Genomic DNA, 72,089 nt, shown 5'->3' with positions numbered 1-72,089 from the left:
GAAGGCTCACTGAGCGAAGAGATCCCTGGGGAGGTGGCAGTGGCAGAGCTCCCAGGAAAGAAGTGGACAATGAGATTTGATGGGTCAATAACAACAACTTCAAAAGGATTGGAAGTTGTACTAAGTTGCGAAGATGGGGACACCATGCCTTTATCCTTCAAGCACGGGTTTTCCTATTTGAATAATGCAGTTGAGTACGAGACATACCTGACTAGGTTGACCATAGTACTTAGCATAGGAGTAAAACATAAAAGAGTTTTAGGAGACTCCAATCTTGTGGTCTCCCAGGTGAAAGGTGACTTTGTACTAAGGGAGCAGAGTTTAGTAGCCTACAAAACTTAGGCGCAAAGGCTGGAGCAGGAATTCCAGACTTTTAGCTTGGAGTACATCCAAAGGAGTGAGAACAAGTTCGCTGATGCACTAGCAACCCTGGGATCCCAAGTACCATTTAAAGGAAGAGACACTTTGATAAGAGTAAGCAGAAACATTCCATCATAGGGATCCTCAAAAAGATGTTCCCCGAAGAACCAAAGCAGCAGGATTGGAGGAACGAGATTAAAGAAAAAATAAAAGAGGCAGGACATAGAGGAAGTATCAAGGAGCTAAAGGATTACACTCTGATAGAAGGGGAGCTATACAGGAGACTACCCGAAGGGATCCTATCTAGATGTATCAATGAAAAAGAAGGAAAGCTGAGATTGGAAGAACTACACAGCCAGGTCTATGGGGTTGTAGAAAAAATCAATCTATCTAGAAGGATGATGCGCATGGGGTACTACTGGCTAAATATGAACAAGGAGGCTGCAACTGTACAGGAGAGATGTCAAAGATGTCAACTTTCAGTGGATAAGGAAGAAAGCTATGCTGTGTTTATTGCGAAAGATTGGAGGACTCCATTCATGGAATACTTGGCTCAAGGGATCCTACCAACTGACAGGACATTGGCCCACCAGCTCAAGAAACCGGTAGTCAGATATTTCTTATAGAACGGGATCCTATTCAGAAGGGGATACAGCAGGGATCCCCTAAGATGCCTGGGGCTAAGGGAAGCCAGAGAAGTAGTTAGGAAAGTCCATTCCAGTGATTGTGGAAGTCACCCAAGGAAAAGAAGACTCTACAAGCAATTGTTACTATTGGGGTACTTTTGGCCAACAATGAAAAAGGACTCCGAGAAGTTGGTTAAAATGTGTCATGCATGCCAAGTACTCGAAAATGCAATCCATACTCATCCAAATGTGTTGCAAGATATGATGACACTGTGGCCTTTCCACACTTAGGGGATTGATCTTATAGGGCCCATAAAACCTCCTTCCAATGGTTACATATGAATCCTGACAGCCACAGAGTACTTTACAAAATAGGTAGAAGCTATCCTTTTGAAAAAGGTCACTAGAGCAACTGTGGCAAACTTCATTCGAAGGCACATCATAACAAGGTTTGGGATCCCCATGAGGCTGATCAGTGACAATGGGATCCCATTCATAAACAAAGACATGAAGAACCTAACTGAAGTGTATTACATCAAGCATGGAAGTTCTACACTATACTACCTACAAGGAAATTGTCAGGTTGAAGCCACTAACAAGGTGATGCTGAAGATCCTTAAAAAAATGAAACACGAATATGGGGGAAAATGGATTGACCACTTGGCAAATGTACTCTGGGCATGCAGGAGCTCTGTAAAGACAGCCACAGGATTCTTACCATTCTCCCTAGTTTATGGGACAGAAGCCATCAGCCCTGTGGAGTTAGTTGTCCCTAGGTCAAGAGTAGTGCTTGAAGAAAACCAAGAGGACACCAAGGACACAAATAATGAAAGGAGGTTGGCAGATCTGGAGTGGTTAGAGGAAGAAAGAGAAGTAGCCAGAAGGAGAAGCCAGAGGTACCAGCAGAGGATGGTTAAAGCATAAGCATAAACTGTACACCTAAGGGCCTTCGCTGAGGGGCAACTAGTGTTGAGAACAGCAAAGCATGTAAGGAGAAACCTCCTAGGACCCTCCAAATTTGCCCCAAAATGAGAAGGACCCTACATCATCAGAGAAACCCATGATAGTGGGTATTACTACCTCACAAAGGAAGATGGGACAGTCCTGACAAACCCCATAAATGGGAAGTGACTGAAACAGTACTACGCATGAAAAAGGAGAGACCTCAATACACCAAGACCTTTTTGCCAACTCTCCAACTTGCTAAGTGTTTTATCGTTCTTTACTTTTTGTTATGAATTTTGTTCAAAGTAACTTTTGTTTAGAAACCCATGGTAAAAGGACATTCTGTGATCCATACTATCTATGACAACCCTTTTTGTGTTTCTTAGATGGCAACTTTGCTTTGATTCAATGAAATTTATTTTCCTTTAAGCTACAAGCTAAATTAAATATTACAAAGCTCAAATATGGGCAGATTTAGGAGGGTACCTAGGCCAATGCAAGAGAAAAACCTTGACACATAACCCAGGACTCACACCACAATTAGTTCAAAGTACACGACCTAGGACCATAGGCAAGAGCAAGTGCCCGGGATACCTAGCCCAGTACTTGACAAAAGGGATCTACCTGGTTCATGATTTGGGACTTAAAAAAAAAAAAAAAAAAACGTCCAATGTACCCAGTTCAGTACCTACGTAGCAAAACAACCACCAGGGTACCTGATCCAGGACCTACATCAAAACTTGTAGGGATCATGGCCCAAGACTCGGTGCAAAAAAAAAAAAAAAAAAGAACAGATCCACAATAGAAGTAGTCTTTAAAAAAATATATATACAGATATATGTCACAGAAAATGGGAAATATTGTTCAACAGAAAGAGATAGAACTTATACAATCCAAATTGTCTGAAAAATATATATCTGAACTAGCTCAAAAATAAAAAAGCTAAGGAATAAGGCCGGCCAGCAAGGAGTTGTTTGGAGAAATAGCAGGAACAGTTGGGGAAGAGATAACTCCCTGCCTTTTAACCTTCAAGTCCTGCAAAACTTTGTGAGCACGAGCTAAAGCCTCCTTAGCAACAGGGATTTCAACATCCAAATTCCTAGAAGCTTGCCTCTAAAATAACACATGGGCCAGCAAACGCAAATGCTCCAACAAGAAGGACAGATTAAACTTTGCCTCTATAAGAACCTGCACCACGCCCCTCCATTCCAAAAGTTTTTCTTTAGATAAGGAGTCAAGAGAGGAATCCCTTAAAGAGATCAACACAGCACATAGCAGCTCCATCAGAATATTGCCTAGAAATACACCTCCCTAAACCCACTAGTAAAGTCTCCATGGATCTTGAACAAAACTTCTAGCAATAGTAGACCCTCCACAAGCACAAAGAAGCACAAGAAGTTACCATAAGGAGGCCTAAAGCGATAAAAATGGCTTGCAAGGAGGCTATTGAACTCCAAAAGATCAAAACGGGCCAGGAAAGAAGGAAGCCCTAGGCCAGGATCTGAAACAGTCACCTCTGGAGCCTCCCCCATTGTTGTATCTCCACTCGAAGGGATTAGGGAGCTTTCAACCCTCTGGATGGTTTGGGGGGTCCCTGCCTAAGATTTAGCAACCTGGACGTAAGAAGCAGATTCCACAACTACCTCAGGAACTACAAACTCAGAACCCTTAACACCTGTGCCAACACCTACAAAAGTAGACAAAATTCAAAAATGGGGAAAGAACCAAGGAAGAAATGTAAGGTGAGAAAAGTAAAGAAAAAACGAGTATTGGCTTCTTGTGGCAAAGCTTCCTCCTCTTGCTCCTCTGATTTCTTGGAAGACTCTGTGAAAGAACACACAACATGTTGAAGAAAGGGAGAGGAAACCTTGACAAAATGGCTAAAAGAAGGTAAGGACACTGGGGGCTTCACCATAGAAGGAAAAGGCAAGGGAGAAGTATAAAAAAGGGGGGAAGGAGAGGAAGCACAAAAAAGGTGAACAACACGCACCTTCAGAACCCTCTGATTCCAAGGAAAAGGCGGCCTCAAGGGCAAATTGAACACTAGTTTGACCTAAAAGGGGAAGAGAAAATTGGAAGTCTTTAAAAAAATAAATAAATAAAATAAAATAAAATAAAATAAAAAGAAAAAAGAAAAAAAGAGAGAAAAGGTTAAGCATATTTATAAAGGGTGAATGAGGCTCACTTGTTTGTATGGATGGAGACGTGCCCCCCAAGGGTTCTTTGCTTAACACAAGTTCAAATGACACAGTTTTGGTAGGACTGAAAGTCTGTACGGGCTAGGGATCTTGGAAAACAGGAGGCTGGGAAGCTTCAGTGTCCTAAGCAGCCAAGGGAGCAGAAGGCAGAATAGGTTGAACACTCTGCATTGGCTGCCCAACCTCCTTAGTCATACCACCACTAGGGGGCTCCTCCTCCACACCTGAGGTAACAGCAGAGGGAGCTGCAATCACTTTTTCCACTAGAGTCCCACCAGTTGTGGGGGGGAGGTACCTCCATCTGCAAAAAGAAAAGAAAAACAAGTAACAGAACATCACAAAATGCATAAGTACATAGCACCAGAGAAGGGTGGAAGCAAACAAAAGAAGGTCATACCACATCATCACCGGACAACTGACTCCGGCCTCTCTTGGGGTTTGACTTGCATTTGGACTGTAAGGAAGAAAATAATCATTCATCAGTTAAAAGAAGAAAGGGAAAGACATTGATAATAAGCTAATACAAAAATAAAAGAGAGAAGAAGGAAAAAGGCCTTATCCTTCTCTCTCTCTCTCTCTCTACAGAGTCTCCAATGGTTTTTTGTCTACTACGGGTACGCCCAAAGGGTCTTAAGGGAGATTGGGGTACAAAATCAAAGGACCCCAAAGAACCCTAGGCTGAGGAAATCACAGGAACCTGAGAAAGAGAAGACTCTACCTTAGACTTCACTCGAGTCCTTGGAATTAAAGGATGCCCAACTTCCTTTCCAACTGTAGGGGAGCTCACTCTCTTGGGTTCCTCATAAATTACCAACTACTTCTGAGATCTTGTAGTCTTCCTCTTCTTAGTCTCAGGGCCAGCCTCAATACCCTCAGCACTCTCTTCAAGCTTAGCTCTTTTAACCTTTTCCTGCTTAATCTTCTTTTCTTTACCTTTGCCTATGGGAATGGTAGCACCAATTGCCTCTACTGCCCCTCTTTTAATTGGCACACTAGAAGAAGTACCAACAATAAGGTCACACCTTGACCAAGTCTCTGGAAAATCTTGCGTATAACACACCCAACCACCCCTAGAAGCAAGCCACTCTGTGAATCTTGTCTTGCTGCTTATGACAGCAGATATAATGCCAGCAGTAGGGAGGGATAGGCGCATGTTGGAGGTAGGGGCAGAGAGAATGTTAGGATTGGGAACTCTGCCAATCTTGCCAGAACCAACATAATTAGAGAAGGATTTCTAAACCCTTCTCCAGTAGCCAGCAAAACCACTAGAAGCAAAGACTCCCCTCTAGGAGTTGGGCATAACAAATTGAGAACTCCTCCGTGACCAATAAGAGAAGGCCTGAAGTCTCAAGAACGGGTCCAGAGAAGGGATAGAAGGTACTATATCTTTAAACACCGGTGGGATGTCCTAATCAAAGCCAAACTACCGAAGTACCCGATGTGCGGAGTAATGGGTGTACCTGGGGCCACTTGAGGAGGGCACTAGAAACCATAAAGGACTAACACAAGCCAAGTAGGCTAAACTGCCTTCATCACTAGGACGCAAGTCAAAGGTATTTCCTAGAGAGTTGAGAAAAGAAGCCAATATAGAATCACAGGCAAACCCGAGGCTGAACTCCCGAGGAGAACGCCAACTTAAGTACCCTGCCTGATCAAATAACTTAACCAAATTGAGGCCGCCAGCTTTCAAACTAGCCCAACGAAAAATGATGGGGTGGCTGTCAGTAGAACTACCATACAAACCCTTGATTACATTAGGAGATCCCTAGAATTTATCTTTTACAAATTTCAAATTTCTACATTTTGCTAAAGTAACAGAAGAGCGGTCCCACATGAATACCTGGAGAATGGCATAATGGAAGGACGAGGTGATAGCATAACAAGAATCGCTTTCAACTTCATCTCCATGAAGCAGATCCAATTGAGAGTAAACATGGCCCAAAAACTTAGGGGCTAGGGGATACTGAAAACCCTGGGCCAATTTAATTGCCAATGGGAAGAAAACAGATTTAACCCCGTACCTGGGGAACTTACTGAACAGAAACTTACTAAGCCAGAGCGCCAGGAACCCAGCTCGCCTGACTGCCTTGTCCTTTTCTCGCGAAAGATTCATAACCCACTTGCCCATTCTGGCCGATTTCCCACCAGGAGAGGCAGTACACCCGCCAAAATGATTGAATAATTTGTCTTCCACTTCGAGATCCTCGTCGGAAAGACTAATGTCAAAAGGATTCTTATCTCCAAACACCGGGAGGAGGAAGTTATTAACCACGTCCTCCAAGGTGATCATAAGCTCACCAACAGAAAAGAAGAAGGTATGAAGGGAAGGGCACCAATGGCGTACCAAGTGTCTGAGGCCCTTAACATCTCTAAAACCTTCAAGGTTCCTGGAAATCGTCACTGCTTTCAGGATTCCGACACGCTCCAAACAACCAACAAATTCCCCATCAGAAAGTTCCCTATCCACTCAAATGGGCCAGCCGGTAATCTTCCTAAGAATGAAGTCAAAGAAAATAGGACCGCCTCTCGAGATCCTAGCCTAATTTGGAGATCTAAAACCTCTCTTGGATCTGGAACCTGGGCGGAACTGGCAAAACCAAACTGACTAGAGAACCCCCAGGTATAAGGGGAAGGAGGGGCCTCACCGTGAGACACCAGAGGAAAAAACAAGCTAGAGGTGTACTAGGGGTCCCGTAAAGGGAAAGCTGGGCGCTCTGTAACCCCTTGTGATTCACCTTGAGCAGACCCAAAAGAACTCTCACCCTCGAAAGGACTGGAAGTAGCTCCCTCCTTTTTCGTGAGGAAAAAGAAGCCATAGAACAACAAATGTACTAGGAAAGAGGAAAGTCAAAGGAGCAAAGATCAGAAGAAGAAAACAGAGAAGTAGACTAAATTGGAAAGAAGGAGATAAGCTTGGGAATAGAGGACTCTGGAAAGTGAAAGGAAAATATGAATTAGCTATAATAATGGCGCAAAGAGCAGTTAGGGAAGACGATGTATGGAAAGGAGTGCCAGTTGCCAAAATTTAATTTTAAAGAGGAGAGTTAATTGGCAGTTATTAAAGGGAGTTATGAGGAATGTGGAAAGTGGGCAGAGGAAGTTTTTTATTCCAACATTCAACTGCCACGTCTCGTGCAAATGTGGGGTTACACCCAAAAAAAAAGAAAAAAGAAAAAAGGAAGTACATCACGCAAAAAGACCAGGATAACCAAAAGTAGGGGGAAAGTAAGGATCTTAAAGGGAGGAAAAGGGGAACCCTAAAGTTAATAAAAATAGTGAAGAAGGAAGTCCTACAAAAATTAAAGCTCTAATTTACTCACACGTGCGCTGCAGGTACCTACGAGCTCGAGGGACTAAATGTTGAGGTCTAAAAAGTTATAACACCAAGGCCCAAAAGAGCACAGTGGGTGAACCCCATATAAAAGGGTTGAGCTCACCACAAGAGAAAAGGATGGCCCAAGTCCATTAAAAAATATTTAAAGCCCAAAACCCACAAAAGGACAGGCCTTAGGGCCCATGAAATGAAGGGAAGAAAGGAGAAAAACCCAGCCTGTCAAGATTAGAAAATCAAAGGAAGTCCAGTGGAAAGAACTGGACCGAGATACCTAGAGGCTGCCAGGGGCTCGGGATCCCCGGGACGTAAAGCACAACTAGGATGAGATTGAGACAGTTCAAAAAGAGCACCAAGAAACACAAGGAACTAAAGACAGATACATCCTTCTTAATCACAGGAACAAGGGGTTGGTACCTTGGGCAACCCAGAAAGAAGAACTATAAAGAGAAATAGCCGGGAAAACCTTCAACCTGGCAGGAATGGATTCGATACACTTGGGAAAAATGACAAAAAGAAGGACAGCCAAAAAGCTAAGTCTGAAAAGGTAAGGTTTAGAAGCCTTAAGGGAAGAGAGATTGGAGGTCAGCCCTCTAAGGACAGCCCAAAATGGAAAGTCAGCAAGAAAATTTTAGGGAAACAGAACCAAAAAAAGAAAACTATGAGAAACAAGGAAATGACCAGTCATTAGAGTGGCTGGCACAACGTGGGCTGGTACCCAGGGGAGCAAAGGAGGGGAATCAGTGGTACGCCGAAACCCTAGAATAATGTTATAAAAGGGAGAAGCAACCAACATTGAAGGGGCATTCAACAATAGTGAATCATAACAAAATCGTTAAGAAAAATCTGTCAAAAACTCAAAGAAAATAGTAAAAGAAAGAGAAATATCGTCCGGTATCCCAAAACAGCCACTATAGAACATACTTGGATTCAAAAGGATTCAAACTTTGCAAGTCTTAGGGGTTAAGATAGCCATCTAAGTCTGTAATTTTTGAGCTTATTTGGACCTTGCAACACGTCTTAATGAGCACATTGTGATTTACAATTAAGAAAAGTAATGAAATATTTCATAGTGTTTTAAGGATCCTTTACAATATATTTGTCTCTCTTTTTATTACATTGTTCCTTTACTATTTCTTACTGTTCAATACATATATTTATATATATATATATATATATATATATATATATATATTCTTGTTTGCTAGTATGTATGTATTGTAGGATTCTTGCTCTGTGCACCACTTGGTTTGTAAATAGCTCATTTAGCTGCAGTGAACCAAGCCCAGTCCCTTTAAACAACAACTCAAAGGCCTAGGGTCCTTACTTCAACTTGGGCTTGGACACTGTCCAAAAAAGGACTTTCACAGAAGGAATCAGCTCACTTCAGAAAAATGACAAAGGGAAAGGAAGCCAAAAGTTGAGTCTGAAAAGGAGAGATTTAGAAAGCCTTAAAAGAGGAAGGACCAAAGGTCAACTCTTTAAGGACAACCCAGGACGGAAAATCAACAAAAGGCTTTTGGGGAAGAAACCCCAAAAGAAGAAAATAATGAGGAATGAGAAAGGGACCAGCCACCAATATTGCTAGCACAACATTGATTCTGGTACCCAGGGAAGCAAATGGAGGGAACTAGTGGTACCCCGGGAACCCTAGGATGATACTATAAAAGGGGAAGCAGCCAAAAGTGAAGGGCATTTAGCAATAGCGAATTAGAGTAGAATCATTGAGAAAAACTCTGTCAAAATTCAAAAAAAAAAATAGAGAAAAGAAAGGGAAATACCACCCGGTATCCTCAAACAACCACTAAAGAACACACTCAGATTCAAAGGGATTCAAACTTTACAAGTCTTAGATGCCTGAAGAGCCATCTAAGTCTGTGATTTTTGAACTTATTTGGACCTCGTAACACGTCCTAGTAAGCGTAGTGTATTACACCATTAAGAAAGTAATGGAATATTTCACATTGTTTTAAAGATCCTTAACGCTTTATTTTCGTCCCTTTCTTTATCACTTCTTTCCTTTGTTGTTTCTTGTTGTTCAATACATATATTTCTTGTTTGTTAACATGTATGTGTTGTAGGATTCGTGCTTTGTGCACTATCTGGTTCGAAATTAGCTCATTTAGCTGTGGTGAACCAAGCCCAATCCCTTTAAACAATAAGTAAAAGGCCCAGGATCCTTGCTTCTACTTAGGCCTAGGTACTGTTCAAAAAAAGACCCACACATTTTGGCGACTCCGTTGGACTGAATAAAAGAGAGGAAAGAAGCAATCCCTTTGCAGAGCATGGCTCCAAGACCAAGGAACAGTAAAGGTACCAATGTGCCACCTGCGGCATCTAAACCTGTAGGAGAAAATGAAGTAGCTTCCAAGCAAATTAATGAAGTACCTCTGGTGCAGTAGGAGGTCATCTCAGGACAGAGGCACGCAAGGCAAGAGCTAGACCCTGTGGCTCGAATGGTAGAAATGCTGAAAGATTTGCAACAAGAGATCTGCCAGTTCAAAGAGGGCAGGACCCAAAAAATCAAGGATAACGCCCCCCTGTGGTCAACAAAGATAGAGCCTAACCAGAGGGAGGGTCAACAGTAAGAGGGGGAGCTAACCCCCAATATCTCACGCTAGCAAATGTCAATGCCATTTTGGAACAAGAAAGGGAAAAACTCTCGAGGATCCCCAAGCAATTTTCTCAGGATCCCCCATTCCCACCAGAACTCCTTGGCAAGCCTTATCCTAAAGGATATGAACCCCCAAAGTTTCATCTTTTTTATGGAAGAAATGGAAGTGTTATGGAACACGTGAGTAGGTTCATTCACACCATGGGCCTTTATGCAGGAGATAAAGAGCTGTGTCTAAGAGAGTTTGCTAAGTCCCTAGTGGATAGAGCATATACGTGGTACACAACCTTGAGGCCTAGGTCTATCAAGACCTGGGTCCATCAAAAGCCAAGCCATAACAGATCTGCTAGCCCAGTTCCCAGGGAAAGAAGAATGTTCACTAAGCGAGGAGATCCCCGGGGAGGTGGCAGTGGCAGATCTCCTAGGAAAGAAGTGGACAATGAGGTTTGATGGGTCAGCAACGACAACTTCAAACAGACTGGGAATTGTGTTAAGTTGCGAATATGGGGATACCATGCCATTATCTTTCAAGCTTAGGTTTTCCTATTCAAATAATGTTATTGAGTATGAGGCATACTTGACTAGGCTGGCCATAGCACTTAGCATGGAAGTAAAACATATGGGGGTTTTAGGAGACTCCAATCTTGTGGTCTCCCAAGTAAAGGGTGACTTTGCTCTAAGAGAGAAAAGTTTGGCAGCTTAAAGAACTTGGGCACAAAAGGTGGAGCAGAATTCCAAATCTTTAGTGTGGAGTATGCCCAAAGGAGTGAAAACAGGTTCACTGATGCACTAGCCACCCTGTGATCCCAAGCACCGTTCAAAGGAAGAGGTACTTTGATAAGAGTAAGTAAGCAGGAACATTCCATCATAGAGATCCTCAAAAAGATGTTCCCTAAAGAACCAGAATAGAAAGATTGGAGAAATTAGGTCAAAGAGAAAATGGAAAAGTTGGGACATGAATGAAGCATCAAAAAGCTAAAAGACTACACTTTGATAGAAGGAAAGCTATACAAAAGGCTGCTTGGAGGGATCTTGTCCAGATGTATCAATAAGAAAGAAGGGAAGCTGAGATTAGAAGAATTACACAACCAGATCTGTGGGATTGCAGAAAAAATTAGCCAATACAGAAAGATGCAATGCATGGGGTACTATTGGCCAAATATGAACAAGGAGACTGCAACTGTACAGGAGGAATGTCAAAGGTGTCGGCTTTTAGTGGACAAAGAAGAAAGTTATGCTGTGATGGAAGATTGGAGGACCCCATTCATGGAATGCTTGGCTCAATGGATCCTACCAACTAACAGGACATTGGCCCACCAGCTCAGGAAATTCACCGTCAGATACAGCTTGTAGAACAGGATCTTATTTAAAAAGGGGTATGGCGAGGATCCCTTAAGATGCCTGGGGCCTAGGGAAGCTAGAGAAGCTATTAAGGAAGTCCATTCTGGTGACTGTGGAAGTCACCTAGGGAAAAAAAAGACTCTACAGGCAGCTGTTGCAGTTGGGGTACTATTGGCCAATAATGAAAAAGGACTCTAAGGAGCTAGTTAAAACATGTCATGCATGCCAAGTACTTGGGGATGTAATCCATCCTCATCCAAATGTGCTGCAAGACATGACAACACCGTGGCCTTTCCTCACTTGGGGGCTTGATCTTATAGGGCCCATAAACCCTCCCTCCAATAACCATATATGGATCCTGGCAACCACCGAGTATTTTACAAAATGGGTAGAGGCTATCCCTTTGAAAAAGGCCACTGAAGCAGCTGTGATAAACTTCATTCGAGAGCACATCATCACAAAGTTCGGGATCCCCAGGAGACTGACCAATGACAATAGAACCCCATTCATAAATAAAGACATGAAGAACCTGATCGAGGCATATTACATCAAGCATGCAAGGTCCACACCAAACTATCCACAAGGAAATGGCCAAGCCGAGGCTATTAACAGGGTGATACTGAAGATCCTCAAAAAAATTGAAACATGAGTATGGGGGAAAATGGAGTGACCACTTGACAGATGTACTCTGGGCATGCAGGAGCTCTTTGAAGAAAGTCATGGGATTTTCACCATTTTCCCTAGTTTATGGGACAAAACCCATCAGCCCCGTGGAGCTAGTCATCCCTACGCCAAGAGTAGTGCTCGAAGAAATCCAAGAAAGCACAGATGGCATAAATAGTGAAAGGAAGTTGGCAGATCTAGAGGGGTTAGAAAAGGAACAAGAAGTGGCTAGAAGGAGAAGCCAAAGGTACCAACAGAGGATGGCTAAAGCATACGTACAGATAGTACACCCAAGAGCCTTCACGAAAGGGTAGCTAGTGTTAAAAGCAACAAAGCATGTAAGGAAGAATGTCCCAGGACCCTCCAAATTTGCCCCGAAATAGGAAGGGCCCTACATCATCAGGAAAACCCATGATAGCGAATATTACTACCTCGTAAAGGAAAATGGGACTGTCCTGACAAACCCAATAAATAGGAAGTGGCTGAAACAATACTACGTGTGAAAATGGGAGATTTCAGTACACTAAGACCCTTTCTACCAGCTCTCCAATCTACTAAGTGTTTCATCATTCTCTGCTTTTTCTTTTTCTTTTTTGCGTCATTAGCTTTGTTTAGTTTCTATTTTTTGTTTAGGAACCCATGGTAAAAAGGACATTCTATGATCCTTACTATCTTTGTCACTCCTCGTATGTTCCTTAGAATGGTAACTATGCTGTGTTCCAATGAAATCTTCTTTTCTTAATTTTTTCAAACTACAACTAAAATGTACAATTGCGTAGTATTACATAACCCAAATGTGGAAAAATTTGGGAGGGGTACCTAGGCCAGCGCAAAAAAAAAAAAAAAAAAAAAAAAAAAAAAAAAAAAAAAAAAAAAAAAAACTTAGCGCATGACCCAAGACTCACACCACAATTAGTTCATGTACATGACCTTAGACAATGGGCAGAAATAAGTACCTGGGATACCTAGCGAAGTACTTGTCCAAAAGGGTCTGCTTAGTTCATGACCTGGGACTTTAAAAAAAAAAAAACATCCAATGTGCCCAGTTCAATACCTGCACAATAACACAACCATTAGGGTACCTAGTCCAAGATCTACTACAATTTGTAGGGACCATGGCCCAGGACTCAGTTAAAAAAAAGGGAGGGAAGAAGAAAAGCAAAAAAATAAGAAGAGTAGGATACACATTGTGAGTAGATCCACATACCGTTTTAGTCAGAAGTAGTCTTAAAAAAAAGAGGGGGGGGAGGGGAGAGAAGTCAGAAGTAGTGTTCAAAAGAGAGAAATAAAGATCAACTTAAAGAAAAAAAAAAAGTCCTGGGGAAATGGCAGGAACAATTAAGGAAGAAAAAAAAGAGCAAGGAGCTAAGGTATAAGGCCAGCTAGCAAAGAGCTATCTAGGGAAATGGTAGGAACAGCTAAGGAAGAAAGAACCAGGTGCCTTTTAACTTTCGAGTCCTACAATGCCTTGTGAGCGCGAACTAAAGCCTCCTCAGTAGCAGCAATTTCAACATCAAGGTTCTTAAAGGCCTGTCTCTGGAATAGCATGTGGGCTAAGGAACGTAAATATTCCAACAAAAAGGATAGATTGAACTTGGCTTCTATGAGATCCTGCACCACTCCCCTCCACTCCAAAAGCTTCTCCTCGGATAAGGAGTCATAAGAGGAATCCCTCAAAGAGATCAGCACAACACATAAAAGCTTCATCAGGATGTTGCCCAGAAATCACCTCCCTTGAACCTACTAGTGAAGTCCCCATGGGTTTTGAATAGCCCCTCCAACAATGGCAGACCCTCAACAAGCACAGAGAATCTTAGGAAGTTGCCAAAAGGAGGCCCAAAATGATGAAAATAGCTCACAGGAAGGCTGTTGAACTCCAAGGAATCAAAGCGGGACAAGAAAGCAGGGAGCTCTGAGCCGGGATTTGAGATAGTCACACCTGGAGCCTCCTCCATTGTCGTGTCTCCACTCCCAGGAATTAGAGAACTTTCGACCCTCTGGAAGATCTAGGGGATCCCTGCCTGAGCTTCAACAACTTGGACATTGGGAGTAGATTCCACGACTACCTCAGTAACTACGGGCTCAGGATCTTTAGCACTTGTGTCAGCACCTGCAAAAGCAGACAAAGTTAAAAGGATAAAAGAGGGGAAAGAAAAAAATAATAATAATGAAGGTGGTGCAGTAAGGGAAAGATAAAGAACCAGTATCAGCTCCCTATGGAAGAGCCTCCTCCTGATACGGGGCAGCCACGTCAGCTATTATGGGAGGCTCCTCCTCCTCTTGCCCCTCTGACTTCCCAGAGGACTCTATGAAAGAGCAAAAAGCGCATTAGAGCAAAGGTAAAGAAACTTTGGCAAAATTGCTAAAGGAAGGGAAGGATACTGAGGGCTTCGCCATGGAAAGAAAAGGCAAGGGAGAAAATATGGAAGAGAGAGGGGAAAGATGTGAACTAAAAAAAAAAAGGGGGGGAAGGGGGAAGTATAATGATAGTGAACAATACACACCTTCAAAACCCTCTGACTCCAAGGAAGGGGTGGCCTTTAGGGGCAGATTAGGCGTTGGTTTGACCTAAAAAAGGAAAAGAAATAGGAACTCTCAGGAAGAAAGGATAAGGGAGATAAGAATGGGCGCTAACAAAGAATGGACGAGGCTTACCTACTTGTGTAGATGAAGATGCACCCCCCAAGGACTCTTTGCCCAATGTAGGCTTAGTTGTGGGCTCAAGTGTCACAGTTTTAGTAGGACTGGAAGTCTGCACGAGCTTAGGATCTTGGGGAACAGGAGGCTGGAAAGCTTCAGGAGCAAATGGAAGAATAGGCTAGGCATCCTTCACTGTCTGCCTGATTTCCTCAGCCATGCCACCACTAGGGGGCTCCTCCTCCATACCTAAGGTAACAACAGATGGAGCTATCACCACCTCTTTTGCCATAGCACCATCGGTCACAAGAGGGGGCTCCTCTACCTACCAAGGAAAAGAAGAGTAAGAAAAAGTAAATGGCAAGACCAAAAAAATATGTATATACACAGCACCAAAGCCAACAGTAAAAGGCATAAGTGAAAGAAGGCCATACCACATCATCATCGGAGGAGTGACTTTTAGCTCCCTTGGGGTCTGACTTGCGCTTGGACTGCAAAAAAGGGAACTACCATTCATCAGTTTAAAAAAAAAAAGGGAAAAAGGGAAACACAACAAGAACACTGAACTAGGAAGGGCAGATGCAAAAAAACAATGAGAGAAGAAGGAAAGAAGTCTTGCCCTTCTCTCTCTCTACAGATCCTTCAATAGTCTTTTGTCTACTATGCATACGCCTAGAGGGTCCTAAAAGAGATTGGGGTGTGATGTGAAAAGACCCTGAGGAACCCTAGACTAAAGAATTCATAGGAACCTGAAAGATAGAAGACTCTACCATAGTTTTCACTCTGATCTTTGGGATTAAGGGATAGCCAACTTCCTTTCCAACTGCAGAGGGGTCCACTCTCTCGGGCTCCTCAAAAATGACTAGCTGCTTACGAGACTTAACAGTTTTCTTCTTCTTAGTCTAAAGGCCAGCCTCAGTACCTTCAACGCTTTCTTCAAGTTCAGCCCTTTTGACAGCTTCATGTTTGATCTTTTTCTCTTTACCTTTGCCCACAGGAGTGGCAGCACCAATTGCCTCTACCACCCCTCTTTTGATTGGCACACCAGAAGAAGTGCCCACAATGAGATCACACCCTAACCAAGCATCAGGAAAATCATTCGCGTAACATACCCAACCACCCTCTAGAGGCATGCCACTTCGCAAATCCTGTTTTGCTACTTATGGCAGCAGACACAATGCCAACAGTAGGGAGGACTAGGCATCTGTTAAAGATAGGGGCAAAGAAAAGACTAGGATCAGGAACCCTCCCAATCTTACCAGAACCAACGAAGTCTGAGAAGGACTTCTGAACTCTTCTCTAGCAACTAGCAAAGCTACTGGAAGCAAAGACTCCTCTACGAGAATTTGGCACCACAAACTGGGGGCTCTTTCGCGACCAATAAGAAACGGCTTGAAGCCTTAGGAATGGATCCAAGGAAGGGAAAGAAGGTACTATTTCATTAAATAATGGCGGGATGTCCTGATCAAAACCAAATTGTCTGAGTACCCGATGTGCTGAGTAGTGAGTGTACCTGGGACCACTTGATGAAGGCACTGGAACCCATGAAGGACTGATACAAGCCAAATACGCTAAACTACCTTCGTCCCCATTATGCAGATCAAAGGTATTCCCTAGGGAGTTAAAAAAAAGAAGCCAACCCAAAATCGTAGGCGAACCTAAGGCTGAACTCTCGGGGAAAACGTCAACTCAAATGCCCTGCTTGATCAAACAACTCCAACGAATTGAGGCTACCACCTTTCAAGTTGGTCTAGCGAAAGATGATGGGATGGCTATCAGTAGAACTGCCACACAAACCCTTAATCACATCTGGGGATCCTTGGAGCTTATCCTTCACAAACTTCAAACTCCTATACTTCACCAAAGTAACGGAAGAACGGTCCCATATGAACACCTAGAGAATGGCACAGTGAAGGGACGAAGTAATAGCATAGCAAGAATTGCCTTCAACTTCATCTTCATGAAGCAAGTCTAATTGGAAGTAAACATGGCCTAAGAACATGGGGGCTAATGGATATTGAGCACCCCGGGCCAATCTAATTGCCAGAGGAAAGAAAATAGACTTAACCCTGTACCTGGGGAACTCACTGAATAATAACTTACTGAGCCAAAGTTCCAAGAACCCAGCTCGCCTAACTACCTTATCCTTTTCTCAAGAAAAGTTCATGACCCACTTGCCCATTCTGGCCGATTTTCCACTGGAAGAAGCAATACGCCCGCCGAAGTGACTGAAAAGCTTGTCTTCGACCACAAGATCCTCGTTAAAAAGACTGATGTCAAAGGAATTCTCATCATCGAACACTGGGAGGAGAAAATTATTGACCACGTCCCTCCAAAGTGATAGTAAGCTCACCAATGGAAAAGAAGAAAGTGTGAAGAGAAGGACACCAGTGGTGCACCAAGTGTCTAAGGCCCTTGTCGTCCCTAAAACCTTCAAGTTTCCTGGAAATCGCAACCGATTTCAAGATCTCAACGCGCTCCAAACAACTAACGAATTCACCATCAAAAAGCTCCCTATCCACCCAAATGGGCCAACCGGTAATCTTCCTCTGAACAAAGTCGAAGAAAATGGAAACTGCCTCACGAGATCCCCGCCTAATCTGAAGATCTAAAATCTCCCTCAGATTTGGAATCTAGGCAGAACTAGCAAACCCAAATTGGCCGGAAAACACCCAAGTGTGAGGGGAAGGAAAGGCCTCACCATGAGACACCTGAGGAAAAAACAGGCTGAGGGTGTGTTGTGCGCTCCGCAACCTCCTGCGTCTCCCCCTATGCAAACCCATAGGAGCTTTCACCCTCAGAAGGACTAGGAGTACGCTCCCTCCTTTTTCATGAGGAAGAAGAAGCCATGGAACGGCAAATGCACAGGGAAACAAGGAAGTCAAAGGATTGAAGAACAGAGAAGAAGGAATAGAGAAACAAAATAACTAGAAGGAAGAAGATAAGTTTGGAAATAAAGACTTCTGAAAAGTGAAAAGAAAGTTTGAAATGACTGAAATAATGGCGCAAAGAGCAGTTGCAGAAGACGATGTAGAAAGACGCACCAATTGCCAATATTTAATTTTTTAAAGAAGAGAGTTATTGGTAATTATTAATGGGAGTTATGGGGAACGTGAAAAGTGGATGAGGTAGTTTCACTCAAACATTCAACTGTCACGTTCTGTGCATATGGGGGAAGTTGCAAAAGAAGTATAACACGTAAAAAAATAAAATAAAATAAAATAAATAAAAAGATACCTGAGGATAGTGTGGAAAAGCAAGATCATGAGGGAAGAAGAAGAAGGACCCCGAAGCTAATTAAAATAGCAAGGAAAGGACTCCTATAGAAATTAAGGTCCTAGTCTACTCACGTGTGGGCTGCAAGCAACCCACGAGCTCGGGGGGCCAAATGTTAAGGTCCAAAAAAATCACAATGTTGTACCAAGGCCCAAAAAAACAACACAAAGGATTGAAATCATAAAGCGTTTGGGCTCCCAATAAAGGAAAAATGGAGAGGCCCAAACCCATTAAAGGTCCATAAGGAGAGACTCGGGTCCATGAATGGGCAAGTTTTGGCCCCCATGAAATAAGGGAGAGAAAAAAGCCCAACCCAGCTATCAAAGGTTAGGAAAATTGTTGGGGAGCCTGCTTGCTCACTTCCAAGTGCAGGAGATCGTAGCAATATAATTCTCAGAGTACCGAGGTCGAACCACAAGGAACAGGGTAAATTCAAAGACAATATAATTAAATAACAATTTGGGTGAAGAAGAAAAATACTTTTGCTTGGTGATTGTTAACAAGAATAATAATAAAAATTGATTTAAATCAATAATGTAGATACTAGGGCATCAGGGTGTTTCCCTATATCGATATGAAATTCTTTGTGATCTAAGAAAATATCTATTTCATAATTGATTGTTCTTATACAATTAAACACTTATGATTCGGTTGAACTGAGACAATTCAAGAACGCATGATAACCTCGATTGATAATGCGATTAGAAAAGTTTTCAGAAAAACCCATTCACTTTATTTTCTTTTTACTTATCTCATACTTCGTATTACATTTTGCTCATTTATTGTTTTCCTGTTTCAATTATCTTCAGCCAATTCTCCCTTCTACTTATTTCACATCCTCACGGCTACTTTTTGTTGTTTGAATTTGAATTAAAATCCAGATGTTTATATTCTCTCTTTCAATGTTTTGACCTCAGATTATAATCTTTGTTTTTCTTGCTTTACTAACATTATAATCTTTTCCAAATTGGAATTATTATATTCTTTGATTATTTACTGCCTTCTTGATTTATCATAATCCAATTTTTTTTCGGGTGGCATCATGGGGTTTAGCCCTTGAATATGTGTAGAAAAAAACATGTTTGTCGTTCAATAATGATTGATTTCTTAGCTTTTTATTTTTTTCAATGTTTGTAGGTTTTGGTGTTTTAGGCTGCTCTGAATAAGTATATGATTCATAAAGTGTTTCATGTTCACATAATTTTTCATATATGCATGCATCCACCCTTTGGTGTTAGTTCTTGAGTTTTTATTGAAAGAAGGTAGTGGGCTGATTTTCTATTGATAAGTAATGGAATCTTAGGGATGTGCTTTAGCAATACAACATTTTGAATCAAAAGAAGGGGTCACATATTAGATTATATTTATTATATGTGTCCATTAAGTGTTGATTTTCTTAATAGGTCGTAGCTTTCTTTTAAGACTGTTTAATACTGTTTTGCTGCATTACTTAATCAAGGATTAAGGTTTGGCTACCTTTTTCCCTAATTTCCTCTTTTTTTTTCTTTTTTTCTTTTTTTCCAATTTCTTGAGTTCTGTTTTGTTTAGTTTTCTTGAACTGATTATGTTTTGTCGATGACTGCATGCTAAGAGATTACTAAATCAAATTCTTTTTTCAATTTTTCTAAAGTCTTTAACTTCTCATTCCCAACTACTTAATGCTATAAAGGGTCCTGTCACTAATAAGACCATTTATTATACTACAATAAGAGTTACTGAATTAATTTGAAAGGTCAAATTCTATTTTCATTTTTACATAAGTGCCTGCAGAGTGCAGAGTGACATGATTTGGAGGTAATAATAGATGAAGCTTTTTCTTTGTGTCCAACGTTTCTTATTGAGTTAAAATGAAGGAAGACATTATGAAATTGAGAAGGTGGAAAATCTAGAATAAATTTTAGTTTAATGCTAAATTCTAATTCTATTGAACTATCTTAGCCAAAAAAAAACTATTGATGTAGATAGTATGGGGTTTGTTGTATATCATGTTTTGCATCGAAGTAATGCTAGGATATTTGAGGTTGACTCAAGAATGAGGAAGGTGAAATACAAGCCATTGAGGTCAAGTCTCAATTGGTAACCAAAGTACCATGTTGTTATTCGAAGATGCCTCTATTTGTACTTGGCAAGTAAACTGAAATCTTTATTCATTAAGGAAGCAATTTTTTCCTTTTTCACATGGCAAGTAAACTGAAATCTTGACTATTTCTGCAAAAGTTTTCACTGCGGCATGCCACTTGGTACTTACCACACATTGGATATGTACTCTCACTTTTGCTGATTGGTATAGCTTTGAGTGTTGTCTCATGAAGCTGGTGCAACACAGGAGCTGTGATCCAAGCTGATGCAAGAATGCAAGAATAGCAACACAGGAGCTGCTACAATTTAACAGAAGCATAGCTAATGTATGATCTGTTAGTGTAGGTCTGTTAGCTAATGTATGAGCATAGCTAATGTTTTAAAAGTGTATCTCGAAATGTGAAGTTGTATTTCTATTGTACAATTTTATTATAATTTCCCTTTGACACTTGATTTGCTGTCATCTTTAACAGCATAATCTAATAACTTTCTTTTTGAGGACCTGAATTTGAAGCAAAGAAATAGAAAGAGAATGTGTAATACCATCACATTAAGTATAATATATTAAATTGATTGTTTTCTAATTCATAAAATGATCTCGTGCATTGCGCAGGTTAAACACTAATCAATATATATATATAACCAAAGCCTCTGAAGCTCCCACAATTTTCCACATCACCACTATTTTCTTTTTCTTTTTAATTTAGATTTTTTTTCCTTTTATTGAGTCTACACTTCAAGCCCAATCCAAAGTCTTATATATATATATTTGTAATATTTAACAACCGGATGTTTTCTGGAGCCGCCTATTGTTTCGAGCTTTCTGAAGAGTGTTTTCTGTTTTGTCTTTCTTCTTCTTCTTCTTAGGGTTTAAGGCTGCTGCAAAGTTTGCAACAGTCCCAAGTCACCACACCAAACCAGGTATCTACAAACAAAAATCTCTCTTCTGTCTTCTATCTTCTCTCTCTCATTCTCTCATACACGTACGGCTCTTCTCTCTCTCTCTTTCTCATGCACGGCTCTTCCCTACAACAATAAACCAAGGCTTAAACCTCTTGTCTGTAGGGCTAGGCTAATTAATCCCCGAATCCTATGTAGTTGTTTTGTATCTGAGGCTTACTTTGTAGAAAGTTGGAATCTTTCAACAACCGGATGTTTTTATAGACTCCATTGTAGGCATTTAATTTATTTGATATGATTTGCGAATATTTATGATAGTTTTATTTGATACCTCAAATTATGGAAATATTTTTCAATGTATGTAGTATTTGTTATTAGTAGCTTCTCTAAAGTGAAAGAAAATTTGTGTTTTATGGTCTTCTTAAAACCCTAAAACATAATTTGTTTAAGGGCATAAGGCTTTGCTTGCCGCAAAATCAAGGTGAGAACCCCATCTTCAAGTCGATCAATAATATTATATTGTTATATAAATCTTGAAGTAATATATAGATGGTTTGGCAACGTAGTGACATTTGGTTATTTTTGCTATATTGTTTACTTGATCACAATGGAATCGATGGTCATACTCTTATCGTTTTATTGATGATAAAGAAAAAAAAGGTTCTTCAACGTCAAAGGTATTTCTTCTTCTATCATTATTTCTTCTAATTTTAAATTGTAAATTAGCATCAAAGGTATTAATAAGTTATTTCTTAGACCCTTTAACCTTGACGCTAAAGACCCTTTTTCAATTTTAAATTATAAATACCTTTGAAGCAATAATTAAAGGTATGCTAAATTACAATTAAAATTTTCCAATTTCTTGGATTTGGTTTTTCAATCTTTTTTTTTTGTTAGAATTTTTTTCCTACTTGGCAAATTTTTTTGTTAGATTTTTTTTTTTTTTTTTTTTTTGCCCTTGAAATAAATTTCTGATTTTTTTTTTTTTTAGTATAGCATTAACTGTTTGTCTATATACATCTAATTTCTAAATATTGTAGTGTTCTCTTTACATTTAAAAAACTCATGAGACTCAATTTGAATTGTAACTTATCATGTTTAAATAATTTATTTTGAATTTTAAGTAATTAATATTTGCATTGGTATGTTGTTGAGATCCAATAGTTGTGTCTTTAAAATCAAGAGGAATTGAAAAACAATATCTAAAAAAAATTGTAAAAGAGTCATGAAGGTTGGTACTAAAGACATATTGAAACAAAGGAAAATTGAAAAGCTACATACTAATGCAGGTTGGTACTAAAGACATATAGAAAGAAAGGAAAATTGAAAATCTACATACTGATGCTTCTATAATTACTCATTTGAAATTCATACCAGTTTCAAAAAGATAGTTTGTGGTTTAGAGCATTTTCCGTTTTCACTAATTGTGTTTTGTTTCACTGTACCTGTTTTTCAAATTTGGTTTATGTTGTCTATCATTTAAGTTTTCTATATTTGTGGAATTCTTTGTTTTTTGCCAACTTTGAAACAAAATTTAGCCAAATCAAGATCCACACTACTAGCATTATTGTTAGTCACTTTAAGTTCAATGGTGTATTAAAGTACACACATTTGAAACTTTTGATTATATAAGTAAAAGAACACGAATGTTAATTAAAACAAAGCACACACAATTTTTACTTTAAATTCTTGGCTGAAGATAGCTTTTTTCTTCTTTTTCTTTTTTTTGTTTGTTTGTTATAGTAATCAAAAAAGCCTACAAGTTAGCTATTTCAAACAGAAGAAAAACTAAATAAATCATCTTCTAAAAATGGTCCCCTTCTACTATGTGTGCTAGGTTAGTTATGAAAAAAATTAGATAGTTGAGTGTATGAATGTATTTTGCACATTTTTATTGAAACATTTTTAATAAATGACAAACATTGCAGGAAACATAAAATTCAGTTCTAGCAAAACAAAAGACCAACAAATCTATCAACAATTAGCAAATAGAAGTACCAAAAACATCATCCATAAATTCTTCATTTTACTTCTCCCATAACTTCTGTTGTTCTAAAAGAAAATAAGGAAATAACCAAATGCTTCACAATCATCACAAGTAAACTACACCAAAAGCATCAAATGAGAGAAAAAAATGACTAAGTGCTTTTATATATATAAAGTTAATGTTAATTTGATTTCATACTACTATTAGAGTTTATGCATTAAAGTTTGCAAATTGGTTGATTTCGAGAGAGTTAAATTCTAATATGCTACTATTATTCTTATGGCCTACACCTCTTTTTGTTCATATTTATATTTGTATCATTCTTTTCATTAGGAACAAGTAAGTTCCATTCAGAATAGTATATGTTGTTATAGTAGTCATCTTGACCATTTGAAGTTTTAACTTAGCCTCATTGATTTTATAAATTTAATTGCATAAATGTATATAATATATTTTGTGAATTTTATTGATAGATTTGTAAAGCATGGTATTATTGAGAATAATATCATTTTAATTTGCAGTTGAATTTAAATATATTAGGCATTTTTCTGTTTTTTCTTTATTCATTTTCTAATCATATATGTAATTTTATTAAATTATTCCGTGCATCGCACGGATTAGCGACTAGTAATAACTAATAGTCGAAACTTTTGACTTTTTGTTGACCACTTCTCATTGCACCACGTGGCTACATAAATTTATGCCACATGCCTACATTTAAAAACCGAATAGTTGTGTCTTTTCGTTTTGTAGAATAAGAGGGTTTAGCTTACATTCAGTTTTTTTTTTTTTTTTTTTGAGAAACCTTGCATCCATTCTTTTTTTTAGAAACCTTGCATCCAAGTAAAAGTTAACAGGGCATCTCCTTTTCTTTTAGTAAAATGCAGCCACATAATCTACTAACTTAACAGACGATTGAGATTAAAATATAAGGCCACATTATTTTTTATTTTCTTTCAAGAGAAACTGACAGTTTCTCAAGATAAGCATCTCCTCCGCAACAAATGAGGGGTGAAGGAAATTGCACAACACCTTAGATCTCTCTTCATTATCTTTTATTCCTCCTTCAAAGAAACTCAAAAGAAAAGTAAAATATCTATTGATCTATACTAACAAAGTTTTCACAATTATTCCATTTTAGATTAAGTCTATCTAATGTATGTCTCTCGATGGTCGTATTATATTTTTTTTATTAAATCCAGGAGATAACGTAAACGGAAAACTTAGAATCCAATACTTTTCTTTTCTTCTTCTTCTTTTTTAGTGTGATTTGATTTAGAGCTTTTGAAACTGGGTTCTGGGCTTTTGGAACCAAACGTTATTTGTAAAGATTCAAAGAAAAAAAAAAAAAAAAAAAAAAAAAAAAAAAGAGAAAAAAGAGAGGAATGAAAGTGTGTGGTTCCTTTTTGGAGTTCTTAGTTAGTTTCTTTTTTTTTTTTTTTTTTTTTTTGGAGAGAGAATTTCAACTTATAGCGTCCGCTCCTAATGATATAGCTATTTATCATTAGACCAAGACACCAATTATTTTTTGGTGTAGGCGGAGATTGAACCCCAGATCTCTTATTCAACCATCAGAGACTTTACCAGTTGAGCTAACTAGAACCCACTAGTTAGTTTCTTTGAAAGAAGAAAAAAGAATAAAAGAAAAAAGAAATAAAGGCATTGATGAGGAATTGAGGATAGATTTCAAGCGTTGTCCAATTTGCTTTAATGGTTCAACCCCTGTTTTGTGAAGACAAATGTTGCGATGTGTTGGATCTAATAGTGTTAATAGCAAAGTGTTAGTTTCAATGGGTTTGAACCATGTTGTGACTTTTTATTTTGCCCCTTAAGTTTTAGTATTTACTCACTACTTCATATAAGATGTATATATTAGAACAAAAAACTATTATTGAGAAGAAAAGCATTGTCAAGACCTACGGGTTTTTTATGTTTCCAAGAAAGATGAAAGAGAAGAAGTTACCAAATGAATATGAACTACTATTTATACCAAAGGATTATGACCCTCCAATAGACACATTTATATTCACAAGACACCTTTTTGGTTAATAGACTCATTTTCATTCAATAGGCACATTTTCGGTCAATAGACACATTTTCTTTCAATAAGCACCTTTATTATATATCCAATATGAAGGGTTATGACTGTTAATAGGCACTTTTTGATATATTCAATTTGAAGGGTTATAGTCTTTCAATAAACAACTTTTGGTATATGTTAGGATATATATGATTCACTTGTTAGGAAAATATGTCACTATTTTATGTAATTGGCTAATCCTTTGACAAAATGCACTTTACTTGTATTTGGGTAGATCTAGGATATGTTTAATACTTCAAGAAATCTTGTTTCAAAATCAAGTGTTAAAGCCATGCAAGTCTGTCCAAGATCCTTTGACAAAACGCACTTTACTTGTATTTGGGTAGATCTAGAATGTGTTTAATACTTCAAGAAATCTTGTTTCAAGATCAAGTGTTAAAGCCATGCAAGTCTGTCCAAGATTCAAGCTGAAATGTGCAAGATCATTAAATCTCGTCAGCTAGCTTGACAGCTAGCATCTATCGAGCTTGAAAAACTGTTCCAGCCCCGTGGCTCAACAGCTACTCGACAGATGGCTATCTATCGAGGTTTAAGAGAAACAGATTTTTTTGTTCTATTTTCTTCTAATCTGTGATTATATGTTTGGGCTTTCTTTTCTCACAACCCTATACATATAAAATGATTATTTTAAGGACCGTACAAAATGACTCGAGTTGCACAAGTGTTAAGCAAGTTCAAGAAAATTGTGACCGGAGACAGAATTTGCCCTAGTTCATCGTTCTTGTGTAGAACTGTGTTTGTGCACCGTAGGGTTTTCTGACCAAGCATCTTCTTGATCTTCATCGTCTGAATGAACTGAAGAACTTTGCAGCCAACAACCTTCTCTAGTTGGTGATTGAAGTCATATACTAGGATCCGCGCAATTGGTTAGTCATGTACTAGGAGTCATGCATCAAAATGAGAGATTGTCACTACAAAACAAGTCCAATTGGGTATTGGGGTAAGAGTTCAACTGTAGGTTGGTATAAGGTACTGGAATTCTTTTACTTGTAATTGCTTGTTTTGATAATAGTGGATTCTCGGGAGTGGTGACCTTAAAATCACCCAGTGGGGTTTTTGCCGTGTTAGTTTTCCCTATTCGTAAACAAATCACCGTATCAATTTAATTTCCGCTGCACTTAGTTTAATTGGTGATTTGTTTGTACTACCATACGTTTGCATGGTAATTTGATTAATTAATAAACTTGGCTAATTAATCAATTAATTTATCAGAATGAGTCAATACGTTTTTGGCCTATCAGTATATATATTACAACCTATCATGTATATACCTATATATACAACAAAAACTAAATTAGAGACACATCCAATAGCTATTCTCGTGCTTCGCACGGGTTAACGACTAGTTAAATTAAAGATCAAGAAGTGTCTCAAGTGAAGTTGTATCACAAACCTACATTAATCAAGTAGCTTTTGTAGTGTTAAGAAATGAAATATATTCTATATTGTCATATCATAGTCTAGATATTCAAAGGCAATAATATAATGATGTATGTAATATGTGAGATTAGTGGAATGGATTAGAAGCTTTGGTTTCAAAAGATAATCCATATACTTACTACATTCACTATTCTGCACATCGCTTATGATTAGCATTAGTGGCATCATCAAAGAAGTTTTCTTGTTCATCATATTTTTACTAAATTAACCTCAATTGTCAATATTGTTAGTGTTTCATCCAAACATAATAAGCAATTAAAAGTTGCCAAAGTTGTTGAAATTACACATGATTAACATTGTTGGGGGACCACAATTCGACTCCTTACAACCATTCTAAAAACAAGCTCGCGGGGCATGATGTTGAATGCCATAAAAGATTTGAGTGTCTTCCTCATCACCAATTGGTTTTAAGGTGGAATGACACAGCTCACAGTCCAACAAAAAATAATAAGTATGAGATTATAATAAACTTAATTAGTTGGTACTTTCCAACATGTTGGAAATCTCGTTGAAGTTCTCTTTGTAAATCAGATTCTAGCTTGATAAAAATGTTTAATTAGTGCAACATGTGTAGTTTTACTTATCATCATTGATGAAGTTCAGAACGTGGAGAAGTAGACTTAGCATATCAGGTATTGATTTCATTTTAAAAAAATTTCATCTTAGATCTCATGAAAGATTTTGTAGAGATCACGAATTTACTTTATCAAGATTTGAAATGTTAATCTCAAGACTCTTTTTTTAGAAAATAATTTATTCATAAAATAAGAGTATGTAGAAATATATAAAGCCAACATAATGGCAACATGTGAACCATTCAATATACAAAGAACAAATGAAAACACAACATCTACAAAGAATATTCTAAGCATTATCCACCTTATAACAATAAAACTAATCACATAACTACTAGCACAACTCCATACCTCTATCCTTAGCCCTTTGTAGAAAGTCTACGTAGCTGTATTCAAATTTTTACAATCTTTATGTCCTGCCACAGAACTTGGGCCATATCCATTATTTTCTATGAATGAACTTTGACATTCTCAAAATAAAATTTATTTATAGCATTCCAAATTGCCATACTAACATAGCCCAGAATTGTGTCTCCTTAATGTTGCACTCCCTAAAGTCCAATGAAACAAAGAAAATATATTATAGACAATATCAACAAGGCATTCTTGCAGCTTACCATACACCAAGGCCCACACATTCGTAGCCAAAAGGCATGACCACAATGCATGAAGGGTTGTCTTTTTTTCTTGTTCGTAAATCCGACATTTTGGGCCCATCTCAATCTCAAGACATTTTAAATAGGGATAATTGCAATTAACCCACTTGTACTTAAGCCCGTTTTAATAAAACCTACCCATGGTTTAAAAAATGTCACTTAAACCACTCGAAATGGTCTCTATTAGACAATCGTTACCCACCTCACCATTTTCCATTAGAAAAACACATTTTAAGACCAAAACATAACATAAAAAGATTAAATAGTCTTCGAATAACTACTTTGATTCATCATTGTAAAGTCCAAGATCCATAATCTAAAAACGTGCATGTACGAGAAAAATTATTGACACCCATATCAATTCACTCAATAAAGTGAACTAACAACTCCATAAGAAAAGAAAAGAAAAATATTAACATTTTTGTATAGGTTAGGGTTAGAGACACGTGGAGAACTAATGGAGGCAGATCTTCGTTTAAAGGAAAGCCCAAAGGTTGTCGACCTAAAGTCAACGGCAACAATGTGGTGGAATGGCAGCAACAAGCGACGATCTCCGACAGTCAGAACTCACTAGACCCAGAGAATTAATCGGAGTGATTGTTTGGGACAAAATCAAATCATTTTGCTACTAAGTTGTGGTTGTTGATCATTGTTCTTCCTTAAGTGAACCCAGATCGAATCTACAAAATAGGTAAACCTAAATCTTGACAACTTATTGTTTTCTGAAGAACTTGCTCCCTCCTTCACCAATTTTTAGATTAGATTCGACATTATATTGAATAACATGAAACATTTGTCTTAGCATTAGTGTTCCAATCAGGTTCTATCACCGACCCACCTTTAGATTGTTCTTTTAATACAATTTACCCATGGCTCGAGAACTTGTTCGTTATTAACATAAGAGCATCCACAGCAAATGTGCCAAATGCCAAATATTTGGCAAATTTGGCACACCAAACACAAAAATCGAGCATTATCAGATGTTCTAAATGTGTCAAACTTTTGCAACATACTACAGTACTGTTGCAATTTTGACACGGTACGGACGAGAATGGCAAATGTTTATATTATTTTTTTATTCATCTTTCTTTCTCCTCCCATCACATATCTCTCGCTCCGTCTGCAACACATCTTTCTCTCTCTGTCTAGTTCTCTCATCGCCCTTTCTCCCCACTCTCTGTTTTGTTCTCACTCCTTTCTCTATCTCGGTCTATCTCTCTCAAATCGGCATGGAGGGTGTGGAGCAGTAGGGATCAGCGTGAATGGATAGTGGTTTTGATGTTGGAGCAGTGGGTCGTGGGTTTGATGTTTGATTTTGGGGCAGTGGGTCATGGGTGGGCGACAACGACATCTGGGTTTTGCTTGCCGTGTGTCGTGGGTGAGATTTGCTCGCCGTGGATGGTGGGCTTTACTCGCCGTGGGTCTAGGTTTTGCCATCGTGAGCATGGGTTTCTTGAATCGATGTTTGAGGCTTGGGTTTGAATGGGTTGTGGGTTTTGGGTCTGCGCTTTGGTGGTTGGTGGTTGCTAGGTGTTTGGGTGGCTTTAGATGTTGGTGTGGTGGGTTTTGAGTGTTGTTTCGGTGGCTGTTTGGGTGGTTTGGATTGGTGGATGTTTGGGGCAGTGGGTCTTTGGGTGTTGGTTTGGATCGGTGTTTGGCCAGATCGATGAGGGTGGTCGGTTGGTTCAATTTTGGTGATTGGTTAGTGGTGGTGGTGCCTGAGCATTGGTGGTAGGTGGTTGCTAGTGGTTGTTGTTGTTGTTGTTGATGATGATGATGATGATGGTGATAGGGAGGAGTTAATATTATTTTAATGTGTAGTAAATATTATTTTAATGAATAGAATTGAATGATAAAACATCTGATAAATGGGATGTTGTAAAATGATGTGGTAAAATAATAAAGTAGGCTTTTAGTGTGTCAAAATGGCATTTTTTATAGAACATCTTATATGGATGCTCTAAGGATGAATAAAGTCCATATGCTACCATTTCTGGAATAGTGACGCCAATATCATGAGAGCATCTTCATGGTTGTGGGACCAAAAGCAGCGGGATGGCAAAGACGAATGAGCTTTTACTGTTAAATTTGTGTGTAAATTTTATGTCCAAACTAAGAAATTGGTAAATGATGGGATTCAAAATGAAGGAACTTAAAATCCTATCATTTATGAATTTATATGAATTTATCCATTTTTTGACCCAAACACAGGGTAAGTGAACCCAAACCAAAACGTTATTCTCAAAGGGAGAGAAATAGTACCACAACTCAGAGGGAACAAACAAAACATCAATGTCACCACCGTGTCACTCCCTTCCATATGCTTCAAATCTTCATTAGTCTTTGGTACCAAACTCTCAGATATACTTTGGATAGTGGGTTTTTGTTGGTTGAGTAATATGTAAGGATTTATAGAAGAAAATAGAATATGGGTTTTTGGGTTTTGGTAAGTGACGTTTGGATTATTCATAGTAGTGGTCTTAGTGGATGGGTTTGTGAAATTTTGATCTTGGGATTTTTTTTTTTATATTTGGGTTTTTTAAGTTCTAGATTCAAAGGGTGAGATGGAGGAGAGAGACATAAAACATTATTGAAAAGACAATTTTATCCCTGTTTTCTAACAACAATAAGAGAGGTGGGTTACGACTGCCTAACAGAGGGCTCCTCAAGTGGGTTAAATGATACTTTTTAGACCATGGGTTGGCTTATTAAAATGGGTTAAACCACAAATGGATTAATTGCAATTACCCCTTTAAAATATCATACATATTGTTTTATCTACTAACACATTTATCCAAAAACATAAAGATGATTGACAGGATAATTTACTAATCATTGTGATATTATTTTATATAGCAAATAACATAGATATCCAAGATATGAATGCATGTGATGTTGAGAGACAAAGTTAAGCTTAATCAATAAAGATAACTTTATTATTGAGCATCATTATTAAGTAAATATTTTCTATACTGCAATAAATTCTCAATTACATGAATTAAATCACTTGGTAGGGTGAGCATGCAATGGAGTTACTTAAACTAAGTATAACTCTATATTCTAGAGAGTTACTTGAATATGTTATAATTGATGATATTTATTCTGTTAGAAAACAAGTTTTCTTCACAAAATGTCACATATAAAAGAAAAAAAAAACAAAACAAAACAAAACCAAAAAAAAACAAAACCAAAAAAAAACAAAAAACGACTTTTGGAAATGGTACTTAATCATTATGAGCATAATGTAGTACAACATCCAAACTTCAAAATTTGTCAAGTATTTCTAAATTGTTACAATGGCTAGTGAGGACCATAAAATCAAAAGCCTGCAAACTTGTTTATACATTGATCATACTTGCGCTCACTCTTCCAATTTCTACTACAACTACAGAGCATTTTCAGTTATGAATGTCGTTAAAACTAAGTTTCGCAACAAAATGAAAAATTATTTTTTAATGAACTCCTTGATTTTATACATTAAAAGGAAAAACATATACAATATTTAGTATGAAATCAATCACAAATGATTCACAAGATCTTTAAAAAAAACATTGAATTCCATTTTAATAGATAATTGTGTTCCAATGTATTAATAAACAATTATCTCGTCTCCTCTCTTGTTGATATTTTATGAATACTTAATGAATAATGCAAGTTTGGATTTTCATGAAAAATTTACCCCCCACCCCCTTTCAATTGAAATCCTAGTTCCATCTCCAATAACTACTATGTCCACCAACAGCAATGTTGTATTCCAAAACCATGCCACCTCAAGCTTGGCAACCTCAATGCAAATACCACCATAAATCATATTTTTAGAAAGAGCTACTCATCCTTAAGTGAGAATTCCTTTGTAGTTTCTTCTCCTTCCCATCTCCCATTGTTATACCTTGAGATGAGATTTTACCCAAACACAATCCACACCCATTCAAAGTGTAGAGAGTTGTTTTGGAGCTTGGGAAGTATTGGATCTTTGCCAAATTAAGCCGGTTAGGCTTAGCTGTGCAATTGCGAGGTATTGCTGGATCCGAGAAACTGGTGAAGATAAAACTCTGAGAAGCCCGTTGGTAGTTGGAACTTAGAGAACTTAAGTGTTTTGGGTAGATTAAGCTTGGAGGGTCTTTTTGGTATCCTTGTACTCCAACTTATTCCCTAGTAGATCATTTCGGCTTGGAGGGCCACGGAGAGGTTTTTACACTAAGTTCTTGTGTTTTCCTCTTCCATAACACATCATGGTGTTATCTTGAGTTTGATATTTTTTTCCCCTACTGCCCTGAAAGCTCGAAAATGTGTTAAAACACAAAAGCTGTTTAGACCCCCAAATAAAAAATTACGGCTCAATAAATTTTACTCTAACTTATACTAAGTGCAGAATAGAGTAAATGCGAGCAGATAAACAAATAAACTACTCTAAGCCATATTCAATAAAGCACAGCAGTAATATGAAAGCTAAAAGAGTAGGGAAGAATAATGCAAACACAAGATAACACGCCAATGTGTTGTCGAAGAGGAAACCGAAGTACTCGGCATAAAACTTCTCCGCCGCCCTCCAAGCGATAATCGATCCACTAAACAATCAATTGGGATACATGGGTTAGCAAGAAACCCTCCAAGCCTAATCTACTCGATGCACCTAAGCCCTCCAAGCTCCTATTCCAACAAGGATTCTTGGAACCGTGTCATGTCTTGCTCTCCAGATCCCGCAATACACTCGATTGCATCCGCCAAAGCCTAGCTTCTTCCAATGCTTCCCAGCAGCACCAAAACCTCACTGAACACTCTGAAAGGGTGTGGTAAGTGTTTGGGCTATCAACCTCTCAATGGTATGGAAATGGAGAGGTAGGAGTTGAGAAAAATCCACAAGTAATTGTGTAGAGAATTGTGGATATAACAATCTCTAACTCTTCAAGGTTTGTGGCTAAGGTTTTCTCTCAAAAGCACTCCTCAACATCTGTGGGTAATAGGGGTATATATAGTGTGGGTAAGGATAGAGTGTATCAGAAATGACAATCTGGCAAAACAGAATGTTTCGCGGGTGTCTTGCGGGAAGGCCTTACTCGCGAGATACTCGTGAAAACCAACTGTCTCCATCCTGTCCTGACTCTTCGCATTCTAGTCATGTGCAGGGCACATGCATCGCTTCACGGGAAGCTTACTCGCGAGATACTCACGAAAACAGCTTCAGTCTTCAAATGCCTTAAGTCTTCACACACTCCCTCTCTTTCTCACACAACCCTTACAAATAAAACCCACATGAAATACAGGGTACATAAAATTGAGCATAATTACAATCAAATTTGGCACGGAATAAAAGCCAACAAATACATAGTTGTAAATTACAAATTTACAATCTCCCCTTTTGGCTATTCCGTGACAAAACCCTTAAAACAAATTCTAAACTTAAATGTGAGTTTGGGAACAGTGGCAAAACTCACTCACACCTAATCTAGAAGTTGTAAAGCACTTGCATGTATATACCTATAACTTGAAACACTCACACACAAACAAAACTTTCATTGAGCTTATGACGAGTTGAATTCATGGTACGTATATGAGCAAGTAAAGTGCGATCAAGTTCATAAACACTATATAACATGTAAGCATATCTTGATCAAACAAGGTCAGTCATTGAAGAATGACTACAATGAACATTTAGCTAGTAAATGCTCATCCAAACATGCAAAGCAATAAGGACCAATCACAATGATCAATTGCAAGTCCAACACACAACCAATGAAAAATACACAAAGTATTTGCATCTAGGATACAAGTGTGAAGTACCTAAGATAGTTTAGCAACATCTAGAAGTACAAAAAAAATTGCTACAAAGCAATGAAGTAAAAATAAGTACTCAATATTAAACTGAAAATAAAAACAAAGTACTTAAGCTTTAAAAGAAAGCAATAAAAGCTATCCAAGAGTTATAACAACTAATAAAGTTTAAACCAAACATGAAAAACTAAACTGCCAATAATGAACCAATATCTATGTCTAAACTCTGCTCTCCCTCAACTGTGCAAGCTCCCCCCTCAAAATTTTCTCCCCCTTTTTGGCCGGAATGGCCAAAGAGGCTAGAACTAATCTAACTCTGAATCAGATCCTTATGCCATCGACATGTCATCAATCTGTGAGGATAATGCGATAATCTGACCCTGGGTGTATGCAAACTGGTCCACAGTGTGCTGCACATGAGATTCAAGCATGCTAAACATCTGGTCTACTCTATCAATGAGGCGATCAAGTCTATCGGGTCCCCATGCCTGTGCTTATAAGGATGGCTAAGCAGAATTCTCTGGTGCAAAGGTGAATCTCTCAATCTCCTCCTTTGTATCTCCACCCTTTTTCTCAACTCGATCCCTTGGTATTTGAGACACACTGGTTTTGGATCCTTTAATGTGAGCTGTGCTTCGAGTCACTGTGTGCGCACCAATGGGGGTAGTCTCTAGACACAATAGTGAGGCCGTTGGGAAGTTTGAGCTTTGCCTTTGCAATGAGACCCATGATGAGAGTAGGGAATGGTATGATTGTCGTTGAGTTCCTTTTAGTGATGCTCTTGGTTAGGAGGTGGAAGATGTGTCCACAAATGTCAATCTCCTTATGAGTGAAGAGATCGTATAAGAAAATTGTCCTTGGAGGGGACAATGTCATCAAGTTGGTAACCAGATACATATTATAGATCATCACATAAGCTAGAGTCCTCATCTCCGAATTGAACAAGATTGTGTTCATGGACTTCTTGTTTAGTGAACCACCAAGAATCGTCACCATTTCCTCAATTGATTTCAAACGATCATCGTATTGCACGGTGATTGGTTGAGAAGGAGGACAAACTTCGAGGAAGTCTTGGATTGATTCCCTTGTAATCACAAATTCCTTATGTCTCACCTAGCAGTTAATATGGTCTCCATCCACACTAGCATTGGAAAAGAACTCTTTAATGATTTCCGAGTACATGTTTCCACTCAGAGTTAACAGCTTCGTCCATGTCCTCTCCTTGAACACGTCTGGAATGAAAGTGTCTTCAAGGATATCCAATTTGACAATTCTCTCCATAATTATTGTGGCTCGTTTGTAACAGTCATTGTAAGCCATGTCTGCATCAGCTGATATGAAGTTATCAGAATATGTGCGAGGGCGTTTGGAGGATTTCTTGGAAGTTGAATGTTTGGTGGAAGACATCTGCACACATGATTACCAAGCAAGAGAAAAACAAGTGCAAAACACAAAAAAAAAAAAAAAAAAAAAAAAACCAGAGCATAAAACTTGATTAGATTCAAGTTAGTCTAAAACATAAGTATAAAAACTTAAAACAGAGCATAACAAAGTCAAAATAACATGCTTAAAGTGCTAAAACATGTAAACACTAGCAAAATGTAGGAAATTCGCAACTGTGCATGTGTGTGCATCTACTGTGCATGAGTTGTGCATGGTGTGTGCCTAGTGTGTGCCTAGGTGATGCATGGCAAGGCATGGTGAGGCATAAGTTGGGCAAAGTGTGTAAAACACACACCTAATGATCAAAACATGTCAAGCAAGTTCAATCAAGGGAAAACCTAAACAATGGAACTCAATTGAGTCCAAAACACCACAAAAATGTCACTTGAGCATTTTGACAGACACATGGCATGCAAAACTACAATACACCTATGAGCAATGCATGAAAACATGGAAATATGCCTAAATACAGGTTTAAAATGCCACAAGGGGCCAACACAGATACACAAAATCAAATGGGACACAGACCAATCAAAATTTTTAAAAAATTTTGCTTAAAATAAAAGTTCCCAACCCCTTTTTTGAAAAATCCCCAATTTTGGAACCCTAAGTTAATTTCTGCATAATCTTAGGAAAAAAATGAAAAGAATGTTAAGAAAACATACCTTTAAGTTGATTTTGCATAAATCAAGCTTGAAAATGATGGGGGTTGATTGAAAATCAGTTTTGGGTTAAAAAAGGTTTGAGTGAGGCAAAGAGAGGGAAATAGAGAGTGTTTTAAAAATCTGTCACATCAGCCCTATAAAACTGAAAACACACGTTTTTCGCGGGTTAATTACTCACGAAAAACACCACTGAAGCACAAAAACTTTCACAAGAAGCTTCTGGTCACGAAACAGTCGCAAAACTCTCTGTATGAATTTTGAGATTTTTAGTTTCCCTTAAACTCTTTTCGCGGGAAGCTCTTAGTTGTGAGCTTCTTGTGAAAATGCCTCTTAACAAGTTTTTAAAGAACAACACAAAAATTCATTTTGAACAAAAACTTAAAGCACGAAAGTATAAAATCACTTTCAAAAACATATAAAATACTCAAAAATCTTTTTGGATTGGTTCGGCAAGTAATTGAGCATACACATCACATTTAAACATGTACAATCACACAAATGAAATAAGCATTAAATGAACTAAGACTTGTGTGTTATGGGTGAGTATCAAATGTGGAATAGTCCTTAGACTAGAGTGAAGCTTCAATGATCGATTCAATCAAGTCATACACAACTGATACTAAGTCAAGTGGTTTATCTCAATTATAGAAATGAACATATATAACCTCTCGTAAGAAAATGATTACAAAACTTAGAAGCTTTTCATTTGGCTTTTGCACAAATCATAACATTTGATCATTTTTAAACAATACATCTCATTTTGAGATCGGTGCATGAAATTTTTGATATTTCAATATTGAGAGTGAGCCTTTGACTTTTTGAGCTCCATACATTTCAATTTAAAAGTCGCTTTTCCTTTTTCCTAGTCAAAGACGGCTTTTGCAGCTTATTATCTCTTTTCATTTTGAGATTTACATTTGTTGAGCTCTTTAAGCAAAAACATAAAAATAAAGGTGGAAAGATATATAGGCACAAGTCTATGCAAGTATCAAGGTCATCAAGACAATTGACCAATCATTCATGACAAGCTTGAAGATCTATTTACAACAATCACACATAATTTTCAAGATTTCTCCCACAAAGATATATATGCATACAAAACAAGCTAAGCTTGTAAATGCACTACGCCATTAGTACGAACGTACTAGGCCAAACTCACATGTGATATACACAACACAAGCAATCAAACTTTTTGGAGATTTTTCAATTTTTTTATGGGTTTTTGAATTTTTTGAACACACTAAAAAACAAAACAAGTAAAGTAAGATCAACAAAACAACAAGTACAAAGCAAAACATGAAAAAAAAAATGCTATAAACTGGAAGCAATGACACAAGAGAATTATGTATGTTATGATACATGAAACTATGACCCTAAACATCAGAAGTATTAATGCATGGGCATAGAGAGTGATCATGCATAGGTACCCTTCTTCACCCACTCTTTACGAGTATTTTGGGTGAGAGCCTTAGATGGCGGGGTACGACCAACATAATTTTCAAATCTCGGAGTGAAGCTAGCAAGGCACAGTGATATGCTCTTCAGCATCTCCATAACGTCTCCAATGAGATGTCCCTTACTATCTCCCTTAGCTTATGCTTCCTTTGGTCTTCTCTTTGAAGCTTCTTGTCTATGCATAAAATCAGCCTTCTTAAGTGCATGAAGCTTGAAACAATTCGGCCTTGTGTGCCCTTGTATGCCACAATGATGACACACATGCTTCACGTAAGGCCCCCTTTGATTTTTGGGTAATGACTTCCCTTTTTCCTTTGGTCTTGCACCAATGGTTCTCTTTACTATAGCAGGGTTCTCAATCTCAGGCTTCACTTCTTTGAATTTCTCTTCATTCTTGGCTGATACGAACCTTACTTCCTTCTTGGGTTTGCTGCTAGAACTTCCTTCTCTGGTATAGCCCAAACCGGTCTTATCATGTGAAGACTTTTGAGAGGACAGCACATTGACAAGTTTCTTGGTGGAGATGCACTCAACCTTGACATTAGCTTGGATAACCTCAAGTTCAAGAAACTTGATCTTAGAGTAAGCTTCAACCAACTTTCCCTTGAGTCCTTCTACTTCACACTTTGCTTTCTTGAGTTGCACAAGTATACACCTATGCTCTTCTTCAACCTTTTTCATCTTTTTCACAGCAAGATTCACAACTTTGGCGTATTTTCCACAATCTTTCAGTAGAGAATCATATGCTTCTTGTAAGCTGATTTCCCCTTCATTTTGGCACACGTCTTCATCTTCCGATTCTTTGATTTCCTCATCCTTCGGAAAGATCACCAAGTTCATCAACCAAATTGCTCAAATCATTCTTAGAATCAACGGAGGCAATTGTCATGAATGCTCTGTAGTTTCCTTCACTGTCATATTCTCCTTCAGTGTCTGAATTTGAGCTATCAGAATCACTAAGGGTAGTGGCAAACACTTTACCTTTCCCTCTCAAATAGTTGGGACACTCCTTCTTGAGATGTCCATGGCCATTGCATTCATAACACACAATTCCTTGAGGGGATTGAAAATCCTTTCCATCTTTCTTCTTGAACTCCTTCCTATCACCTTTGGAGTATGAAAACTTCCCTTTGCTGAATGACTTCCCACTATTTTTCATCTTCAAAAATTGTCGGAAGTTCTTTGCAAGAAATGCTACCTCCTTCTCCACATCATCTTCTTCAGAGGAGTCATCCATTCTATCGGTGATGGTTTTGAGAGAAAGAGATTTGCTCGTCTTGTGAGAAGGTAGTCCTAGCTCATATGTTTGGAGAAATCCAATGAGTTATTGGATTTTGATCTCATCCAAATCTTTACTTTCCTCTATAGCTATGACTTTTGCTTGGAAGCTCTCCAATAAAGACTTCAAAATCTTTCTCACCACCTTAACATCCTCAGTCTTCTCTCCGAGATTGAGCTTAGCAATTACAATTTCATTGAGCTTCCCATAAAATGAATCGAAAGACTCATCGTCACCCATCTTGAGCTCTTCAAATCTAGTGGTAAGCATTTGGAGCTTTGTGTCCTTAACTTTCTTGGTACCCTCATAGGTAGTCTCAAGAATCGTCCAAGCTTCCTTGGCAGTCCCCACATGCAATATCCTGCGAAACTCATCAGTAGACACACCACAGAATATAGCGTTAATAGCCTTACTGTTTGCATTTGCCAATGCAAGAGCTGCCTTGTCCTATTCGAACTTGGCTATCGTGGGTTTAACATACCCATTCTCAACGGAATCTCATACCGACTCATCTATAGCACACAAGAAAGCCCTCATACGGACCTTCCAAAATGCATAGTTGCTCCCATCAAAGAATGGTAGGGCATTTAGTGATTGTGATCAATCCATCACAAAGGGTCAAGGATCACACTTAGGTAATAAAACCACGGCGAGTGTACCCACTCTGATACCAATTAAAAGATCGAAAATGTGTTAAAACACAAGAGCTGTTTAGACCCCCAAATAAAAAATTACGGCTCGATAGATTTTACTCTAGCTTATACTAAGTGCAGAATAGAGTAAATGCGAGCGGATAAACAAATAAACTACTCTAAGCCATATTCAATATAACACAGCAGTAATATGAAAGCTAAAAGAGTAGGGAAGAAGAATGCAAACACAAGATAACACGCCGATGTGTTATCGAAAAGGAAACCGAAGTACTCGGCGTAAAACCTCACCGCCGCCCTCCAAGCGGTAATCGATCTACTAGACAATCAATTGGGATACATGGGTTAGCGAATGACCCTCCAAGCCTAATTTACCCGATGCACCTAAGCCCTCCAAGCTCCTACTCCAACAAGGCTTCTCGGAACCGTGTCTTGTCTAGCTCTCCAAATCCCGCAATATGCCCGATTGCATCCGCCAAAGCCTGGCTTCTTCCAATGATTCCCAGTAGCACCAAAACCTCACTGAACACTCTGAAAGGGTGTGGTAAGTGTTTGGGCTATCAACCTCTCAATGGTATGGAAATGGAGAGGTAGGAGTTGAGAAAAATCTACAAGTAATTGTGTAGAGAATTGTGGATATAACAATCTCTAACTCTTCAAGGTTTGTGACTAGGGTTTCTCTCAAAAGCTCTCCTCAACATCTGTGGGTAATAGTGGTATATATAGTGTGGGTAAGGATAGAATGTATCAGAAATGACAATCTGGCAAAACAGAATGTTTCGCGAGTGTCTCGTGGGAAGACCTTACCCGCGAGATACTTGCGAAAACCAACTGTCTCCATCCTGTCCTGACTATTTGCATTCCAATCATGTGCAAGGCACATGCATCACTTCGCGGGAAGCTTACTCGCGAGCTACCCACGAAAACAGCTTCAGTCTTCAAATGCCTTGAGTCTTCACACACTCTCTCTCTCTCTCACACAACCCTTACAAATAAAACCCACATGAAATACAAGGTACATAAGATTGAGCATAATTACAATCAAATTTAGCACGGAATAAAAGCCAACAAAAACATAATTGAAAATTACAACTTTACATTTTCATTTTAGCATTGCATCTTTGCGTTCATCCATGCAATTGTTGAATGCTTCAGTTAATCAATTGGCTAATTACCTATATTTTGCTTTAATTGTGTTTAGCCTAAAATTAATCCAACCGCAATAAAAATTTGGGGGTCAAAACTAGCTCTAGTATTTGTAATATCAAGCTTTTATAAACAATGTCTCCACCTTACCTCCTATTTAAAAATTAAAAAAAAAAAAAAAAAAAATTTCATGTGTTGTGTCACTTAGGGCATGTTTGGTAGACTATAATAGACACTGTAATATAATAGTTATTCCTATATTTTAGCAATTCAATAATTTTTTTTTTTTTTTAGAAAGGCTATTCAATTGTTTGGTTATGTTTTTATTACAAAAAATACTCATTCCTTATGAAAGCCTATTCTTTAAAATGAAGAATAATTATTCCTCTCTGAAAGGATTATAATAGCTAATTCTTAATAAATATAATAATTTTTAATATTAATATATTTCCAAATAAACAAACTTTTCATATCTACATAACAATTATGGAAATAAAAAATCATCAAAAAATAACTCATCTTTCTCAAATTTAAAATATATTATTTTCTAGGAAATATAATTGTATATTTCCTAAAACAAATCTTAAATTTTATTCTAATATTACAACTCAAAACCAAACTAATGAATAGGTTTAATTATTCCATTACAACACATTTTATTTTCAGTAATAAAAATTACCATTCCTGTTGTAATTTAGGCTGTGTTTGGTTTATGTAAAATATTTTCCAAAAAATAAATATTTTCCGGAAATGCTATTTTCGGGAAAGGAAAATATTTTCAAGTGTTTGGTTGCATTCCAAAAAATGCTTTGGAAAATATTTTCTAGTGTTTGGTTGTATGGCTGAAAATAATATAGAAACACATTTTCTTCTTGTTCCTCACATTTTCTCACATTTTCTCAGCTTCCAAACAAATATATAATACCATTTTTCAATAGATAAACACAGAAACAAAACCCAACCAAAAAAAATTCATCAAATCCGGTCAAATTCATCAAAACCCAACCATTTCTCAATTGCGATCGGTGCGATTGGTGCTGTCTCGGTGCGATCCTGGAGTGCGATCTCGGTGAAGTCGAATGCGTGATCTGGGCTCTGGGTTCGCCGACGAAGTCGAAGGGTGCGATTCGAAGTCGAAGTCGAACGGCGAAGTCAAAGGGTGTGAAGTCGAAGGGCTCTAGGTTCGCCGGCGAAGCTGAAGGGTGCGATCTGGGTACGATTCGAAGTCGAAGTCGAAGGGCTCTGGGCTCTGGGTTCGATCTCTCTCTAGGTGCAATCTCTCTGGTCGGAGCTTGGCTGGCCGGAGGGGTGTGCTCTCTCTCTCTCTCTCTCTCTCTCTCTCTCTCTCTCTCTCTCTCTCTCTCTCTCTGCGCGCGAGCACGATCTCACTCTCACTCAGCTCTCTCTCTGTTTTCCGGAAAATGATATTTGAAGGTAAAATAAAAACGGAAATCATTTTACACCCCAACACACGGTCAACTGAAAAGCATTTCCGGAAAATTTATTTTCCATGCGCAACCAAACACCCGCATTTACGGAAAAGTATTTCTAGAAGTGATTTTCACCCAAAACAAACACAGCCTTACATTCAGTGTATCAAATGTGTCCTTAATATGGACAATTTAGGGCCGTTGGTGGGAGGAGGGAAAGAATCAAAGGTGTGAAAAATGAGAAGGGTCAGGTTCAGGTTCATAAAAGGGACCGATGATCCTTACCATTAACAAAACCTTGAAAGCGAGTAAGACAACACAATATAAAATCAGTATTAATTAATTTGATGAAACAACAAACTTGTTCACACTTCACAGTCACACGCAAGATTTTTTTTTTTTTTTTTAATATATATATAAATCATAAACCTCTAAATATTCATATGTTTTTCATATTGAACGAGAAATCAAATAAAAAGATGCGTATATATATATATATATATATATATAATAAGTTAACGAATAAAACAAAAATAAAATATAGAAGATTATCCATGTTGTCGTGAATTAATATATGATGCAGTTTTTGGCGTAGAGAAGTGGATGATGGATCATTGTCGTTCCTTGTATCTGGCTTCCTAAGCACCGACAATGCACCTCTCATCCATTGTCCCTCTATTTGCCAGCAACGTGTAGGAGTTGCTTAATACTTTTTTCTTTATATATATAAAGTATTCGTAGAAAATATTAACACACTTGAGACTTCATTTCATATTAACAGTTAAAAAAGATTAAAGTTAAAAAAAAAAAAAAAAAAAAAAAAAAAAAAAGTAAGTTACAAGGATTGTGTGCTAATAGACAGCTAAAATTTCTTGTACTTAAATAAGATATTTGAGGGTTTGAACTCTACTTTTACCAAAATTCAATTAGTATCTTGGTTAGATATAAATAGCAATTATCATAAAACAGATTCCATAAATTGAAACTCTATTGTATCCGTGCAATAAAAAAGGATTGTGTGCTAAAATCAAGAGGGATTTTTTTTTTTAACATTTTCTAATATGTATATATATTATACTATACTATTGATCCATGTGGTTTCAAAGATGTATAAAAGGAAGTTATCCTAGTCTTCTACCAAACTATTTTACTCTCTACCCAAGAGATTCCTTGAAAACACATAAACCAATAGTGATGGATTAAATTTGCAATCCCCTAGATTACGTCACATGACTCACATTTCAAACCAATAAACCCACCATCTAGATACTCCCTTGTAGGTATCTTTTTTTTAGTGAACATTTTAATATTTACTAAAAGCGATCATCATTTAAAAATTTTTGATAAAGATGCTCTCAACAAGCAAAAGATCATATTAAAAATAAAAATAAAAAAATAAAAAAATAAAAAAAAACCTCCACTCCCTTTAGTATAAAGTATAAAACTATATTTCAAATATTCAATAAAAAATTTTGGGTTAAATTGCTCCGAACTTCAAATAAAATTAAAACTTGGCATGCATAATAACTTAATAAGCACGAAGCGATTGAGATGGATGTTACCTAAACGGTGCAATTGGAATAGCTTCTAGTGCAAGTTAGTTAAGGGTTTGACTTATAACAGTGTGTTAGCGATTAAAAGACTTACCATAATTTCCATGGCCAATTAGTTAACATCAGAGCAATTAAAATATCAGTGGTTGTGTCTTTTGAAATTATGTATCGAAGTGGTTATATGTCTTGATAAAGTGATTGTTGGTGTGGGTGTGTTCCAAACACTTTCACACGTGGAGATAATTAGCTGTTTGCTTATATACTAAAATATTTCCAGCAGCGATTAGACCCCTTATTCATGGGTCGTTTGTTTGTGATTGTCTCAACTATGAGGACTTTGCCAAATCGAAGTTTTGTTCTGTGATTTAATTAGCAGCTAAGTGGACTTTTAGGTGCTACGTACGTAGTTCTAAGCTATAAGAGCAGCAATGCTAGATGACAACAGCTAACCTACGTCAATGCTAATAACTGACCAAGTTGATTAAATTGAGCTAGAAATAAAGTATTTAGAGGCTAAAAGCTAGTGAAAGTAAACTACAACGGAGGAAAGGAAATTTTCAACTGTTATGATGCTAGTGTCCCACATTGATTAAATGTAAGTTTAACCATATGTATATATGCTCTTCGACACCCTCTTTTTACAAGCTGATTTTCAAGGGTCAATTTTACCTATGGGTCCTGAAAGTTCAAATAGTATATAAAACACCCTTGAACGTTTAGATAATAAAACAGCTCTCTCACAGTAATAGATATGGTGAAGAGTCAGGTTTTTTCAAAACAGGGGTAGCTCGCGGCTTGGCCTCGCGGCTTGACTGAGTCGCGAGATCCAGCCGCGCGATAACAGAACGGCCAGTTGTCCTATTTTGTCATGTAGTGCTCCAGCTAGCATGACACTTCAACTTCTGGCATGCTTGGCACGTGTGCTGCTTCTGGCGGCTTGCAACCGTGAGTCACCCGCGAGATCCAGCCGCGAGACTCTGTTTTCTTGCACACTCTTGAGTATTCAACACTCTATCTCACTCACTACCCTTACAACAAACCCACCTAAATACAAGGTTACTAATTGCTGAAATACAAGTAACTTTGGCACGGAATAAAGCCAACAAGATAGTTGAATAAATTCAACCTTACAGGTCCCACTATGGACAAAACTCCTTAGACCAAAATGATTAGGTTTCCCTATGGTGGTTGGATGTGTGTGTTTCTTCTTATGTCACAACTTATAATTTGTCTATATCTAGAACAATACTTTTTTTTTTTTGGAATAATTTGATAGGTGAATGTAAACACCTCATTTTGTACCCGGTCAATAAACTTTAGTTCTTAGTCCCAATGATGAGCTTGATATGTCAACTCAAAAGCATTTGGAAATAATCACAATTCAAGTGTTTCAAATCGCTTTGAAAGTGATGCTGAAAAACGTCATTTTCTCACTATCTTAATCATAACTTTTGAACTACAAATAATTTTTGAGTGAGGTTTGTTCCATTGGAAAGTAGACATCCTTTGAACATAACTTTTTCTTAATTTGCATTTAAATTGAGTGAGCTATGGCCATTTGACGTCAGGCCAGTAGTGCAGTGCAATTTAAGGTTCTCTGCATGCATGTTTGGAAGTATGCCCATGCATGCTCAAGTATGCGCATGCATGCTCAATTCCAGAGAAACTCAATTTTAAGGGCCCAAAGCTTCATTCTTTGAAGGGGCTCGGCCCTTAGACCCTTAGGAACATCCAAAACTCTCACAAAAGCCCTAAAAACCTTAATTTACTCATTTAAATACAACCTTATGCCTCCAACTCCAAACCCTAGTCAGAGAGAGACTCTTTTTCACCAAAACTCATCCAAGAACACTATTACATTCTAATTTTCTGCGCTCACAGCACTATACACGTTTTTAGTTCTTCAAAAACTTTTTTTATTAATCATTAGGGCAGAAACTAGTTTCTAATCTTTTTAAAAACCTTTTTCAAAAAATCTTTTCGAGAGTTCTAATTTATTTTTAATTGTGATTACCTAAGAAATATTGACATCTTTAATTCCCTTGATTATCATTCGTTCTTGTTGTGTAAGCACTTAGGGGCCAGTTAAATGCTTCAAACTTGCAATTCATAATCAAGGTTAGTCTTTCTCCATGGTTCTTCCTTGATTTTGGATTTATTTTTGCTTTTGTTTTTATTGAGTAGATTTAACATGTTTAGGGTTTATTTTTTATTTGTTTAGTCATAATCCTTTGTGTTTAGTTTTGTATTAAGTATGAATATGTTGATATATATGTGAACATTAATATGCTTATGTTTGTTGTTCGTATGTAGATTTGAGTATTATGCATGTGTAGAATTAGGATTTGATTTAGTTGGTTATGACATGTTGTAATATGTTGTGTTTGGAATAAAGATTAAAATGAACAGGTTGATGAATAATTAATTTGATGAACTTGCTTTGATTTATGTTTTATTGTTCTTGGTTTAATATGAGATTTATGCATGTTTAGAAATATGATTTGATTTGTTTAATTTTTGATTTGTTGTGTCTCACCAAGTTTTGAATGAAGAGTTGAATTGATATATAAATTAAATTCAGAAACACTACACGAATGGCGCTAATGCTATCATTATCATCTTTTCCGTCACTTCTTCTTCATCCTCATTCAAAACGTCACCGTTTTGTGTACTTCAATTTCAATTTCAAACCAAAACCGGCGGCAGCGGCAACCTCCGTCTACTCACCCAGAATTGACAACCTCATTGACTCCGTCAACATTGCCGATGACATCACCCAGGTCCCCCCCCCCCCCCCACCTCTTCTTTTTATTTAGCTATGTTGTGTGGTGTGTGTTTTGAAATATGGTATCAATTCAAATGTTTAACATTGGGGGTTTTTGTTTAACACTCAAATTGAGAAGTTGGTGTCACTCACTCACTTTCAAAAAGTTTCAAAACTTTTTTTAATTTTCTTCGGCCGGGTGGGATTGGGTACTTGACATCTTCTCATCCTCATACCTTAACTTTAGACTTAGACTTTAATATGTAGACCCATGTAAGAGGCCCAATTTGATTCCTGGACCTAAACAAGATGGTGACCCACAATGAAAGAGAAAGCGGGTCATGCAACCCGCAAGTGCAAGGTAGTACACCCACAATGGGGAAATGGATTTGAATTATGGATGTTATCATTAAAAACACTAAAAAGTATCAATTTAATTATTGGGAAAATTAACGGATGCCATAAGGACATTAATTTTGAAAATATTTTTATAAATTTTTTATGGAAAAAAAAAAAAGGGACAAACTTTAGCTACAAAATTAGTTGTAACCTAAGGCTACAATCTTACCTAATAAAATAAATATTATTATATATTTTGAAAATCTAACCATTAAATTGTATGTTTTTTACATTATTAATACACATGTCAAATTTTGTATCAATTGGATATTATTTACTATATAATTTATAAGTTTATATTTTATGCATAATTTTAAACTACAAAAACTTGCAATTTAAACAATTTATTGATAAAAATGTAATCCAATGGTGAATTTGTCAAAATTCACCTCCAATAAAAATATATTAAGTAAGGTTGTAGCCTTAGACTGTAACCAATTTTGTATCTAAACTTTGTCAAAAAATAAATAAATAACTAACTTTTTTTTACAATTTTTTATATTTATCATATAAGTGGTATTAAAAATTTTTTAAAATGGTCCATTAATAAATACTCTAAGATACCCAAAGCCAACATTTAAATGGTCTATACTAAACTCTAGGATTAGGTTTGTTAAAATTAGGGGACTGCCCAATAACGCCCATTTGGAGTTGCCCAACAAGCCAAAATGCCAACATCTCTTGTAAATGCCAACGTATTCTCGTATGATATCTTTGTCTCGCTAGAGACATGTCATATTGTACATATGTATAATGTATAATGTATATGCTTAAAAATACAATAATGGTTGGCAGACACATTTGAACCCATACAACTTTATAAATTATGTTTTGAAAACACGACTTTAGTTATAATTTAGAAATCTGAAATGACGTGACGCACTTACTCTCTACACACCCGCGTATAATAATCATTTGTATGAGTTAAAAAAAAAAAAAATGTAAAAGACAACTCATGATCCAACCTCAAAACAATGCTGTCTTTATGTAATACTCATACTTGGGAAGTTTCATCCACGATCCTGTCCTTTAGTCGTTTCACTTCCACAGTTATCTTGGAACCTGAGACTGTGTCTTTAAGAGACTGTTACCTGTTAGACTGACCCCACTCTCAGAAAGTGTACAGTATGGAAGGTGATGAGAGAGGAGTAAGCCATCTTCTGACCCTTTACTGCCTCTTCATCTCATTTATTTTGTATTTCAGCTATTGGGTTTCATTTTATTTTCATTTCTGAAAGTTTAATAAGTGTATAAAACACTATAAACATTTAGACCCCTAATTTACAAAATATCAATTCAAGCTTAATATCAAACAATTAATGTGCGGAATATGAACATAAGCTTAATATAGAATTGATAAACAATCTAAACCAAATAAAATCACATCCACAGTAGAAATTAAATGAAAAAGATTAAGGGAAGAGAGATGCAAACACAAGGACAACACTCGATGTGTTATCGAAAGGGAAACCGAAGCCCTCTGCGTAAAACCTCTCCGCCGTCCTCCAAGCGATAAACAATCCACTAAAGAATGTAGTTGGGATACATGAACAATAGAAGACCCTCCAAGCCTAATCTACCCAATTTACCTAAGCCCTTCAAACTCCTACTCTAACAAGGTTACGCCGAACTTATTTCTTCTTTAACTTACCGGATTCCGCTACTTAACCATAGCATCAACCAATATGAAATTGGTCCATTCTTAACTGCTTCCCAAACACCAAATGGTCTTATCACAGATATGGGTATGGTGAGAAAAAGTTTTGGTAATGTACCTCTTAAGGATTTGATAATGAAGAAGAAGAGAGTAAAGAAATTTGAAGAGTCTTTATGTGAAGATTGTGGATGAATCAATCTTGTTTTTCTCTAAGGTTTTCTCTCTCAAAATTCTCTCTGAAAGCTCTCTGAATATCGTGGGTATAAAGGTATATATATAGTAGGGTGAGAAGGAATGTGAAAAGTCAGTTTTTCCCAAACAGGGTGGTCTGGCGACTTGACCTCGCGGTTAAGCTGAGTCGCGAGTTCAAGCCGCGAGCTAACAGCCTAGCCAGCCTGGGACTTTTGTCCTGTAGTGTAACAGCTAGCATGACTCTTCAGCTCCCCTACATGCTCCGCACGTGTGTCAACTTTGGCGGCTTGCCAGTCGCGAGTCACCTGCAAGTCCAGCCGCGAGTCTCTGCATCCTTACACAATCTTAAGCATTTTTTCACACTCTCTCACTCACTACCCTTACATGATTCCCACCTAAATACAGGGTTACTAATTGCTAAAATACAAACAAATTTGGCACGGAATAAAGTCAACAAGATGTTTGATGAAATTCAACCTTACAATTTCCTTTGTAGCCCTTGTCACATTTTCTTATATATGTTGTTATTCTAAGTTTTGTTTGGCGGGTTGTACATTTTGTTTTTCTTTTTTGCTTTGGTGTTAACTTTATACCGTTTATTAGTACCACATTCTGATTACATGCAGAATGTGTTTTTGTTTGATGGCTTTTAGATTTAACTTTGTTAGGGAATGCATGCATGTTAGTTGCATTGCAAATTTGCAGTTGTATAGGCTTTCTGATTTTAAAGGATGATTTAATGGTAAATGGTGCTAATGTTTTTATTTCGTCTGCAAAACACTCTTGGATTCTTCAGTGCTTACAAGTGTATAGTGTTAAAAGTGTCTGTGTTTCTTGAATTTTATTCAATTTGCCTTTCAGTCTATCAAATAAGAACATGAAAGAATACATATGTTTTTACCTTTGCATATAGTTCCAACAGAAGAAGACACATTCTTGAGCTTGTTGCTTGATGCTTTCCATGTGTTTATTTATGGCAAATAGAAATTTCATCTCAGTAACCTATTTGGGTCCACTTTTTTTCTTTCTAGTGAAATGATTCTACTAATATTTTGTAAGTAGTCTGGGTTCAAATTCATCCTAGTCTAGGTGACACTTACCAACATTTCTGAGCCTGTTAATACTATTTTGTTTAATCTTAAATAGCGAGGGAGAAAGAGGAATGATGCCTCAACAGATCGTCAATTGACAGACCTTGAGCATGGGGATGCAATACCGGTAATTGCAGCTTCTGATAGATCTTGAAATCATTATATAATGTCTATATCACTGATTCAAATTAAGTTAGTGACTTAAACCTTGAAAATTTCAGGCTGCAAATGTGGGATTTTGTAGGGTTATTTCACTTGTAAGTACATATATTTTGGTTATTATTAGTTGAAATAGAGCCTCTCTTTGAGAATGTTAAATAGTTAAAGTCTCATCACATTACAGGCAAAGCCTGATGCAGGGAGGCTAATAAGTGCAACATTTGCTCTGTTAATTGCATCCACTACAAGTTTACTGATTGTATGTAATCTTTGTATTGGTGCCGTATCTTAATCTTGGATTGTTCAAGGTGGTGTTAAGACATCTTGATTTACACAATGCATTGTTCCTGCTGCAGACAAAATTTGGTGGGAAAATAATTGACATTGTATCAGGAGATATCAAAACACCTGAACAGAAAGCTGAAGCTTATGATGCTGTCAAAAACACCATAGTTGAAATCTTTTTGTTTATCATAGTCGGGTATGAACACTGCTTGCTTTTTGACCCTTGTTAATTTGTTATTCTATCCATAAAATGCTTACTTCATCTAGCTCCTTCCTAAATAGATATACTGCTTGCTCCATTTCTTCATCCTGTTTAATAGTAAGAATGTGATCAGAATAGAATTCCTATGGGTATTTTTATGGAATTGTGCAAAAGCTCCAGTTCAAATGACATTTCCTTCCTTTGTAAGAGTTAGGTGGAGGGTGAGATCGTGGGTTCAAGACCCACCGGGTGTGCATAATAAGCAATTAAAAAAATAAAGATTTTTTTGGGTTTACAAATAGATCACTAACTATTCCAGACTTCTTATCTTTCTTCTGCTAGTGAAAGGGTCGTTGCCCAGTTAAGAAAGAGCCTATTTAGTCACCTTGTTCACCAGGTAAAATGTTAGTCTCAACGATTTTTTATTATGTTTTCTTGTATTTATATTCCATTTGGCTGCTGAGGGATGGTTTTTTTTTTCTTTGTTTATTTGTCATACTTTGCAGCATATAAGTTCCTGATACTATGGTTTATGAGTTTTGCAGGAAATAGCCTTCTTTGATATCACTCGAACTGGAGAGCTCCTTAGTAGACTATCTGAGGATACTCAGATCATAAAAAGTGCTGCAACTACCAGTCTTTCTGAGGCCCTAAGAAGTCTAGCAACTGCTTTCTTTGGTCTTAGCTTCATGTTTGCAACATCATGGAAACTAACATGTAAACACTTGATCATTGAAGCAGTAGTACTTGAACTTGATTTATTTCATCAAGAGTCCAGGAGACTTATTCTTACCAATCATTAATTCTAGTGTTTGTTCTGGCTGTTGTGCCGGCTCTTTCTGTTGGTGTTCACAAATTTGGCCTTTTCCTTACTGAACTCTCCAGTAAGACTCAAGCTGCAGCTGCAGAAGCTTCTTCAATTGCTGAGGTATATCTATGCAATAAAAGTTTGTTATTTTCACTTATGAAATATAGAAAGATTATGTTGTTGATCAAAAGCCTCAATCAATAAGATATTTTGATGTCATGATGATACCTATGAGTGGGTGTTATCAAAAGAAGAGATGATATTCGATGTTCTATTGTTGTTTAGGAATCTTTTGGTGCCATACGCACAATGAGATCTTTTGCACAAGAAGGATATGAGATAACATGCTACTCTGAGAAGGTTGATGAGACTTTCAAGCTCAGACTTCAACAAGCGGTGATTTCCCTTGTGCTCTCTCTCTCTCTCTCTCTCTCTCTCTCTGTGTGAAGCTCAATTTCTTTGCTGCCACAGAAAGTCAGTGAACTGTCTATTGGAGGACTAAATGCAGTATCATCACTGTCAGTTATCATAGGAGTGATTTTTGGAGCTAATATGACAATCGCAGGATCCTTAACCATGGGTGCTTTTACATCATTCATTCTTTATAGTTTTGCAGGTAAATTCCATGCCATTTGCAATTTTTTTTCATGCAAATGAAGGCATCACTGTTCTTATATGAAGATGGGTGTATCATCAAGTTGTTGTAGATTTAAGTATAATTGTCTAGTTGTAAAGATTTCCCGCAAAAGCAGAAGCCTTGTGCACTGGGTAAGACCCTTTATCTGGTTGTAAAGGTTCTTAATTTTCTTGACAGCGTTCAACTATCTTCTACCTACTGTATATGGACTTATACACCATTGTAGTGAAAGCGGTAGGGGCTAGCAGACGGGTATTCCAGCTTTTGGATTGCGTATCACCCATGCCTATGTCTGGAAATAAGTGTCCTCTGGGGTTTGTTTCTTGCTTAGATCTTGCTCTAATTTTCCAGTAATACATATTCTAATATGAGAGAATTTGTGCATCTTTGGAGTGGTGTAAGGCATGAGGCATCATTAGTGGTGCAGAGTTATGGTGTAGGATACAATATAAGAGCCTTACCTTGGGAATTCTTGTGCTACAAATTTAGACTTAGATAACAATTGTCTGACTTCCCACCCTGCTTGTCCAAACCTGCTAATAAGCTTATCAATATGTGGCAATCATGATAAGAGTTTTGAATGATTTTCTTGAAAATTCACTGATGTGTACATGTGTTTATCTATATAATCATATAGATTGTAAATTTGACAATCATTTACAATATCTAATATGAATCTTTGCTTACATTCCCCATTAGTGTGGTCGTTGCATGTCTCATCCTTAAAGGGGTCACAGGTCCCGACATGCATAGTGTTTACCCAAAACCAGTCAATTACATTTCTCCATTCTACTCAGGAATATAATTTCTACCATTAGTTTATTTTTAGCAGTATTTTCTCATCAATTTCCATATTTTACGTTAAAAGTAATGTAAATTAATTCCCCAAAACTGTTAGATTAGATTATTACATTTCATTGATTAAACAAGGAATTGCAAAGAATACATGCATAGTTTTCCTGAAAAGAGGGAAAGAATCATTTTCCTGAAAGTGAACTATCTGTGAACTGTGATTGTAGTGATCAAGACGGCGAACTGGAGTTGGACGTCTGGTTTGCCTATCCATCCCGCCCTAACCATATGATACTAAAGGTAATCTTTTTTGCTTTAATTACTTCTTATATGTTTCAGTACGTACATTCCTTTATAGAAAACTGATTTTGTGCTGATAAATGATTGATTATGTTCTATGAATAACAGGGAGTAACTTTAAAACTGCAGCCTGGATCAAAGGTTGCTCTTGTTGGCCCTAGTGGTGGCGGAAAAGTAATATTTCTTTAACTTTTTATTTTCATATATTCTTTGGTTCATATTGTTACCATGTTTATCAGAACCTTTAAATGACATTCTGAACTGAAACAGGACTAGGTGTACTTATTACTAATGCATTTAATTCATTGTTTCCTGCAGACGACAATAGCAAACTTGATTGAAAGGTTTTATGACCCAATCAAGGGAAAGATTCTTCTTAATGGGGTTCCTCTCGTCGAGATATCACATGAACATCTACACAGAAAGGTAATTGTTTTGCTCAATTACACAGAAATGTAATGTTGAGTAAATCCTATTGTTGCTCCTACATATTCAAAAACACACTACAATTTAAGTTTCTACATATTCAAAAACACAGCCCATAAAATGTATTCAATTTCATTTCTAGATCATTTTCTCCAGGCATAAGATGTATAGTTCAATATTCTTTCAAATATTATCATATAATAGATTATAATGTGTAGATCAGTATTGTGAGCCAGGAGCCTGTTCTATTCAACTGCTCCATAGAGGAGAACATAGCCTGTGGATTTGATGGCAAAGTCAACAGTATTGATTTGGAAAATGTAGCTGTAAGATTTAACATCATTTCTTACCCAGTATCCTACCTTCTAATTAAAAAGTATAAAACCTTCAGTACTGACTATCTTAATGGTGAGAATTGCAGAAAATGGCCAATGCACATGAATTCATATCAAAGTTTCTAGACAAATACCAAACATTTGTTGGAGAACGTGGAGTAAGGCTTTCTGGAGGTCAGAAACAGAGAGTAGCAATTGCAAGAGCCCTGCTGATGAACCCCAGAATTCTCCTCTTAGATGAAGTCACAAGTGCTTTGGATTCTGAAAGCGAATACCTAGTACAGGTGAGCATCACAAATTATCTTCAAAATTCTTTATATTGGCATGCTTACAACAAAGTTTAGTCTTTGTGATTTGTGAGTTTATGCAATAAATTCACAATTTCTCATGTTCTGTGTACCCTATAGGATGCTATGGATTCTTTGATGAAGGGAAGGACTGTTTTGGTAATAGCTCATAGGCTGTCAACTGTTAAAAGTGCAAACATTGTGGCAGTTGTTTCTGATGGTCAGATAGTTAAAAGTGGCACTCATGATGAGCTTATCGCCAATGACGGTGTCTACACTGCATTAGTGAGGAGACAACTACAAGGAACCAAAACTGAAATTTATTTTTGGAACATAATTATGTATAAGCAAGGTTGGAAAACAATCAAGTTAAATAGAGTAATAAACATGGTAGCATTTTATTTTTAATGTGCGTCTTCTTCTGCATGGCACATAGTAGTATAGTACTCTTCGCAAATCAAGCCATTATCAAGAACCAATCCCACCTTAACTATTAGTCTTCACATCTCAACAGAACCAACTTTGGAATAGAATTCTATTTTGAATGCAAGGGTAATCTTTGCTGCTAGTGCAAGTGAGTAAGGTAAGGGACGGGCAAAGAAAGGACACTACTCAGATCTTATATGGCAAGTGCTACTCACTTGTCATCCTAGTGTAGAATAGAAGGTAGATGGTAAGAGGCATAAATGGTAGCCATATTTGCTCGAAATGATCCATGGCAATGACAAGAGCACTCTGGCTTAATTAGAATAACAAGGCTACTTGCTCAGCCTTTGGACTAGGCTTATAGACTGAGCGTTAAGCAGGTTTTTGCTTGGGGTTTCACAAGGACAGGTGCCTCTACCACCTCCAGAAATTTATTTGGTAGTTGGTTCAGTGGCCATTAGGAGGCCATTGCTAATTTTTCTAATCCTCTATAGCAGTTAAATCAGAAACGCATGTAACCTCTAATACAAATGAAAATGTTCCGAGTTACACAATGTGTGCATCTCTCTCTCTCTCTCTCTCTCTCTCTCTCTCTCTCTCTCTCTCTATATATATATATATATATTTGGCCGGAAGAAATGAAGGGCAAAAAGTTGATCTGCTCGAGCAATATTCCCTGAGTGCAAGACATAAACAATCTTAATAAAATTACACAGAGTCTTCTTTCTTATATGTATAATTACAAACTAATTTGCTAAATCAAGTATAATGTACAGTACATGCCACGAGATGCATTCTGTCAGGTCAGTAAATGAGTAGCACAGCATCCAATTTTTGCTGATTGCCACCCTCTTTTGCATAAAGAAAGTAAAGGTCTGAACAGTACAATGTGCTTCAAAAATTATGAAGCAGGAGGAGGTTTAATATTGCAACCTAGTTTCTGTGACAACTACGAGCCAAGTAAATCAGCAACATTGAGAAAAGAACCAGAAATTTCAGCCCCACGGCTTACTTTCCTGAAGTTGCTTTTAATCCACTTCCTCTAGTCCCTTGCTCATCCAATGTTACATCAGCCATTCATTTAACTAGCATGCATATCAGCAAGCACAGCACCAAATTTCCTTTATGAGTAGTAAGTTAAGTCCCAACAGTGATGTATTCCTGCTACTTCAACAAGAGGTTTGCATGCATCCAAAAGAGCATCTACCAAAAGCCAAGTCAGGAAATGTCTGCAGAATACATTCTCATACAATGCAGGTATCCTTTACCAAACACTAGAAGAAAAATAATCATGAAATCAAACTTCATCATTCAGAATGTAACAGAAACAACTCAATCATGAACTCTTCAATTCGGATAATGAAGATGATTCATGAAGCACTTCATGAGACCAATCTCTTCTCTCTCTCCTCCTTCAACCTAGTGATTCCATGAAGCATTTCATGTTTATCACATCTTCCTTGGAGTCTGAGTGCTGTTGTGCCTTAAAGAGCTTCCAAAGACCAACTGGATGTTGGCTTTTAACTTCAACACTACCTGAAAATCTCCCAAACATTTTTTCACACTCTGGATATGGCTTGACATAAAGATTGTAAAATCTAAGCCTACTTGGCTTTATCAAATCCTTCAACCCCAATTCAAAACCGAGCCCACCTTTTTCTCTCAAATACTCGATAACATTGTATCGAGGAACAATCTGTTTTTCAAAGTTCACACCCAAATACTCAGGAACATCAACCAAGCAACCAACGTTGAATTTCATCCTATGCACCAAAAACTCTATCTTCTTCTCAATGTCCTCAATCTCATATATAATCAATCTTGGCTCTTTCCACAACACCTTAAATGATTCTCTCCGAATCAAACCATGTTTGCATAAGCAGTCAACTCTCAGTTTCACTTCAAACCCAGCTCTAAATGCTCCTTTAATAAAAATTTTCTCCTTGATTGGCTCCCGGCATTTCAAAGTCCTCAGCAATTCCAAACACCGTGAAAGTTCTCCCAATTCCATACCAAGAATTCTCGGCTCCCTAACAATTTCTTTCCTAATCAAATCCTCACTAAACCCCAAACCCAGAAACTCAGAAAGCAATGGCTTCAACCTATCTTCAACCCCAAATCTTAAAATACTAGGAAACGAACGAAACACCCGATCAAGTTCATTCCTTGGAATCCCAATTACCATCAAGAATTCAATTCTCCGATGCATTTCCTTCTCATTCATCATAATTACTCTAGGAAAACCCTCTAAAACCCTGCTCACAGTACCATCAGTAACCCCAAAACCCCTCAAAACCTTAACACTCCTAGAAAATCCATCTGGGTCTAACTGGAATCTCCTAGCAAGTTCCAGCACATTCATGATCATCATCGGGGAAGCACTCGAAAACCCGAATTCGGATAAACCCATTTCCCACTTCCTAAGGAATTCAAATTCCAAGACCCCAGGACAGTCAGATATCAATGAAACCAAAGATTTCTGAGGAATTTTAAGTTTTAAGAGAACACCCAGAGAGTTTTCAAGCTCATGTGAAGTGATGTTGAGTAAAAAACTGTGTCTTGTGAGGAAACTGTGGAGTTGTGAGGTTGGGAAACCGTACCTTTGGAGGACATTGGCGAGGGAAATCTGTTTCCTGTAGTGGGACTGGTGAGAAGCAGTTGGGGCTGTCGTTGATGAAAAGGAGTGGGATTTTAGTGTTGGGAAAGTTGGTGGTGGTGGTGGTGGTGGTGGTGATGGTTTTGGAGTTGAAGTGAGGTGATGAAGGGTGGCTCTGGTTAGAACCCGAACTCGACCCCTCAGGGCCATTGATGCCAACCAGAGGGGCTTGCCCAAGACGATGAGGCTGAGAAATGAGAATGCAGTTCAACCTTCAACGATGCTGTCTAGGCTAGTTTCTTTTGTGTGTGTACCAGGATCAATTGTTTTAGACTATGGGCTCATATTCTTTTGTAGTGCTTTGGGCCTTTATAATTTTTTTTTTTTTTTAAACAAAAGATTAGAAAGAACCTTTTAGATATTTGCCCCTTCTTTTAAAATGTCTGTTTAGTTACCGTTTATTTCTGAAAATTAAAAACTAAAAATACTATAATAAAATAATTCTTAAATGTGTGAGTAGTGCTGTAGGACTCAATTTTAAATAAAAATTTGTTGAAATCCGCACTTGCAGGTCCCGTGAACAATGCACAGGACCCACACAAAAAAAATGCAGATGCACACATCTGCTGTTTTTAGTGCAATCCAAACATACACTAAAAAAAATAAAAGTTTCCTTAAAAAACTTTGGTATATACAATTATTAACAAAATAAATTTTAATTTTAATCCATATATAATTAGGGTTATAGTTTAAAAATTAAGGTTAAAGAGTTTAACTATTAAAAAAAAAAAAAAAAAAAAAAAAAAAAAAAAAGAGTAAGATTAAAGAGAAAATAAATTTAATGTTATGAAATTTATGAAAATCTATGTATTTTCCAATTTTATAAGTGATTATGAATTTAATTTATTTATATATTTTATTTATTATTTATTTATGACATCACCGATTTGACCATCTGTTAGAAAATCAATCCTCTTTTTAGTTCTTTATTCGATCTAGTTTTTAAAACCATAGTCTAACCTTAAGAGATTGGCTTTCTCCTCTCGTTCATAATAAACAATACGTGATTCTGTGAAACACTATTATTGGCATGGTTGTCAAAATCGCGATCCGAATCGTAAAATCGCACGATTTTACGATCCCACCTCACCAAAAAGTTTAAAATCGTAGCAGGATCGCAAAAATGGTAGGATCGTATGTAGGATCGTGTAGGATCGCATAGGATCATATGGGATCCCACCGATCCTACCATTTGGCTTGATTTTTTTTTTTTTTTAAGTGGGATTCATTTGGGTAAGATAATTCACCTAAACCCACAAGCCTAATGGGTTATTAAAAGCCCAATAATGAATTGAAGTCCCAAATTTACCCCTATGTCAACATAAAATCTCAAAAAAACCTATAATACTTAAATTTATCGTTTTCAAAAACAAAACCTAAAATATTTAGATGATGAAATGGGATATGACAATGACAGCGATTAGATTAGAAGAACCTTAGAATGAGAATTCTCTTTTGGATTTCATATTTGTAATTAACTAGTTTACTTTAGATTGAGAATTTTCTTTTGGATTACATATTGTAAATTTGTAGTTAGCTAGTTTTTATATGCTAACTAACCTAACTTATTTTGGATTTGAAATTTAGAATTTGGAAAACATTTTCCATATGTATAGATAATATTTTAGTACTTAGTTGATAATTAAACATATATTGAACTTTTTAGATAATTATGTCAAAAGTTAAATATATTTTGTGTCGTTAGAATAACATAAGAATGATGTAGTGCGTGCAAATTACATTTTATGATGCAATTTTTTTTTTTAATGGATGGATTCATATTTTAAGTGATTATATAACATACAAAGTCACTCTCATTAGGTTTTTTGCTTAAAATTTGAAAATAGGTAGGATCTTACTATTCACGATTTGATCCTACGATCCACGATCCTACCTACCTCTCACGATCCTACGTAGGATCCCGATTTTGACAACCTTGATTATTGGTAAGTTAACAAGTCAGAGCCATTTTTTAAATAATTAAAAAAAAATGCTTTAAAAATGGTACTTTATGAAGAAGAAGAATCACATAATAGGGTAGTGTTAATGAGCACCATAAGGTGTTTGTCAAGAAATTGCTTTATGTCATTTTTTTTTTTTTATGTCAAATTTTTTACTAACTTTATAAGATGTCGAGTTAGTAGAACTAAGTTTTTGAGTTCCATTTATCACTGTAGCCATATTACTAATACCTCTCATCAATTTATGCCGATTTTTTATTAGCTAGACCCGCAATAACCCATCCTTAAAAAAAACCTTACGGTACCCATTAACATTTCCGTAATATTATTATAATTTAAAAAAAAAAATGAAGAATCACACAATATATATTTTATATATTTAAGATCATCAAGTCATGGTCTTGATGACTTCGAGTATTTGGATACAGCAAACAATACATGGTTTCATGAAACACTGGTTATGGTAGGTCAAAAAGTCAAAGCAAATTTTTTTTTTTTATTTAAAAAAAATGGTACTTCATGAAAGAATAAGAAGAATCACATATTCTCAAATAAAAAAAAAAATACTCAGTGTTGTCGAGTTATCCCACATCAGTAAGGTGTGATATTGAGAAAAGGTTTATCACTTGCTCCGCGACACTAACTGCCGCATGCAGTTTTGGTGTTGGCATGTGAGTGTATTCCCTTATCTCATCCCCCTTCCCCTATATATGTGTGTGTTTCTCAAATAAAAAAAAAAAAGAATCACATAAGCTAGCAATTGCACAATTATCATCAACATTATTCTCAGCTTCCTACTTACCTTCATTTTCATTGCAACAGTAATTTAAAAAGTGTTGATTTATTACATTAGTATTTTATTACTGTAATAACTTTTAAATTTTTGTTGCAATAAATGATGTATTGCAATGAAATTAATTGTTAAAATAATATGTACCCCTATTACAAATAAATAAGTTGTTGCAATAGGTCAAACCCAAAATATGTAAAAAATTTCAAGCAAGCTTCTAACTTGGTTTTGGAATTGGATTTCAAACATTGATAGCATCAACCTCTTTGACAACAAGATAGAATAGGATACATCAAACATTGTGTTGTATTCTTCTGAAATAAATCTAAGATCTAATCATTTCAAGGGTCAAATGCCAAAATTTTCTGCAAAGGTCAAAGTGCTCAATATAATTAACAACTCATTTTCTAGACCCATTTCCATGTTCTTGTGGTAAAAAAAATGAATAAAAACAAAAATTTAGAGATTTAGATGCATCAAAAAATCTCTTATCAAGAGAAATTTCTCATTATTGAAGATACTGGCAATCTTTGACCCATTTGAACTTAGGGAGCCATAATATGGTTGGTAGTATTCCTTACTCCATGGGGGTCTTTAGTTAGACTCAAAACATTGCATTTACTAAACAATAGCATCTCTAAAAATATTCCTTCATCATTTAAAAAGTGCTTAAATCTAAGGCTTATTGATATAGGTGATAATCATTTCCCAGGAATCATACCACTCTAAAATGGACAAATGACAACTCTTTCAATTCTGAAACTAAGATCAAATGTATTCAAGGGTCATACAACTCTATAAATATGCCAACTTTCTTTTCTAGGGTATCAAATCTTGCCAGTAATAGCTTAGCAAGGCCCATACCCAATTGCTTAAAAAATCTTACTACCATGGCATTCCCAAGGAAAAGTTTTAGAAATGGTTTTAATGATTTGAGTAAATATGAAGGATATTTTAAGACACTTATGTTGTTTTCCAAAGGAAATGAATTAGAATATGAAAGGAGCCTTTTTTTTTTTTTTTTAATGATAGACTTTTAAGTAACAACTTGTTTGGATCAATTCCTAATGAAATTTTAGACATTTCCGAATTGATTTTTTTGAACTTGTCTCAAAATCATTTGATGGGAAAGATACCATAAAATTTTGGGAAAATGAAAGCATTAGAGTCAGCTGATCTCTCACGAAATAATCTATCAGGTGAAATTCCTTCAATCATGTCTAATTTGACATTTCTTAGTCACTTGGACTTGTCATATGTCAGGTAGAATTCCTTCAAGCACACAATTTCATTCTTTTAATGAGCTTAACTTCATTGAAAATTCTCAACTTTTTGGTGATCCTCTTCTAAAGAAATGTACAGTAGACAAAGGAAAGGCTAGCAGTGGACATGCTAGCATGCAAGACAAGGAAGATGAGTTTATAACCTTAGAGTTCTATGGTACTATGGCCTTTGGAGTTGTCGTCGGTTTTTTCAGGAGTTTATTGCAATAAAAATTATCAATGCAATAAAGTCATTGCAACAAATTTTATTGCAACAAAAAAATTTATTGTTGCAATGACATTTTTCATTGTAATACATCTTATTGCAACACAAAAAATTTGTTGCACGTTGTTGTAATAAACTCCATGGTAATAGGTTACTGCAACAAAAAGTATCAATGCAATAAAGTCTTAGCAACAATTTTTTTTTTTTTTTTAAATAATGTTATTGCAACAAAACTAGCCATGGCAATTGTGACAATAAGTATGGATTATATTGATTGAATGATCTAATAACAATGAATTTCTAGCAATATGTTATTGCAATGACATTTTTTGTTGCAATAATTTATCACAACAGCTTTTTACATTGCAATAAATTATTCCAACAACATTTTTCATTGCAATAAGTTATTCCAATGACTTGATTTGCTGTAATAAGATATTGCAACAATAATTTTAGTTGCAATAAATATATTTATCAGGTAGAATTTCTTCAAGCACACAATTTTCATTTTTTTTAATGAACTTAACTTCATTGAAAATTCTCAACTTTGTGGTGATTCTCTTCCAAAGAAATGTATAGTAGATAGAGGAAAAGCTAGAGTTTTGTGGTAGTCTGGCTAGAGTTGTCGTCCTCATAGGTTTTTGGTACATTACTACTAAATAATTCATAGAGATTCTCCTGTATCAAGTTCTTGAACAAAATCAAAGATAAGCTTATTTGACATCAGCAATAAATATGGTTGAATTATAGAGGCAGTTTCAAACCTAGTTGATTTTCAGCACACAAACAAATGGTAATAGTTGTTTCTCTGCCATCATTATCAATTAATGTAGGGTTATAATGAAAGTCACATCTCTTTTAATTGTTTATCCCCCGTTTTCATATATCTCTATTACCTCTGAAAAAATGAAACTCGTGTGACGATGCCACATAGTATGAGCACCTTTACTGTCGATACTGTATTTTGTTCAACCTCGATTCACGCGTCAAAACAAATGCCAAAAATCCAAATAAAATTGAAAAAAAAATGTGCAAATTACAAGTTTCAAAGCCAAAAAAAATAAATACAACATGATTGGATATTAGATCAAAGGGTCACAATATTCAAAAACCACTTTTTGTAGCAATTAAGGCCAAAATCCTAATCGGGTATGGTCAAAAAGTTGACTTTTTTTATCCAACCGTCTGATCACGTTTAATCTTGAACTATCTTGTAGGGCATATTTTTCCCTTCGAAAAGATAGTTTACGGTCCAAAATCGTAGTTAAAATGGATGAGATATTGCCAAAATACCAAAAATCTTAATTCTCACTTTTTTCAAGAAAAACAGGCAGATTTTGACTCGACTTCGTGCAATAAATTGTATCGATTGGGCAAGAACTAAAGCAATCCGGCTGGACCATCTTGAAGAACAAGGTCTTAGCTATTTTTATATAAAAAGGACATGACAATACCTACCTTGGATTGGAAGATACGATTTTTTTTAAGAAAAAATGTCACAGAATTTTTCAACATTGTGTCACCTTTCTTCCGAGTGCTATATCTTAAGGACCGTAGCTCCAAATCGAACAAGGCTAGGACCATTGGAAACTCAACATCCAGAGCTTTTCAGAAATATAAAGTTTGAAGAAAACAAAGCTCGGAAAGGCCTTCAGACAGCTACGCAAAGATTGGGCCAGAAATCAGGAAAAAAACAAAATAAATTGATGAGGTGGCAAAAATGGGAGGCTAGCTTAGGGAGAAATACCCCCATTTCCTCATTTCCCTATAAACCCCCCACACCCCCCCCCCCCCCAAAGTTTTTGTGAAAAAAGAAGCGAAAAATCATGGAGAAAATGAGTGAAAAATAGAGAAATAGGGAGAAAAAATAAGAGAAAATTAGGAAAAAAAAAGTGAGAAAATTCTTTTTTGAAGCTGTTTTATGGCCTCGATATCCGGGTTGAATTCTCCAATTCCCTATGCTTTCGGTTCTGCCCTTCATGCTTTAATTTTGTCTTTTATTTTGGCCAAACCAACCCCCTCATTCCCACCTCCATTCCATGCTCCTTGAACTGTTTTGATTTGCTCACTATATGTTTGGCTTATTTTTCTGTCAAAACTTGTGTGCAAAGTGAATGCCAAAACTGAATTTGCATGGGTTTTCATTGGCCTATTTTTCCGTCACATTTTTTTGGATTTTTTTTTTTTAGCCTCCTTTTTTATCAAACAAGGTGTCACTGAGAAGTAATTAAGGTGGTTGATGAAAAGGAATGAGATTTTAGTGTTGGGAAAGTTGGTGGTAGTTTTGGAGTTGAAGTAAGGTGATAAAGGGTGGCTCTAGTTAGAACTCGAACTTGACCCTTCAGGGCCATTGGTGCCAAGCAGTCAAGTAGAGGGGTTGAGGCCCAAGGGGATAACCGATGAGGCTAAAGAATGCAGTTCACAACTGCTTAGAGTTAACGACGTTGTCTAGGCTATTTGTGCTGGAACAACAAGCTCTACTTTTTTTTAAAGGAAAATTTTTAACTCAAAAGTCAAATCTAGTTCAGACTTATCTTCTTCCAACTAGGGATGGTAATGGGCAAGCGAGGTCAGATCACGTGTGTCCTACCCTTACTTAGTCTCCTCTTTGGGGTGGGGAAAACTCATGTGTCCTAGTAGTGGGTCATGTTGGATTCGGGACTGGTTGGAGATGTTTTACTAATACTAATGAGATTGCTTTGACATTATTGAGATAAAGATAAAGGAAAAGGTTTCTCTTCAAACTATTTTAGAGAGAAATTCTTCAAATTCTTTTTATATATTTTTATTAGATGTGAATTTTGAAAATCTAATCATTGAATTGCATGTATTATATTCTCTATACTTGCAAAATTTCAAATATATATATATATATATATCAATAGTTATGTTATCAATCAATTGTTTACATTTCATGTTTTGTAATAAAAATATGCATAAAAAATGAGTTTATTGATCAAATAGTAAATAACATTCGATTTGAATTAAATTTGATATGTATATTAAGAACATAGAGAACATACAATCCAATTGTTTGATTTTCAAAATTTACATCAAATAAAAAGATATATGAAAAATTTTAAGGATTTTCCTCCAAATTAATTTGGAGAGAAATCTTGTCCAAATATGAAAATAAAAATGATGACCATGAGAGTACTAAGAGAGCAGTAGACACAAGTGTTTTGAAGATAATACTTGAATATATATAAACATTTTGGACAAGACAGGATAAGACAAGATAGGTGGGGTGAGCAAAACCCATCCTCGCTCAAGTAGGGCAGGTGTAAGTCATGTAGGGGCAAATCATTTTTGTCATCTTAGCTACCAAGCTACTATGCAGTGGTTTATACAACTATCCATATGTATTATTTAATCAAGTCACACAATTTATTTAAAGTGTCAAGTGACAAAAACTACACATAGATGATATCTTCAATCGCTACATAGTAGGTTGGAAAATATTGCTCTAAACCAATTTGGAGCTAAACTCTAACTATTTATTTATACATTTCAAAATTATTTAAAAATTGTAAAATAATGAAATAAAAATACAAAAATTTATTAAGAGAATAAAATGAAAAATTTTACTCCCCCTTTTATTAAGAGAATAGAAAAAAACTATTTTACACTCTCTAAAACAGAGTTAATATTTATCTAATATTATTCCAAATAAAGAGGAAAATTAGGATATAAAAATTATTTAGCAAGTGTGAGTGAAAAAAATTAAAAGAGAAAGGAAGAGTTATTTTTGGGCATTTTTTTTTCCCTATATAGTTTTTATATAGAATTCTTGTTGAATTACTTTTATATCCTTGTTTAATTTTGGGTTTGGAATTATATTAGACAAATAGCGTGAGTTTTTAAAGAGTTCATAAAATACGTAACTAACGTTTTCAATTCTCTTAATTATAATAGATACTATCAGTAAATGTATTGAAAATAAATCAAGTTGAAATATTTTTGTATAAGTAAAATACCGAAAAGTTTAATATGTGTTTTATATGTTTAATTATAAAAGCTATGGAGCCATCAAAAAAAAATAATAATAATAAAAACTATGTATTTTCAAAAGTTTTTTTTTATAAGATAGATGCATTTTCTTAAAAAAGATACATACATACGTGTAATGTACAGTATAGCATTCATTTTTTACTAACTATGATATGTAGTATAGGGGTAAGAATTTTTTTCCTTGGCTAAACTATACGTTTAATTCTCAATATTTACCTTATATTTCAAAATGGTCTATTTCACTATTCTTTAAAATGTTTGTGAGAGTGCTTTTTTCTTTAGCACACAGGCCCAAGGATCCTGGGCCAAATAGTTGTATTTTGGTGGACTGGGCTTGGTTCACCGCAGCTAAATATGGGCTGATTACGAACCAAGTTGTGCGCAAGTCACATAAATCTCCTCAATGCCAAAATGCGATTCCTCCTAAGCAATAAAATACCATTATAAGTGTTTTAGTATCATAAAAGGATCCTTTACTCTTACAAAACAAGTAAAAGAGATGTTCATAATATTCATAATGAGAAAGAGATTGAAATAGAATATTTAAGGCTTATCTTTTATCGTATAAACATTTTGAAGAATTCCTTCACTTGCTACCCCGGGCGTACTGTCATGGGATCCCGGGGCGTACTGTCGTGGGATCCCGAGGCGTATTAGGCCTGTAAGAACCCAGAATCTCTGGTTCTCTGCACTATTAGGATATATATATATATATATTAATACACATACATATATGTAAGTGAGTTTTATGAGAATGATTCAGCCACGAGGATCCTGGCCCCAATTCTCACAGACTTACGCTTTTGCACAAGACTTGTGGGATTTGGAACTCAAGTCCGAGTGGCTTTGCTTTGGCAGGGACTCAGCTTTACAAGCAAGAATATATATGTATTGAGCAGCAAGAAGCAGTAAAGAAATATGCAAAGTAATTGTTAGAAATTCTCAAATCAATATGAGATATTTCATTATTTTTCTTGATTGTGGATTACAAATGTGCTTACTAAGACGTGATACAAGGTTCAAATAAGCTCAAAAATTACAGACTTTGATGGCTATTTAAGCCTCTAAGACTTGCAAAATTTGAATCCTTTTGAATCCAAGTATGTGCTATAGTGGCTGTTTCTGGGATACCGGGAGACATTCCTCTGTTTTTCTTAAATTTTACAGAGTTCTAATGACTCTGTTATGATATTCTTCCTACTGAAAATCTTCCGCCCTTCAACATGGGTTTTCTCTTCCTTTTATAGTGTGTTTTCTAGGGCTCCATGGTACTAGTGATTTCTCTCTTTTGCCCCTCAGAGCTCGTGCTGTGACAGTTGCTCAAGGGCTGGTCTCTTCCCCTTTTTCTCATGGTTTTCATCCTTTAATACTGTTTCTCTAAAAGTCACTTGCTGACTTTCCATTCCGGGGCGTCCTAGCCTTCAATCTCTCTTCCTTCAAGATTTCTCACTTTTCAGACTCATCCGTCAGTGTTGTTTCCTTGTTGTCATTATTCCCAAATAGTTGGAATCTTTTACTGCTGGGTTGAAAGTTCTCTTCCAGTTGCTTCTACGTATGATTTTCTCATTCTTGGTTCCTTGTGATACAGCTCCTTTGTTCATGAATGTTTGCTTTATACTTTCTGATTCTTTGCTGCATCAGTGGGTACTTGAGAAGGACATCTCTGTTCTTCATTTCTTGTATTTCGTGGTACCTTTCTTGAGTTGTCTCAATCCTACAGCAACTGCCCTGCATTACCTGAGGATCCCGGGCCTCTGAGGATCTCGGGCCTCTGGCAGCCTCTGGGTATCCCGGCCCAGTTCTTTCACTGAATTTTGCTGGACTTTTTGATGACCTTTTTGCTGGAAATCTGAATATAAATTGGGCCTTAATGTTGATTCTTCTTGCTACTTGAATTGGGCCTTCTTTACTTTTTCATGGAATGGGCATTCTTGTGAAATTTTGGCCTTCAACATTAGCCCCCCGAGCTCGTGGGTTACCTGTAGCCCACGCGCGAGAAAATAAATTGTTTTTGGACACTTTTCTGGTTTGTAGAATCAATGTGTAGACCAAATAATTCTTTGAGGGAAACTCCAAAGGAATTGCTACACTTCCTTCATGGGATGTACTAACATGTTGCGAAAGATTAAAATTCACCTTCATATTAGTATTAGGCTGTAGATTGGTATTCAATAAATCAACTTTGTCAAACTATCAATAATATATGCAGATATATATGTATAACCAAATTATATTGGTATCGCATTTGATACTAAGAGTATATTTCTAGCACTAACGTTTTTTGCTAGCAATTCTAGGATATGCTCTTTTTTTTTGAAAGTAGCATACAAAAATCATGTTGAATGCATATTAAATCTTAATATAAGATAGCACAGCTTTGTCAACAAGATTTTGTTTGTTTTACAAAATAGGTTGAATGAAGGGATCCCCCATGAACTTTGCCAAAGATATTCTATGCATTGTAGTACATGCTTGCTATGGCTTGTACCTATTGCTGGTACGTGCTACAGTTTGTACCCAGTGCTAGTATGTGCTACAAGTTGTAGCCAAGACTGGGATATGCTTACAATCTGCACTGGTATGTGCTACAGCTTGTACCCATAAACTTTTGCTTTTGACCATTTTCTTGGTCGTACTTGGAAACTTTTGCTCTCGGCCAATTTCTGGGCCATGTATTTAGAAAAATTGTTCTAGGCCAAGTCTTGGGCCAGGTACATGGAAAATTTGCTATTACCAAGTCCTAGGCCATGTTGCTTGGAAAAATCTGTTTTGGTCAAGTCCTGGGCTAGGTACATGGAAAATTTTCCCTTTCCCAAGTCCTAGGCCATGCTACTTGGAAAAATTTGTTTTGGTCAAGTCCTGGGCTAGGTACATGGAAAATTTTCCCTTTCCCAAGTCCTAGGCCATGCCACTTGGAAAAATTTTTGTTTTGCTCAAGTCCTAGGCTAGGTACATGGAAAATTTTCCTTTTCCCAAGTCCTAGGCCATGCCACTTGGAAAATTTCTGTTTGATCAAGTCCTGGGCTAGGTACATGGAAAATTTGCCTTTTCCCAAGTCCTAGGCCATGTTACTTGGAAAAAAATTCTATTCTGCTCAAGTTCTGGGCTAGGTACATGGAAAATTTGCCTTTTCCCAAGTCCTAGGCCATGCCACTTGGAAAAAATCTGTTTTGATCAAGTCCTGGGCTAGGTACATGAAAAAGTTTCCCTTTCCCAAGTCCTAGGCCATGCCACTTGGAAAAAATCTGTTTTGATCAAGTCCTGGGCTAGGTACATGGAAAAGTTTCCCTTTCCCAAGTCCTAGGCCATGCCACTTGGAAAATTTCTTTTTTTTTTTTGATCAAGTCCTGAGCTAGGTACATGGAAAATTTGCCCTTTCCCAAGTCCTAGGCCATGCTACTTGGAAAATTTCTGTTCATGACCATTGAATTTTTCAATCTTCAGGAAAAGTTCCTTCGTAGCCCTTCATTTTCAAGTGGGCTTACTGAACTGATTTCCTTTCTTCTCTTTAAAGGGATGAGGATTTGTTTTCTTCTTCGAGAATCTTCTAAAATATCCTTTCTTGGCTGTGAACAAATTCTTTATCGAAAGAATCTTCTTTTGTGAGTCATCTAAGGTTGCTTTCAATGGTAGATTGATGGCCAGGAGCTCCACCAAGATGATTCTGTCATGGTGTTTTCTTCAAGTGGGGGATCTTCGTACGGGGATCCTGGAAGAGGATGACTTCCTCTAGGCATGCTCGTTGAAGGCTTTCTTCACACACCTCATAGTCTGTTTCTTTACAAGGATCTCTACCGCTTCTACTTTTTAGAGATCTTCTCACTTAATAGGCATTTCTCATCTTCAGGGAACTGGGTCAGTGAGTTTGTTACAGCTTAGCTCTTGATAGCTCTGGGGATCCTTCAGACCTATGTTGTATTGGGAAATTAATATTAACCACCGGGCTACTCTTCAAGATTGCAGGAGTTGATTGAGGAGGGCTTTTATTGGATGAGAGCTTGTCACCAATAGGATTTGGTGGGATGAAAAGTAATGATTCAGTTGTTGAGATGCATAACTGCCATACACGCCCTTTCTACGTTGGGATACCTCATTTCAGTGTCCCTCAATGCTTTGTATGCCTCTGTATGGTTGATATTGTTGTTGCCTTAGTTGGATCTATGAGGAGATCGATGTTAGGCGAAGGAAATTTATCCTTTGGATGTGCCTTATTTAGTTTGAAGGAGTTCACGCCAATATATCTTCATATTTTTTCAATAGCTCCACCAATTGCTCTTTTTTCTGTACTGATTGCTGATTAGGATGGGCCCTGGGTTCCTTGCGTCAGCCCCCAAGTTCACCTCTTCTAGTTTTTCCTTTGGTAGGATTTATGTCTTCCTTTTCATATCTGTAAGTTTCTCCAAGATCTTCGTAAACAGTATATTAGCCTTCCTCCTTTTTTCTTTTTCTGTCCAAGGGATCCCTCAAACCATGGGCATTGCTTCCTTCTTCTAGGATGGGAACCCCTCGGGATCCTGGAGATGGGAAATTCTGACTTATCGTATCCCCAGGTTCCTCCAGGACCTCTTCCTGGGCTATCATGTAAGATGGTGGTCCGAGATCCTCTTGTAGGCTACATTCAGGTCCCGCGTGCCTTCATAAGCAATATTCTGCTTTCCCTCCAGGTTTCTTCTTCTTCTGCGATAGGAACCCCCGGGATCCCAAATATGGGAGCTCCCCGGGATCCTAACAATGAGATATTCTTCAGCTGAAGCCGATTCATCATAAAGTATATTTTCCACAAAGTTTACTTTGTGCTGGATGAAATGACTGAGATTGGCAGTGACTTTTGTGGTCTTCCCATTCAATCCCTCTTTCACGTACTAGTGATACGTTGAGAGGATTAGGCAATAGTTGTGATGTCATGGTTGGCCTTTAGAGCTAGTTGTAGGTGTCCTCCAGTGGTCTCTGTATCTCCTCCAAATCTTGTTATTTCCATAGGTGAGCCCAATTATTGAGCTGTAAGAAATGATAGATGCATTGTATAGTTGTTGAGCTTTCAATAATGTTGATTTTGCTGCTGACTTGCAATATAGTGTTTCTATTGATTTTCTTCAAAATATATTTAAGGTCCACTGCATAATAGGCTTTAGCCCCCAAGACATGAGGCGGTTGTTGAATCATGCTTGATCAACCTTCTCTTGATGCTATTATGGAACTTCTATCCATTTTCTGGATGCCTCCATTTTTTTTTTTTTTACAACCATTTTACTTTGCTGGATTCGTGGAAATACTTCGTCTTTGTTGGAACTAACGATCTTTTAGGCTTTGTTGAAATTGAGGGTGTACTTAGCCTTGCTGGAATTAAGGATCTCCTCAGCTTTGTTGGGATCAAGGATCTCCCAGGCTTTTACTTTCCTAGAGTCAAGGATCTCTTAGACTTTGCTGGAATTAAGGATGTACTCAGCTTTGCTGGAATAAAGGATCTCCTCAGATTTGTTGGAACCAAGGATTTCTTAGGCTTTGCTGGGATCAAGGATCTCCCAGGCTTTGCTTTCCTGGAGTCAAGGATCTCTTAGACTTTGTTGGAATTAAGGATGTACTCAGCTTTGCTGGAATAAAGGATCTCCTCAGATTTGTTGGAACCAAGGATTTCTTAGGCTTTGTTGGGATCAAGGATCTCCCAGGCTTTGCTTTCCTGGAGTCAAGGATCTCTTAGACTTTGCTGGAATTAAGAATGTACTCAGCCTTGCTGGAATAAAGGATGTACTCAGCCTTGCTGGAATAAAGGATCTCCTCTGCTTTGTTGGGATCAACGATCTCCTTAGCTTTGTTGGGATCAAGGATCTCCCCAGTTTTGTTGGGATCAAGGATCTCCCAGGCTTTGTTTTCCTGGAGTCAAGGATCTCCTAGATTTTGCTAACCTGCAGCATATGATATTATTATCAAGTTGCTGCAAAATTATTTAGCCCCACAACGTGAGGAAATTGCTTTGCTATGTAATTTACATTTCATCAAATCTCTTTGATTCACTTATTTCTCTTTTTTTTTTTGTTTCAAAACTGCTTCTTATTTCTTAGTAGGTGAATCTGCCTTTTTCTTTGATATATTGCCTTTTCTTTCCTATGACTCTTTTCTTTCCTGAGTCTTGGACCATGGTTTCTACAGGCTTCACTGTAAATTCTGGTCCAGGTACCCGGTAACCTGTCAAAGTTCATGAACTGGGATCGTATCTCAAAAAAAAATATACATAGGAAAGGATACCAGTGTACCCAGTTCAGTACTTGCATAAAACAATATCATGAATTTTTTTTTTTAAGAAAGAATACATTAGCCCCCAAATGTGGGGCCATTTCTCTATTATGTAGCTCATACAATCTTCATTTCATCAATATATTTTATTTGTTCACTTCTCCATTATGTAGTATAGGGGTAAGAATTTTTTTCCTTGGCTAAACTATACGTTTAATTCTCAATATTTACCTTATATTTCAAAATGGTCTATTTCACTATTCTTTAAAATGTTCTATTTTAGTCTTTATACTTTTATGTTTATGTCAATAAAGTAAAATGTGACATGACAATTGAAAAACATTTAAATGAAATAATTTTAATAACAAGGAGCCTATGTGCCCATTTACATGATTAAACAAATAATAATAGAAATTTGAGATTCTATCTTTTTATATATATATATATATATATATATATGAAATTACTATGAAGACAAGTTTGTTTTTGAAATATTGAAACTAGCTAAATAGTTAATATGTGAGGTGTGTGATGTGTTTAAAATAAATAATTTATTTATAGACTATACAAAAATAAATAAATTTATTTCACGAGTTTAACCTGAGTTAAGGATACCGAAAGTAACATTGGATCAATAAAATGATATTTTTTTTCTAAATTACAACTAAATAAAATACAAATAACCTTTTTTTTAAAAAGGAAAATACAAATAACTTAAAAGTGACATGTGAGAAATATATAATTTTTACCAAAATTTTTTTTTTTCTCCTTTCCCAACTACTCCATCTATCACAAAACTTGTGTTGGTGTGTGCACATGAAAAGAAAAGAAAAAAAATGCCACTTTGGGGACAAATACAAGTTACTTTTGTTTTGGGCCTCTGGATAGATGTACAAAATAACAAAAATCACTACTTATTGAGCGTTTGGCTTCAAATTAAAAAACCAACTTATTTTACTATTTAACTTATTTTTGTTTTTATTTATGAGTCCTATTGCACTTTTTGATATTATTCATAGGTATTACTGTACTATTTTAGCTAACTTTACCTTTATTTACAACACTTTCAG

At 36.8% G+C, this 72,089-nt stretch overlaps 2 protein-coding genes across 2 annotated transcripts; one reads left to right on the top strand and one right to left on the bottom strand.

The window, feature by feature from the left end:
- Positions 1 to 45,716: 45,716 nt before the first annotated feature.
- Positions 45,717 to 53,864, top strand: LOC115964476 (ABC transporter B family member 25-like). The gene is made up of 16 exons (XM_031083779.1): positions 45,717 to 45,902; positions 49,281 to 49,352; positions 49,447 to 49,482; positions 49,569 to 49,643; positions 49,741 to 49,865; positions 50,214 to 50,268; positions 50,417 to 50,588; positions 50,681 to 50,799; positions 50,965 to 51,075; positions 51,494 to 51,630; positions 52,336 to 52,408; positions 52,517 to 52,582; positions 52,727 to 52,834; positions 53,053 to 53,160; positions 53,256 to 53,453; positions 53,577 to 53,864. The coding sequence occupies exons 1-16, from the start codon at positions 45,717 to 45,719 to the stop codon at positions 53,862 to 53,864; spliced, it is 1,929 nt and encodes a 642-aa protein (XP_030939639.1).
- A 690-nt stretch (positions 53,865 to 54,554) lies between these two features.
- On the bottom strand, positions 54,555 to 56,804 carry LOC115965831 (transcription termination factor MTERF15, mitochondrial). The gene has a single exon (XM_031085126.1). The coding sequence runs from the start codon at positions 56,686 to 56,688 to the stop codon at positions 55,297 to 55,299; it is 1,392 nt and encodes a 463-aa protein (XP_030940986.1). The 5' UTR covers positions 56,689 to 56,804; the 3' UTR covers positions 54,555 to 55,296.
- Positions 56,805 to 72,089: the final 15,285 nt, after the last annotated feature.

The sequence above is a fragment of the Quercus lobata genome, chromosome 10, assembly GCF_001633185.2.
Source record: "Quercus lobata isolate SW786 chromosome 10, ValleyOak3.0 Primary Assembly, whole genome shotgun sequence".
NCBI lineage: Eukaryota > Viridiplantae > Streptophyta > Magnoliopsida > Fagales > Fagaceae > Quercus > Quercus lobata.
This window is presented reverse-complemented; position numbering and strand designations above follow the sequence as displayed.

What these genes read in the sequence shown, in the direction of transcription:
- LOC115965831 (XM_031085126.1), bottom strand. Translation starts at nt 56,688, where the DNA reads ATGGCCCTGAGGGGTCGAGTTCGGGTTCTAACCAGAGCCACCCTTCAT.
- LOC115964476 (XM_031083779.1), top strand. Translation starts at nt 45,717, where the DNA reads ATGGCGCTAATGCTATCATTATCATCTTTTCCGTCACTTCTTCTTCAT. An exon ending in TTGCCGATGACATCACCCAG is followed by an intron (nt 45,903 to 49,280) that starts GTCCCCCCCCCC and finishes AATCTTAAATAG; the next exon opens with CGAGGGAGAAAGAGGAATGA. An exon ending in CTAACCATATGATACTAAAG is followed by an intron (nt 52,409 to 52,516) that starts GTAATCTTTTTT and finishes TATGAATAACAG; the next exon opens with GGAGTAACTTTAAAACTGCA.